The 72,089-nt window shown below is 46.3% G+C and overlaps 1 long non-coding RNA gene across 1 annotated transcript; it reads right to left on the bottom strand.

Annotated features, from left to right (window-relative positions):
• Positions 1-1,653: 1,653 nt before the first annotated feature.
• Positions 1,654-52,014, bottom strand: LOC141098067 (uncharacterized). The gene is made up of 2 exons (XR_012234139.1): positions 51,895-52,014; positions 1,654-2,030 (listed from the first exon to the last, which is right to left on the bottom strand). It is a non-coding gene; the product is annotated as an uncharacterized lncRNA (long non-coding RNA).
• Positions 52,015-72,089: the final 20,075 nt, after the last annotated feature.

Here is a 72,089-nt window from a genome sequence, read left to right on the forward strand (position 1 = left end):
TGGATGATGTTACCCAGATGTAGCGGTGCTGGAATAACTGGAGGACAACAGAGTATGCGGTTCCAAAGCTTTACTCACTTTTTGCAGTTCACACAACTGCCTGCCTCCGTACTGTGTTCTCCAGGTCAGGGCTCCAGCCAACCTCCAGGCAGGATAGGATTCTCCCTTCCACACTCCGCCAACATGTACCTTACTGAACGACTCCTCCAATGCGCCTTTAGGTGCGAAGCACTCCAGTACTTAGTTACCCTGGAATGCCTCTCTCTAGGTGTTCCAAGTCTTTACTTGTATGACAGACAGCTGTAGCCTGCTTCGGGGACTCCATTCTGTGTCCCGGCTCTCTATTCAGTTGCTGTTGTGTCCCAAGTCTATGATGGGAGCAAGGCGTTAGTGGCTCACTACTCCTCCGGTGTCTGTTGCTGGACATAAAGATCCAATCAACCTCGGGGACCGGGCCCCGGCCTTTGCGCTCTCTGGACTGGAAGGGTTCTCTCTCTTTCTCAACCTGCTTCCCACCGTCCTTCTATTATCCTTCGTTCCGATCTGTTCTCTCTCTCTCTTATGGAAGGTTAGGTTATCAATCTTATCAGTCTCTTTCTCTGGTCTTTCTCGTGCTAGCAGCCCAGATCACTGGGACCTGCTGCAGCATGTCCCTCAGACACCCATCTTCTCTCTTCTCTCTCCTCCAATCAACTAACTACTACTTTCACTCTTCCCACTCTTGTATCTTACTCCACCCGCCTCCCAGCACATCTCGTGTTACGAAGCAGAGTTCCACGAGAGGTGCTCTTCTAACTCCCAGCATAAAGCTGTTAGGTGGCCCCACTGAACTATCCTGTGTGTGGAATGCAGGTGTGGAGCGTGGTCAGGAGTTCCCAGCCTACCTGGATGGTGGGGCACTACACCTTAGAAGAAGGTGCAGTACCTCTGTGGCGACTCAAGCCTCAGGGGCGCCACACATTCATACCTCCCAACCGTCCCGGATCCAGCTGGACAGTCCCGATTTTGAGAGTCTGCCCCACTGTCCCCGCCGGGAGCTTACTTTTCCCACAGACACAGGAGTACACGGCGGAGCCCCGAGGAGCACTTTAAAACTTGCACGTGACGTTCCACCGGAAGTGACGTACTGGAAGCTGACCGGAAATTAGGTAATTTCAGGAAGAGATTGTGACAGAACCATGGAGACACTTCAGGGAATGCTTCAGATCCATCACCGTGTCCTCCGACAGCGTGCACGGCGGGATTGCCCTGGAATCGGGGATGCTGGTCATGTGAGCAGATCATGATATGTCCTGCACCGGGAGGCTCAGATGGGTACTACAATGGGAGCCGGGCTGCTATAGTATCTTTATAGAATCTTTCTTTCTCTCTCTCTCTCTTTCTGTTCTTTCTTTCCCTCGCTATTCTTTCTTTCTTTCTTTCTTTCTTTCTTTCTCACTGTGTTTCTTTCTTAATTTCTTTCTTTCTTTCTGTTTCTTTCTCTCTGTGTTTTTTTATTTCTCTTTCTCTGTTCTTTCTTTCCCTCTCTAATCTTTCTTTATTTCTTTATTAGTTCTTGTTAGGTTGATCTATTAGAAATGTTCATTAGTTGCCTGCTCCTGGCCCAATGGATATTGATCAGTGCACATTAAAGAAATCACACCAGAGACATAGTCGGATGTAACCTCTCTTTGATCAATCTATGGCACAGCTCCAAGAGAGCAAGAGAGAGCTTTATTAATCCAAACATAGGTTTATATATCCCCTGTAAGGGGGCTCGGTTAGCTCTAAAATGGGAGTGATAGGATGTATTCCATTGGTTAGTGGGTTGGGCAGTGAGCTAGTCCGTGGGCAGATCCATGAGGTCATCAGGCTGGGTTGGTCCATGAGGTCATCAGAGTGGGTGTCATTGTGGGCAGATCCATGAGGTCATCAGGGTAGGCGTCATCATCTTGTAGGGTAGGCGTCATCAGGGTAGGCGTCATCATCTTGGTCCACATGGTGTGTGGTGAAACAGGAAATGGCAGCCATCTTTAGTGTCACACTTTGATCTGAAAAAGCTCATGTAAGGTGAAATAATACACTTTGCAGGTAGTTCCTCTCAATCTCTTATGTCTTGAGGTTAATTAAGTATTTGATCTTAAGGCTCTCCTCAACATTCTTTCTTTCTCTAATCTTTCTTTCTCTCTCTCTGTTCTTTCTCTCTGTTCTTTCTTTCTCTCTCTGTTCCTTCTTTCTCTCTGTTCTTTCTTTCCCCTCTTTCTTTCCCCTCTTTCTCTCTCTGTTCTCTTTCTTTCCCCTCTCTGTTCTTTCTTTCTCTCTCTGTTCTTTCTTTCTCTCTCTGTTATTTTTTCTGTCCCCTCTTTCTGTCTCTGTTCATTCTTTCTTTCTCTTTGTTTCTTTCTCTCTCTGTTTTTCTTTCATTCCCCTCTTTCTTTCTCTCTGTTCTTCCTTTCTCTCTCTCTATTCTTTCTTTCGCTCTGTTCTTTCTTTCTTTCTCCTCTTTCTTTCTCTCTCTGTTCTTACTTTCTCTCTCTCTATTCTTTCTTTCTTTCCCCTCTTTCTTTCTCTCTCTGTTCTTTCTCGCTCTCTGTTCTTTCTTTCTCTCTCTCTGTTCTTTCTTTCTTTCCCCTCTTTCTCTCTCTTTGTTCTTTCTTTCTTCCTTTCTCTCTCTCTGTTCTCTTTCTTTCCCCTCTTTCTTTCTCTCTCTGTTCTTTTTTCTCTCTCTGTTCTTTCTTTCTCTTTCTTTCTCTCTCTGTTCTTTCTTTCTGTCATGATCCAGGATGGGGTTTCGTCTTGGCCCGTCCTGGTCTGACTGGGGGTTAATTGTTCCGCCTCTCCCTGGCAGAGGACGGCTATTTAATGCTCACTGGACCTAGGTCCGGTGTCAGTTATACTCCTGCCCTCGGCTGAGTTACTTGACCTTGTGCGTACGTGTGCCTTGTGCCTGATATCTTGCTTGCTTGTTTGGTTTTGATCCGGTTCTGTCCCTGTTATGAGTTCTGCCTGTCCCTCTTGTACTGCGCTACCTCACGTGTATGACTCTCTGCTTGTGACCCGACTTCTCTCTGCTCGTCCCCTTGGTACCACATCGCCCTCTTGTGTATGACCTTTGGCTTTGTCTGACCTCCCGTCTGATTATCCCTCCTGTACCTCGCTGTCCGTACTGTGTATGAACTCCGTTTTGCCTGACTCTGAGTTTTCTGTCTTCTCTGAAAGCAGGACGCTAAACCCCACCCCCTCGCAGTCACATGACCGTAGGTCCCGTGCCGGCTTGCTAAACTTCATCACTCAGGTCCTGTGCACCCATACTTTCTGGCTGTCCTGATCCCCAGGGGTCCCTACAGTGCGGGTGAGTCCCTACTCAGCAGAGGCTGTACGCCTTCGCTGTCAGGATTCTGATACTTTCTTTCCTTCTTTCTCTCTCTGTTCTTTCTTTTCCCTCTTTCTCTCTCTGTTCTTTTTCTTTCCCCTCTTTCTTTCTCTCTGTTCTTTTTTTCTGTCCCTTCTTTCTTTCTCTCTTGGTTCATTCTTTCTTTCTATCTTTCTTTCTCTGTTCACTTTCTTTCTCTCTCTCTGTTCTTTCTTTATTTCTCTCTCTGTTCTTTCTTTCCCCTCTTTCTCTCTCTTTGTTCTTTCTTTCCCCTTTTTCTTTCTTTCTCTCTCTCTGTTCTTTCTTTCTTTCTCTCTCTGTTCTTTCTTTCTTTCTTTCTCTCTGTTCTTTCTTTCCCCTCCTTCTCTCTCTCTGTTCTTTCTTTCTTCGTCTCTGTTCGTTCTTTCCCCTCTTTCTTTCTCTCTCTGTTCTTTCTGTTAGGGCTGGCGGAACACACCAAATAATTGTAAGGTGCGTTCGCAGCCCAGGGTCCACCGTGCAGGGGTGGTAAACTGCTGCTTAGTAATGGCAGAAATATAAAGCGGTATACAAAAGATCACACGTGGGTTAACGTCATCCAGTGTGAACAGGGCGAACTCTGTTACCTCAAAGAGCTGCACTACCGCAGAACATAAATGCCGGAGCCTGTTTAGCTCACAGAACTCGGCAACGGAGCGTACAGAATGCGGTCACAGAACTCTGCCCCAAGGACACGGGGTCAGAGTCTCTCTAGACCTTCTGACGGCGTCGCACCTGCAGATGCCACTATAGACGCTGACTATGGTGGAGTGTCGAGCACGTGCACCGTGGCGTGCAGAGCCACCGGTGGACACTGATGTCAGTCTCAGACTTTGCCTCTACCTACACCTATGCCTGGGCACTTAACAGGCTAGGCTGCACGACACATGCGTACCAAGGGTAGGGGTTTCTTAATGAGTCATTCACCAGAGACATTCATATATGCATACAACACTCACTCCTCATAGTCTGATAATGCAGTCTATGCTAGCGCATGGCCAAGCGGCCATGCAAACCTTTTATAGCAGCCTCCTTCCGGGACCTTCCTGATGGTCCAATCCGAGCTGGAGAAGGACCTGAGCATGTGACCTCCAATCTCCAATGAGAGATCGTCCCACGGGCATGCTCAGTGGACCGAAAGGAGGACTTAGTCCCTGGAGTAGCTCGCTGCTGACCAGCATGCATTGCTATAGCTGGACCAGAGGTGGCAGCAGCAACCAAACCCACAGAGCTGGTCTGAGCAGAGCACCAGGATTGACGCGTCTGCTGAGCAGCCTCCTCTGCGGCTGGAGAGGAATGGGAGACTGCCGAATGCAAGGCTCGGGATTCCTGCTGTGCAGCGACCGGAACCCGGCGCCTAACATTACCCCCCCAGGGCCCCCTCCCCTCTGAGCCTCGCTACGCTCAAATGCTGCAATGAAAAGCGGAGCGCGGATGTTCTCCACTGGCTCCCAGGTCCAAGCTTCTGGACCATGACCCTTCCAGTCCACCAAATAAAACTTTTTTCCACGTACCACCCTGCATCCCACGATGGCATTAGCCTCAAACTCGTCTGAGGACAGGTCTGATGTTCCGGCAGATGACTCGGAGAACCGGGACATGTGGACCGGCTTAAGGAGGGACACGTGGAAGGGGTCAGAGAAAGCCAATTGTGGTGGAAGGGCCAGCCGATAAATCACAGATCTGATCTGCTCGAGGACCTTAAAGGGACCAATGTAGCGAGGAGCGAACTTAGTGGACTAGATTCGCAGCCTGATGTTATGAGCGGAGAGTCACACTAACTCGCCAGGGGAGAAGGTTGGAGCAGGACGCTGGTGTGCGTCCGCGGAGACCCTCATTCTCTCCTTAAAGGCCCGAATAGCATCCTGGGTGCGGTCCCAAATATCACATGCCTCCACGGCCCAGTCTGCCACCCTAGAGTCGGTGGATGACATGGGCATGGGCACAGGAACACAAGGATGTTGGCCTAAGTTAAGGAGGAATGAGGTCTGGCCGGTGGAATCGGCCACAGTGTTGTTCAAGGTGAACTCTGCCCATGGCAACAAGGATGCCCAGTCATCCTGCCTGGCTGAGACAAAATGTCAGAGATATGTGACCAGGGTCTGATGGCCCTCTCTACTAACTCGTTTGTCTCGGGATGATAGGCCGAGGAGAGATTCAGCTTATATACTGAGCAAGCAACAGAGCTCTCTCCAGAACCGAGACTCAAACTCGGGACCCCGGTCACTGACAATCTTGTCTGGCATGCTGTGTAACTGGAAAATGTGTTTAATGAACAACACTGCAAGGCCCCATGCGGAAGGTAGCCGAGAGAGAGGCACCAAGTGCACCATTTTAGAAAAATGGTCGGTGATGACCCAAATAGCTGTGCTGCCACTGGAATTGGGGAGACCCACCACAAAGTCCATGCGAACCATCTCCCAGGGCCTGTCCGCCACCGTTAAGGGGTAAAGTAACCCAGCGGGTCGTTGCTGGGAAGACTTATTTTTGGCGCAGGAGACGCACGCCTGAATATAGTCTCTGACGTCATGAGCCATATGCGGCCACCAGTACGTCCTCGCCAAAAGCTCAACTGTTCACTTAGTACCAAAGTGGCCACCCACCCTTGACACGTGAGCCCAAGAGAGGACCTCCGGATGCAAACGGGCAGGGATAAAAGTCTTGCCTGGGGGTAAAGACTCAAGGGCGACCGGAGCCACTGTCCTCAGGCTCTCAGATGGTACAATTAACCGAGGCTCCTCCTCCGCTGACACCACGGAGCGAGAGAGCGCATCGGCCTGGACATTCTTCTCAACGGAAAGGAAATGTAGGGTGAAGTGGAACCTAGAGAAGAAGAGAGACCATCGGGCTTGGCGAGAATTTAACCGCTGGGCGGTTTGGAGATAGGCCAAGTTTTTATGGTCGGTGAACACCTGGAAAGGGTACCGAGCACCCTCCAGGAGATGTCTCCACTCTGAGAAGGCCAGTTTCATTGCTAGCAACTCCCTGTCCCCGATGGAATAGTTCCTCTCCGCCGGTGAAAAAGTTTTAGAGAAGAAGAAGCAGGGGTGCTTCTGACCCTGAGCGTCCTTCTGGAAGAGGACCTGTTATGATTGGGTCACCGAGGAGGAGAGCAAGACCAAGCTAAGCCACAGAAAACCAGAGAGGTTGGTAACTACGCGGATTGCAGACCCCTGATCCTACTCCAACTAAGAATTTTCCCCGAGGACCACTCTATTTGGGGAGAGTGGTAACGCAACCAGCAGGCTCTTTTAACTCTGGAAAATAAATCAGAAATCAGGGGTAACGGGTACTGATATTTAACAGTGATTTTGTTAAGGAAACGATAGTCAATACAAGGCCTTAATGAACCATCTTTCTTGGCCACAAAAAAATCCCAGCACCTAAAGTTGAAGAGGATGGTCTAATATGACCCTTCTCCAATGACTCCTTGATATAAGATCGCATAGCATCATGTTTGGGTACCGATAAGTTGAAAAGCCGACCCTTGGGAAAGTTACACCCGGGCATTAACTCAATTGCACAGTCATAACTCCTATGAGGAGGTAAAGACGCAGTCTTACTCTCACTAAATACATCAGAAAAATCAGCCAAATATTCAGGAATATCATGAGACTGGGGAGAGGTGAAGAAAACAGGAGTGTCACTAAGAACACACTGACAACCCCAACTCACCACAGACACAGATTTCCAATCCAAAACAGGATTATGAGTTTGCAACCAGGGAAAACCCAGAACAATAGTATCATGCAAATTGTGCAACACCAAAAATTTACAATTTTCTTGGTATTCCGGGGCGACCCACATTATCACCTGGGTCCAAAACTGGGGTTTATTCTCCACCAAAGGAATAGCATCAATACCCCTCAAAGGGATAGGAGTCTGCAGGTGTATCATGGGAAAACCACAACATTTAGCAAAGTCTAAATCCATCAGATTCAAAGCTGCTCCTGAATCTACAAAAGCCTTAGCGGAAAATGTAGACAAAGAGCAGATCAGAGTAATTGCCAAAAGGAACTTAGGCTGCACACTGCCCATGGCAAATGTGTGCGCAAAATGTTTTTCTTGTTCAGGGCAGACAGAAATAGTATGAAAGGCGTCTCCACAGAAAAAACACAGCTTATTACGCCTTCTAAACTCCTGACGTTGCGCCCTTGACAAAACCCTATCACATTGCATGGGTCCAGACGTTCGTTCAAAAGGCGGCAACGCCTCTCGTGTAGTTTTACGTTCACGTAAACGCCGATCAACTTAAATGGCTAATGACTAGAGTTGAGCGACTTTTGGTTTTTTAGGGTCGCGTTTCGTTTCGTGAAACCCGACTTTTCCAAAAGTCGGGTCGAGCAAGATCGTCCGATTATAGGGAAAAGTCGGGGTCGTCCCGAAACACGAAACCCAATGTAAGTCAATGGGGAATAAAAGTCGGCAGTGAGAGGAGGACAGGAAACACACCAACAGTGCCCATTTGAATGCCAAAAGCATCAATTCTTCTTACTTAAGCTTGTCAACCTTAATTAACTTCATAATACAAGTTACGCACTGAAAAATGGGGGTTATTTGGCTACAGACTGTGGGGGGGGAGGGCTGGCTCCAGGTTTTCATGTGCCCTGGGCGAAAGAGCGCCCCTTTAACACATACCACAACTCATCATGCTCCGATACGGCAGAGAAATAGCGGTATAGTACAATGAAAAATACCTCACTTTTTACATCTCATGACGAGGCCCATCTATTTCTCCATACAGAATCATTGGTCCCATATAATGTTTGAAACAGTATATGATGAGCTCCACATAATGCTACAGTATATGTTGGTCCCCATGGATGAAGCTCTACTGTCTTATGGGCCCAAATAATGCTCCAAACATAATGGGCCCCATTTCTAATGCTCTAGTGTATAACGGGCCCTGTAAATGCTGCTCCAGTGTCTGATGTCCACCTTTGGAATGTTCCAGTGTATGGTGGGCCCCATCTATCATTCTCAGACGGTGTTAGGCCCAGTATGGATTGCACGTGATTGCACAAAGGTTAGAAAGGGTACCGTATCCCCAGATAACATGTATGGATAGCGTACACATTCAAAATATATGTCTCAGGAGGCAGGCTCAGACGGTGTTAGGCCCAGTATGGATTGCACGTGATTGCACAAAGGTTAGAAAGGGTACCGTATCCCCGGATAACATGTATGGATAGCGTACACATTCAAAATATATGTCTCAGGAGGCAGGCTCAGACGGTGTTAGGCCCAGTATGGATTGCACGTGATTGCACAAAGGTTAGAAAGGGTACCGTATCCCCAGATAACATGCATGGATAGCGTACACATTCAAAATATATGTCTCAGGAGGCAGGCTCAGACGGTGTTAGGCCCAGTATGGATTGCACGTGATTGCACAAAGGTTAGAAAGGGTACCGTATCCCCAGATAACATGTATGGATAGCGTACACATTCAAAATATATGTCTCAGGAGGCAGGCTCAGACGGTGTTAGGCCCAGTATGGATTGCACGTGATTGCACAAAGGTTAGAAAGGGTACCGTATCCCCAGATAACATGTATGGATAGCGTACACATTCAAAATATATGTCTATACATCAGGAGGCAGGCTCAGATGGTGTTAGGCCCAGTATGGATTGCACGTGATTGCACAAAGGTTAGAAAGGGTACCGTTTCCCCGGATAACATGTATGGATAGCGTACACATTCAAAATATATGTCTCAGGAGGCAGGCTCAGACGGTGTTAGGCCCAGTATGGATTGCACGTGATTGCACAAAGGTTAGAAAGGGTACCGTTTCCCCGGATAACATGTATGGATAGCGTACACATTCAAAATATATGTCTCAGGAGGCAGGCTCAGACGGTGTTAGGCCCAGTATGGATTGCACGTGATTGCACAAAGGTTAGAAAGGGTACCGTATCCCCGGATAACATGTATGGATAGCGTACACATTCAAAATATATGTCTATACATCAGGAGGCAGGCTCAGACGGTGTCAGGCACAGTATGGATTTGACGGCCCAGATTACACAGCGGAGGATCAGGGAGAGGTAAAGATTGCAAATGCTGGGGCCCTGCCCAAGCAAGGGGGGCCCACTCGTGGGCGTCGGTACTGGCACTGGGCCCCTCATAGTACAGCGGTGTGTCTGACGGCGGGTGTGCACCACCACCGTCAGAGACACTTGATTGCACTATGAGGGACCCTGTGCCAGTGCCCGCGCCCAAGAGTCGGCCTACCCACCTGTCCAGGGCAACGGCACTCGCACGGTGTCGTGCGCTAGGTGGTGACCCCGGCCATGGGGGGGGAGGCAGCACAGTTAGGGAGTTTTAGAAAGTGGCATATGTTGATGTTGGACATTCAGCTGATGCAAAAGGCGAAATAGGTGAAGTACCAGGAAGAGGTGGACCAAAGCAAGCCATTTTTCTGTCACCCTATGTGTCATCAGGGGAAGGTGGGACAAAATCCTTGGAAACCCATGCGTGGTTCATTTTAATGAAGGTTAGATCATCCACATTTTGGGTTGACAGACGGGTCCTTTTTTCTGTCAGGATTGATCCAGCTGCACTGAAGACTCTTTCCGATAGCACACTTGCAGCTGGGCAAGCGAGCTCCTGTAAGGCATATTGGGCCAATTCAGGCCAGGTGTCCAGTTTAGCGGCCCAATAGTCAAAGGGGAATGACCTGTGTGGGAGAACATCGATATGGGAGGAAAAGTAGTTTGTAACCATAGTTGACAACTGCTGTCTCCTGTCACTTTCCATCGATGCAGTATTACCAGTTGTGTGAGCGGTATTTGAAAAATCAGTCCACAACATTGTCATGAAACCCCTGTCTCCAACGCCACTTCTGCTGTGTGCACCACGAACACCTCTGCCAAGCTGCCCCCGGCCCGTACGGCTCGTGTGAGAACCATCACCGCTGCTGTGTGCTGGGAATGCCTCAAGCAACCGATTTACCAGAGTTGCTTGTTTATTAGCCAATATTAGGTCAAGGTTCTCCTGTGGCATGATGTTTTGTAATTTGCCTTTATAGCGTGGATCCAGGATGCTGGCCAACCAGTAGTCGTCATCGTTCATCATTTTGGCAATGCGGGGGTCCCTTTTTAGGATCCGCAAGGCATAATCTGACATGTGGGCCAATGTTCCCGGTGTCAATGATGCACTGCAAGTGCTGGGTGGAGGAGCACTTTCTGGCAAATCCACATCCCTCCAGTCACGCACAAACCCTGTACCAGACCTTGCCACGCCAACATTTTCACTTGCCCCACGAGATGCATCCTCCTCCCCTAAGTAATCATCCCCATCATCATCCTCCTCCTCCTCTTCTTCCTCCACCTCGTCCAGGAGAGGTCCCTGAGCAGACAATGGCTGAATGTCATCAAGGATTCCCTCCTCCTCTTCCTCCTCATCAACATTGGCTGCAGACGCCTGCTCCTTAAGGTGCGTCAAAGTTTGCATGAGCAGACGCATAAGTGGGATGCTCATGCTTAGGATGGCGTCGTCTGCGCTTACCAGCCGTGTGCATTCCTCAAAACACTGAAGGACTTTACAAAGGTCTTTCAGCTTCGACCACTGCACACCTGTCAACTCCATGTCTGCTCTCAAAGTGCCTGGCCGTGTATCCTCCCACAAATGCATTATGGCCTGCCTCTGCTCGCACAGCCGCTCCACCATGTGCAGGGTGGAGTTCCACCTTGTTGCAATGTCGATAATGAGGCGGTGGTTGGGAAGGTGGAGCAATCGCTGCAGCTTCTGCATACGAACGGAGTGTACAGGCGACCGGCGGATGTGCGCGCACAGTCTTCGCACCTTCTGGAGCAGGGCTGTTAACTCCGGATAATTTTTGAGGAAGCACTGCACCACCAGGTTCAAGGTGTGAGCCAAGCAAGGTATGTGGCTGAGTTTTGAAAGGGCTATGGCTGCCACAAAATTACAGCCGTTATCACTAACTACCTTGCCTGCCTCAAGATGTACACTGCCCAGCCATGACTCAGTTTGTCGCTTCAAGTACTCGGCCAGCACCTCGGCGGTGTGTCTGTCGCCCAAACACATCATCTGCAACACAGCCTGCTGACGCTTTCCACTAGCTGCTCGATAGGTGGACACATCGTGTGCAACAGTGGCAGCTGCAGATGGAGTGCTCGTACAACTGCGCTCTGTGGACGAGCTTTCGCTTCTGGAGGAGGAGGAGGAGGAGGAGGAGGGTCGAACGCCTACAGCCAACTGTTTCCTATACCGTGGGCTAGGCAGCACTGTCCCACCACCGCTGTCCCCTGTGGACCCTGCATCCACCACATTAACCCAGTGCGCAGTGATGGACACGTAACGGCCCTGGCCATGCCGACTGGACCATGCATCAGTTGTGAGGTGCACCTTTCCGCTCACTGACTGCTTGAGTGCATGGACAATGCGGTCTTTCACATGATGGTGGAGGGCTGGGATGGCTTTGCGAGAGAAGAAGTGGCGATTGGGTAGGTCATAGCGTGGTACTGCATAGGCCATGAGTTCGCGGAAAGCTGTGCTTTCCACCAACCGAAAGGGCATCATCTCAAACGAGATTAGTTTGGCAATGTGGGCGTTCAAACCCAGTGTACGCGGATGAGAGACTGAGTACTTTCTTGACCTACTCATAGTGTCTGGGAGGGTGAGCTGGACTTGAGAGCTGCATATGGTGGAAGTAGCGGTGGACAGGGCGGACTGAGAGAGGGTTGATGATGGTGATGGAGTTGGTGTTCTTTCTGATGGCCTAGAATCAGTCTTTCGTTGATATAACAGTGGGATTCCCTGACTGCTGTGGTCTTGCAACGACACCTCAACCTTTGCTGCTGTGCTAACCGGTGGGCTTACAGTGGGGGAAACAATGTAGCGTTGCTGACTACCTTCGTTGTGATCAGTTGCACATGTGGCACTTGAGGTTTGGTGTTGTGTCCACGCTTGCAAGTGCATGCTGGTTAAATGTCTAAGCATGCAACTGGTATTCAAATTTTTCAGATTTTTCCCTCGGCTAAAGGTCTTTGCGCACTTCTTACAGATAACCTTGGCCTGATCATGAGGATTTTGTTCAAAAAAGTGCCACACTGCACTCTTCCTACTTTGGCAGACATTTTGCGGCCTAGCACGCTGTGATCTTTTGACCCTCTGGACAAGCTGTCCAGCAACTCTTTTGATGTTTGGAACCTGTCTTTGGAGTGCTCCGGGCCTGCCAGATAACAGCTGTTGCGATGTCGATGTCTGCTGTGGATGCTCCTCATCTGAGCTATTGGAAGCAGCACCCTCTTCCCCCAATGGATGCCAATCTGGGTCAACAACTGGGTCATCCATCACCTCCTCTTCTATGTCATGTGCACCTTCCTCTGTGTCACCGTGTATGGTGGTATAGTGTGTGGGAAGGGGCACCTGAGTCTCATCAGGGTCAGAATCTGGCTCTGTACACTGCGAGGACAATGTAGTGCTCTGAGTGAATGTACCAGCAGAATCATCCATCAGCGGCTGTGCATCAGTGCACTCCATGTCAGATTCATCTTGGCCTGGGTAATTCACCATTTCACTTGATAATCCAGGCATGGTATGTGAAAACAGCTACATGGAGAAATCAGTAGTATGGCCTGCGTCATCCTTCAATCTTGGTTGGGGTGAAGGACACAAGGAAAGGTGTGGTTCATGAACATGAGCCTCCAATGACGACTCAGTGCTTTTACTTTTTACAACTGAAGAAGAGGAGGCGATAGAGCTGGAGGCTGAGTCAGCAATGTAAGACAAAACTTTTTCCTGATGGTCTGGCTTTAAAAGCGGTTTGCCAACTCCTAGAAAACTAAGCGTTCGAGGCCTTATGTAGCCAGACGATGACGCAGGGTCAGCACCTCCTGCATTCGGTCCTATTTTGCTCTTGCCACTACCATCAGATCCACCACCAACACCATCATTATCAGCTGCCAACCCCCGCCCAATTCCACGGCCTCTTCCACCAGCCTTCCTCATTTTTGGTAGAAATGTAGACAAAATCCAACAAACTATATAGTAATGTAAAACAAGGTACAAGGTGTCTATAGGACAGGGGAGATTTTGAATTTCTGCAGACACTTGTGGACACTGGACACTTTTGGATTGTGTGAGGCCCACTGATATCTGAGCGCTATGTGACAGGCTCGATGGCACAGCTGTGACCAAAGTGACTAGAGGATAAGGGAGATTTTGAATCTCTGCACACACTTTTGGACACTGGATGGACACTTTTGGATTGTGTGAGGCCCACTGATATCTGAGCGCTATGTGACAGGCTCGATGGCACAGCTGTGACCAAAGTGACTAGAGGATAAGGGAGATTTTGAATCTCTGCACACACTTTTGGACACTGGACACTTTTGGATTGTGTGAGGCCCAATGAATATCTGAGCGCTATGTGACAGGCTCGATGGCACAGCTGTGACAAAAGTGACTAGAGGATAAGGGAGATTTTGAATCTCTGCACACACTTTTGGACACTGGATGGACACTTTTGGATTGTGTGAGGCCCACTGATATCTGAGCGCTATGTGACAGGCTCGATGGCACAGCTGTGACCAAAGTGACTAGAGGATAAGGGAGATTTTGAATCTCTGCACACACTTTTGGACACTGGATGGACACTTTTGGATTGTGTGAGGCCCACTGATATCTGAGCGCTATGTGACAGGCTCGATGGCACAGCTGTGACCAAAGTGACTAGAGGATAAGGGAGATTTTGAATCTCTGCACACACTTTTGGACACTGGACACTTTTGGATTGTGTGAGGCCCAATGAATATCTGAGCGCTATGTGACAGGCTCGATGGCACAGCTGTGACAAAAGTGACTAGAGGATAAGGGAGATTTTGAATCTCTGCACACACTTTTGGACACTGGATGGACACTTTTGGATTGTGTGAGGCCCACTGGTATCTGAGCGCTATGTGACAGGCTCGATGGCACAGCTGTGACCAAAGTGACTAGAGGATAAGGGAGATTTTGAATCTCTGCACACACTTTTGGACACTGGACACTTTTGGATTGTGTGAGGCCCACTGATATCTGAGCGCTATGTGACAGGCTCGATGGCACAGCTGTGACCAAAGTGACTAGAGGATAAGGGAGATTTTGAATCTCTGCACACACTTTTGGACACTGGATGGACACTTTTGGATTGTGTGAGGCCCACTGATATCTGAGCGCTATGTGACAGGCTCGATGGCACAGCTGTGACCAAAGTGACTAGAGGATAAGGGAGATTTTGAATCTCTGCACACACTTTTGGACACTGGATGGACACTTTTGGATTGTGTGAGGCCCACTGATATCTGAGAGCTATGTGACAGGCGCGATGGCACAGCTGTGACCAAAGTGACTAGAGGATAAAGGAGATTTTGAATCTCTGCACACACTTTTGGACACTGGATGGACACTTTTGGATTGTGTGAGGCCCACTGATATCTGAGCGCTATGTGACAGGCTCGATGGCACAGCTGTGACAAAAGTGACTAGAGGATAAGGGAGATTGGATTGCTTTTAAAAAAGCAGTTTGCGGAGCAGTGGGTAAACAGCAATGCAGGAATGTCAGGAAGCCTTAGAAGGCAGCCCAACAACCAACACCACTGATACACCACTATATAGCCTCCCCTTGCACTGCACACACAGTGACTGGTGTGTTGTGCAGGCCAAATTGCTAGCAGCAGAAGCAGTTTTTTTGTCTTCTCAGCAGGACAAAAAAAAAAAATTGGGATTGCTTTTAAAAAAGCAGTTTGCGGAGCAGTGGGTAAACAGCAATGCAGGAATGTCAGGAAGCCTTAGAAGGCAGCCCAACAACCAACACCACTGATACACCACTATATAGCCTCCCCTTGCACTGCACACACAGTGACTGGTGTGTTGTGCAGGCCAAATCGCTAGCAGCAGAAGCAGTTTTTTTGTCTTCTTCCCTGCCTAACGCTCTCCCTACAGAATCAGCAGCAACCTCTCCCTATACTAAGATCGGCAGAAGTAAGATGGCGGTTGGCGTGCACGCCCTTTTATACCCCCTGTGACGCCCACCAAAGCAAGCCAATCACTTGCATGCCCTTCTGAAAGATGGTGGTGACCCGTGCCTATGTCATCACGTTGCCCACAGTGTCCGTGGATCCTGATTGGCTGAAAAAGAGCGCAAAACAAACTTTTGAAACGCGACTTTGGCGCGTAAGTCGCCGACCTCGTGGCCGACCTCATCCTAGGGTCGGGTTTCGTTTCATGAAACCCGACTTTGCCAAAAGTCGGCGACTTTTGAATTTTTTCGACTCGTTTCGCTCAACTCTACTAATGACATAGAATTCACAAAAGAAAAAAGGTAGCACTCATCGAGTTGAAGAAATTTCATCCATTTATTGACATATAAATGACATGTCGGGCTGGGGGAGTGACATAAGGAGTGCAGAAAGGCTGACAACGGCCATTTCGCGCTACATGAGCGCTTCAACTGGTCATCTTCAACTCAATGAGTGCTACCTTTTTTCTTTTGTGGATTCTGAGAATCATCTAGTTCCAGGTCAAGCACCCAAGTCTACCAGTTGTCAGCTTCCTGCACACCGCGCACCATTCAGGAGTACACGGTAACAGCGGTGCCATCCGCGTTTTTTCTTGATTCATTTATTACGTAATGACATAGAATTGTCAAGACCAGAGGGAACAGGAAATCCCACTATAACATCTTTTACGGTTTCTGCTAAATCCTTCCGAAAGAGAGCTGCTAGGGCATCGTCATTCCATTTAGTAAGGACCACCCACTTTCGGAATTTTTGACAGTATAACGCTGCAGAATCCTGACCCTGGTTCAATGCCAATAAGGTTTTCTCAGCTTGATCAATAGCATTAGGTTCATCATACAACAACCCCAAGGCTTGAAAAAATGCATCCACATTAGTCAGAATAGGATCTCCAGGTGTCAGAGAAAAAGCCCAATCCTGGGGATCACCGCACAGCAAGGAGATGACAATTTTAACCTGCTGCACAGAGCTCCCCGATGAGTTAGGCTTCAATGCAAGAAAAAGTTTACAATTATTCTTAAACTTCAAAAATTTAGACCGATCCCCAGAAAACACATCAGGAGTAGGGATTTTTGGTTCAACAGCCGATGATTGAGCAAGATAGGCGGAAATTCCCCGCACTTCAGCAGTGAGCTGCTCAACACGATCAGACAATTGCTTAATCTCCATTAAAGAAAAAATCCTCCTATGGCCCCAGAGAAAAAGAGGAAAAAATATATAAAAAAATTCTGACACTTTTTTTTTTTTTTTACAATTCTTTCCTTCCTTTGAGTACCCTAGAGTCTGCGGTTAAGGCTGGTGATTCTGTTATGATTGGTTCACCAAGGAGGAGAGCAAGACCAAGCTAAGCCACAGAAAACCAGAGAGGTTGGTAACTACGCGGATTGCAGACCCCTGATCCTATCCACACAACTAGCAGTAGCTGTGGAGAATACCTATGATGATCCTAGATGCCTCGGCACAGCCGGAGAGCTAAATAAGCCTAAAGCTAGAAAGAGGAAATCTAAACTGCCCCAGAGCAGACCCCAAAGGAATACATAGCCCCCAAACATATATTGTCGGTGAGACAAGATGAAACACAAACACAGGTAGGAAAATAGGCTGAGCAAATGATGGGGCCCACACTAACTAGACAGGACAGGAAAGGAAAGACACTGTCTGCAATCACGCAAAAAAACCTGCAAAAAATGTCCAACACGTCTAATAGAAAAATACTGAAGTCGCATGACTTCGCCCACTATATCAGCACTCTGGTATATTCTGAAAGCAGAGCAAAAAGAGGCCAATCTAATAAGGGACAAAAACAAACTGGCACAAGCAGCAACATATGGATGGTGATTCAGCACAGCCCCAGCCGGAGCTGGCTGACCCACACAAAACTGAAATAGACAAAACCAGACCAAATGTGAACAATAGCAAAAGAACACTTAGCTGAGCATGCAGAAACAGAGCTGGAAACTAAGACCTCAGGAGGCAGGAAAAAATCACAAGCAGGGATAGAGGGAGTCGACTGTCTTAAATCCAGTCTGAAACCCCTCCTCCTCATTATCAGGTGGCAAGCCTCTGTTAATCAGTTCAGCTCCATTACCTCCAGTAACCACCAGAGGGAGCCCAGAAAGAGAAATCGCGACCCTTCTGTCAATATAACCAGCTCTACTACCTTCACTAGTAAATAGAGGTAGGCCAGAAAGCAAATTCACAACAAGGACCGCTCCGGCACCGATGGAAGAGGCATCGACCTCCAAGATAGATGAAAGGCTTATCTACATTGGGACGATGTAGAATGGGAGCGCTAGCAAAGTGGGACTTGATAGAGGAAAAGGCCTTGCAGACCTGTTCCTACCATAACTTGGGGTTAGCTCCCTTTTTGGTGAGGGCAACCAAGGGAGCTACCAAGGTGGAGAAGTGAGGAATGAACTGATAGTAGTAGTTTATGAACCCCCCAAGATGTGCTGCACCGCCTTGAGCAAGTGGGGTTCCTGCCAGTCCATTACCGCCTGCAGTTTGGCATGATCCATAGCCAAACCCTGGGCTGAGATGATATAGCCCAGGAAGGGCAAGGATTCCTGCTCAAACAGGCACTTCTGTAACTTGGCATAGAGGGAGTTCGCCCATAAACGGTCAAAGACCTTGCAAACCTCTCTCCGGTGGGACTCCATATCTGGAGAGAAGATGAGGATATCATCCAGATAGACCACCACCAAAGAGGAAAACATATCTAGGAAGATGTCGTTTACAATGTCTTGGAAGACAGCCGGGGCATTACAGAGGCCAAAGGGCATGACCATATACTCAAAATGGCCATCCCTGGTATTAAAACCCGACTTCCAATCGTCTCCCTCACGTATGCGTATCAGGTTGTAAGCCCCCCGTAGATCGAGCTTGGTAAACACTCTCGCTCCCCGCAACCTATCAAACAGTTCCAACACCAGGGGCAGAGGGTACTTATTCTTAAAGATGATGGCGTTAAGACCCCTGTAATCAATGCAAGGCCGTAATTCTCCATTCTTCTTCTGAACAAAGAAGAATCCCACCCCTGCTGGTGACACCGACTTCCCAATAAATCCTCTTTCCAGATTCTCCCTGATATACCGTGACATGGCCTCCATCTCCGGGAGAGACAGGGGATACACATGACCCCGGGGAGACTCTGCACCAGGCAAGAGGTCTATAGGACAGTCATAGGGGCGGTGCGGAGGAAGAGTCTCTGCCGCTCTCTTGGAGAACACGTCTGCGTACTGCTGATAGTGTTTAGGGAGCGAAGAAAGATCTACGGGAGCCACAGTGGAGGCAACCTGTACGCATTCGCTCAGACATCTACCCTCACAGGACTTACTCCAACTAAGAATTCTCCCCGAGGACCACTCTATATGGGGAGAGTGGCAACGCAACCAGGGAACTCCCAAGAAAACCTGATCGATACCCTCGGGCATTATAAGGAGTGACACTGTCTCGTGATGGGACAGAGACAGCGAGAGCCTTAGTGGAGCAGTCTGATGGGTAATGTCGAGTTGTTCACCACTCTAATGGTGTTAGGCGTCGGGTTCCTGTTGTTGCACAGCGGGAATCCCAAGCCCTGCTCCCGGCAGTCTCCCATTCCTCCCCAGCCGCAGAGGAGGTTGCTCAGCAAACTCGACGGTCCCAGCACTCTGCCCAGACCAGCTCTGTGGGTTTGCTTGCTGCTGCCACCTCTGGCACAGCTATGGCAATGCATGCTGCTTAGCAGCGAGTTTCTCCAGGGACTAAGTCCCCATGTCGGGCCGCTGAGCATGCCCATGGAGTGATTTACCATTGGAGATCGAAGGTCACGTGCTCAGGTCCTGCGTGTGTTCGGATTGATCCATCCGAGAAGCTAGGAGGGTCCCGGACGCGCGTGGCTATAAAAGGTTCGCATGGTCGCTCGGCCATGCGCTAGGATAGACTGTAATTTCAGGCTATGAGGAGTGAGTGATGTATGCACGTATGAATGTCTCTGGTGACTCACTCATTATGAAACTCCTACCCTTGGTACGCATGTGTTGTGCAGCCTAGCCTGCTAGCGCCCAGGCTTAGGTGTAGGTAGGTCAGAGTCTGAGTCAGGCTTTAGGCATCATCAGTGACTTTGCACGCCTCAGTGCACGTGCTCCACACTCCATTGCCAGCGTCTATAGCGGCGTCCGTGGCAGCGATGCCGCACGCTCAGAGGGCCTAGAGGGACTCTAACCCCGTGTCCTCGAGGTAGAGTTCTGTGGCCGCTTTTTGTGCGCGCTTTAGCCGGGCTCTGTGAGCTAAACAGGCCCCGGCATTTATGTTCAACGGTAGTGCGGCTCTGTGAGTTAACAGAGTTCGCTCCTGTTCACACGGGGTGACGTAACCCTCGTGTGACCTTTCCACACCCCCTTATACTTCCGCCATTACCTAGCAGTAGTATACCACCTCTGCACGGTGGACCTCGGGCTGCAAACGCACCTACTATTATTTTATAATTTGCTGCATTCCGCCAGCCCTAACAGATTGTGACAGGCTGAGGTAGCATAACCAAGGGGATTGCGTGCCGAAGGGCGAAGGCTGAGGACATAAAATTACCCTCCGGAATCTATGCAAACCTCTACCAACAGAGTGGAGGAACCGAACTCTAGCATCCCTTTGAAGGTTAGCTTGGAGGAGAATGGTGAGGTGTCTACTAGGCCTCCTCCTATTGCCACTAGATGCGGGCATTTCTCCGAGCGCTGTGGGCACCTATTGGCTAAGTGACCAGACTATCGGCAATGGAAACAGGCTGTGGAGGTTCGAGCAGAGCGGGACTTAGAGCCCGTGCGAGGCACCGCCATAGCTACCGACGGCTCGGACGCTTGATTGGGTGGTTCCAGAGGTTTAGAGAAGGTTGGTGCCAACCTAAACCTCTGTCTGGACTGGGAGCGCTCCAACCCTCGCTCTAAGAAGCGGAGATTAATGCGGGTGGAGATGGTAATAAGCTCCTCCAGAGTGACGGGAACCTCCGGAGTGGCCATGGCGTCCTTAACGTGGTCAGCCAAACCCCTCCAAAAAATTGGTATAAGGGCCTCGTCTGACCATTCCAACTCGGAAACCAGCATCTGAAAATGGATGGCATACTGGCTGACTAGGGACGAACCCTGTGTCAGAGCCAACAACTGGAGCATGGTATCGTGTGTGACCCGTGGTCCCAGAAAAACCTGCTTCAGATAGACTAGGAACTGAGAGGCTCTCTGTACCACGGGGTCACCAAGCTTCCACAGTGGAGTGGCCCACTCCACAGCCCTGCCAGCCAAAAAGGAAATGATGAATCCCACCTTAGCCCGCTCAGAGGGGAATCACGCAGCCAGCAGCTCTAACTGAATAGCGCACTGGCTTACGAAGCCCCTGCAGGAGGCACTATCGCCCGAGAACTTCTCGGGCAGCGGGAGGCGGTATAACATTGGTTCAGGGATGATAGTGGGGACACGGGAGACAGCAACCGCAGTAACATCCGCAGCTGAGGTTGAATGCTCGAGAGCCGACAACCTGCCCTCCAGCTGCCGGATGTGCTGCAGCAGTTGCTGTTCGTCCGCCATTACTAGCCAGGCCCTGGTGCTAGTATAATGTTAGTGCTGGTGGAACACACCAAATAATAAAATAATAGTAAGGTGCGTTCGCAGCCCGGGGTCCACCATGCAGGGGTGGTAAACTGCTGCTTAGTAATGTGGAAGTATAAAGCCGTATACAAAAGGTCACACGTGGGTTAACGTCAGCCAGTGTGAACAGGGCGAACTCTGTTACCTCACAGAGCCGCACTACCGCAGAACATAAATGCTGGAGCCTGTTTAGCTCACAAAGCTCGGCAACGGAGTGCACAGAATGCGGTCACAGAACTCTGCCCCAAGGACATGGGTCAGAGTCCCTCTAGACCTTCTGAGCGTGCGGCGTCGCACCTGCAGACGCCACTATAGACGCTGATTATGGTGGAGTGTCGAGCACGTGCACCATGGCGTGCAGAGAGACCGGTGGACACTGATGCCAGTCTCAGACTCTGCCTCTACCTACACCTAAGCCTGGGCGCTTAACAGGCTAGGCTGCACAACACATGCGCACCAAGGGTAGGGGTTTCTTAATGAGTCATTCACCAGAGATATTCATACATGCATACAACACTCACTCCTCATAGTCTGATAATGCAGTCTATACTAGCGCATGGCTGAGCGGCCATGCAAACCTTTTATAGCAGCGTCCTTCCGGGACCTTCCTGACCTTCCTGATGGTCCAATCCGAGCTGGAGAAGGACCTGAGCATGTGACCTTCGATCTCCAATGAGAGATCGTGCCAGGGGCATGCTCAGTTGACCGAAAGGAGGACTTAGTCCCTGGAGTAGCTCGCACCTGACTAGCATGCATTGCTATAGCTGGACCAGAGGTGGCAGCAGCAACCAAACCCACAGAGCTGGTATGAGCAGAGCGCTGGGATCGACGAGTCTGCTGAGCAGCCTCCTCTGCGGCCGGAGAGGAATGGGAGACTGCTGAATGCAAGGCTCGTGATTCCTGCTGTGCATCGAGAGGAACCCGATGCCTAACACTTTCCTTCTGTTCTTTGTCTCTCTCTGTTATTTCTCTCTCTCTGTTCTTTCTTCCTTTCCCCTCTATCTTTCTTTCTCTCTCTGTTCTTCCTTTCTCTCTCTCTATTCTTTCTTTCTCTCTCTGTTCTTTTTTCTTTCTTTCTCTCTGTTCTTTCTTTCTCTCACTGTTCTTTCTTTCTCTCTGTTCTTTCTTTCTTTTTTCTCTCTCCTTTCTTTCTCTCTCTCTGTTCTTTCTTCTCTCTCTGTTCTTTCATTCTTTCTTTTCCTCAATACCAGTCAGTGTGTCTATAGTACCAGCCACTGTGCCCATAATGCCAGCCACTGTGCCCTCAGTACCAGTCAGTGTGATCAGCAGTGCTAAATGGGTGCGGTTAGGGCATGGATATGGGTGTGAGTACTTGTGAAATGTGTGTGGATAGTGGCGTGGCCTAAAATTTGCCACTGCGCATGCCGCACCCTTTGTCCCTCTTTCCCGTCTTCAAAAGTTGGGAGGTATGGTTAAAGCCGCCAGCCAATTGGAGGCTGGCAGCTGATGTCAGCACGCACGTTACCGGCGGATGAAGTCATTGTCATTCGCTGGCGAGTGCGCACTTGAAAAGCCTAGAGGCCGGGAGCATCACCGCAGGAGCGCGGCCAGGTAAGGAGAATTTTTTTTTTTTTAATTGAAAGCGACAAACCGCAATGTGTTTCACTTGCAGGATGGAGACACATGTGTTTCCATCCTACCTGGGGCAGAATATAGCATGGGGCAGAATGGAGAATAGGGGCAGAATGGAGCATGGGGGCAGAATGGAGACATGGGGGCAGGATTGGCAACGCATGGGGCAGGATTGGAGACAGATGAGGCATGATTGGAGACAAATGGGGTATGATTTGAGATGTAGGGGGCATGATTGGAGACACAGGGGGCAGGATTGGAGATGCAGGGGGCAGGATCATGGGCAGGATGGAGACAGATGGGCCAGGACCATGGAGCAGGATGGAGACAGTTGGGGCAGGATCATGGGGCAGGATGGAGACAGATGGGGCAGGATGGAGACAGATGGGGCAAGATTGGAGACAGAAGGGGCAGGGGGCAGGATGGATACGATGGAGACAGATGGGGCAGGATCATGGGACAGGATGGATACAATGGAGACAGATGGGGCAGGATATGGGACAAATGGGGCAGGATGGGACATCACATGGGGGGCAGAATGAATACTCATGATGGCAGGATGGAGCCAGGAATTTGACACATGGGGGGCCAGGATGGGGGATGTTATTACCATAGGGGCTAATTAAGGGATTATCTGTGTAGCAAGGTGGATATTAAATCTAAACCTTTATTAGATAAAATTGTAAAAAGCCAAATTAGTCAAACAACAAAAACAAAGGGGTACGACAGTGAAGGAAGTGCACTATAAACGACGAACAGAAAACGTGGAGTTGTTAAAAAGGTACTACTGGCCTTTCAGATCCTCAATATTAATCTGACCTGATGGCAAAATAACTATATGTACAAATAAGTGGTGTTAATAAGAAAAGGATGTTATACCCATACATGTTATTGTGACTTACTTGGGCAAGTGGATGACAGTTACAGTTTTACCTAATAAAGCTTAAGTTTTAATATCCACCTTGCTACACAGATAATCTATTTTGTGGATTGTTCTATTCCTGGTTTATATGCTAATTAAGAGATATTATTACTGCAGTGATATATTTATTTTGTTTTTTCAGGATACTGTTTGAAATGGGGGAGGTGGTCCTGTTACAGTGCATATCGTCACTGTCGCTTTTTTTCTTCTTCTGATGTAGTTTAGAATTTGGGATAAAATTAAGTAATGTGTTCTGCAAGCGGTGCTCTACATTACTGTTTTTTTTTTCCTGCAGAGATGAGCCCTGGCTGGAAGAACCTGATGGTGGACTGTGCTGGATGAAAGATGAAAAGCAAAGATGAAGGACTTCACCTAAAGACGTCACTGATGAGCCAGTGTGTTACCTGTACACTAACACTATACACTGCATACTATATACAGCGGTCCGGTGTATAATGTCATCGGTGATCACTGTATTACCTGTACGTTGACATTGTATGCAGAGCTCCTGTGTATAATGTCACCGGTGATCACTATAATACCTGACCACTAACACTATAAACAGAGCTACTGTGTATAATGTCACTGGTGATCACTGTATTTCCTGTACACTGACACTATATACAGAGCTCCTGTGTATAATGTCACCAGTGATCACTGTATTTCCTTTTCACTGACACTATATACAGAGCTCCTGTGTATAATGTCACCAGTGATCACTGTATTACCTGTACACAGACACTGCATACTAAATACAGATCTCCTGTGTATAATGGTACTTATGGTGATATTAGTATTGTGTTTTTTTTGTTAATGATCAGTATTGTAGTATTCAGTCACTATGTGGTGGTAATATGTTGTCTGGCCATGGTGTGGCAATATTTTTCCTTGTATGTGCTATTATTTGGTATGTGGCGGTAATATGTGGTCTGGTCATGGTGTGGTGGTATTTGTTCCTTGTATGTGGTATTATTCGGTGACTGTGGTGGTAATATGTTGTCTGGACATGGTGTGGTGGTATTTGTTTCTTGTATGTGGTATTATAGGTCACTATGTGGTGGTAATATGGTTTCTGGAAATGGTGTGGTGTTATTTGTTCCTTGAATGTGGTATTATAGGTCACTATGTGGTGGTAATATGGTTTCTGGAAATGGTGTGGTGTTATTTGTTCCTTGAATGTGGTATTATAGGTCACTATGTGGTGGAAATATGGTGTCTGGACATGGTGCAGTAGTATTTGTCCCTTGTATGTGACATTATTGATCATTTTAAAGGTTGAAAAATAAATAAAAATATACCAAAATTGTATTGGATATTTTAACAAATGTTTAATAGGATAGAGCAGAGTATGGCCTGGCCAAAAGAGTTTACCTTGTCGTGGTGGCGGCTTAAAAAATCTTTTGGCCAAAACAAAAGCTGGTGGCTATATGTGTGATCTGGTGATGGGAACTGTTAATGTGTTATAGGTGAGAAATGGATTTTTTCCAAGAGAGAGCGGTGGGATTGTGGACAGTTCGAGGCAGGGTTGGGGTGGAGCCTGGGTGGAGTCTCAAGGGGGCCCCAAAAATTTTGCCAGTTTGAGGCCCTGAAATTCCTAGTGGCAGCTCTGCCTGTGTGCACACGGGCAATGTTTTCTCCCAAGAAGGTGCTGAGTCAGGACAAAGCAGGAGTTGTTATTACAGCATTTGTTACACTATTACTAAGCACTAATTTATAAAAACTTTAACCAGTTAGATTCACAAGTAATTTGTGTCAGCAAAATGGCCCCAAATCCTACACCCTGGGTGCTGCTGATATATCCAGGTTTTCTACCCCTTGTGCCATGGTCCTAAATGCAGAAACACTGCGTTTTTCCACATTTCGTCTTTAATATACAGTGGGGCAAAAAAGTATTTAGTCAGTCAGCAATAGTGCAAGTTCCACCACTTAAAAAGATGAGAGGCGTCTGTAATTTACATCATAGGTAGACCTCAACTATGGGAGACAAACTGAGAAAAAAAAATCCAGAAAATCACATTGTCTGTTTTTTTTTCCTTTTATTTGCATATTATGGTGGAAAATAAGTATTTGGTCAGAAACAAAATTTCATCTCAATACTTTGTGATTAGTGTTGAGCATTCCGATACCGCAAGTATCGGCCGATACTTGCTGTATCGGAATTCCGATACCGACTTCCGATATTTTTTCAATATCGGAATTCGGCATCGGAATCGGAAGTTCAGTTGATTGACGGCCTGACGTCATCATGATGCGCGGTGTGTGCGCATCATGATGCGCCGTCATTTCGGGCCTTCCGGGGGTCTCTGCCGGCCTGCCGGGGGGCTGTGCCGGCCTGCCGGGGGGCTGTGTGGACTGCCCGGGGTCTCTGCCGGCCTGCCAGGGGGCTGTGCCGGCCTGCCGGTGGTCTGTGCACCCTGTGGGGGTCTGTACCGGCCTGCCGGGGGGCTGTGCCGGCCTGCCGGGGGGCTGTGCTGATGTCCGGGGGTCTGTGCAAGCATCGTCCGATGGGACTACAAGTCCCATCGGGCGATGCCTGCTACCATGACAGTGATTGACACATTAGCCAATGATGGGACAGTAGTAGTCCCATCATCCGGCTAATGTGTTAAATGTTAAAAAAAAAAAAAAAAAATACTACATACATACTACATGCATGCTACATACATACTACATGCTACATACATACTACATATATACTACATACATACTACATACATGCTACATACATACTACATACATACTACATATATACTACATGCTACATACATACTACATGCATGCTACATACATACTACATACATACTACATACATGCTACATACATACTGCATGCTACATACATACTACATACATACTACATGCATGCTACATGCATGCTACATGCATGCTACATACATACTACATGCTACATACATACCACATACATACTACATACATGCTACATATATACTACATGCATGCTACATACATACTACATATATACTACATGCATGCTACATACATACTACATACATACCACATATATACTACATACATACAATACATACATAGACATACAGTACATATAACATAGAGTAACATACTTACCAATACTTGTCACATTGTTCCCCGAAGCCATTGTCTTTCCGGAATAAATATTAACATAACAAACCACAAAAATACTCACCCACGATCCGAAGCAGTCCACGAGTGTGTCCCACGACGATCTTGGGTAGAGAACTGCAGCATCAGATGATGCTGCCGTTCTCTACGGGCTGCAGGAATCCAATGACGGAAGGTAGGTATCCTTCCGCACTGTATTCCTCCGCCACTTAAAAAAAAAAAAAGTCCCTAGTCTCACTTTATGCCATTGCTGTGTGGGAAATTCCCACACAGCAATGGCATAAAGTGAGACTAGGGACTTTTTTTTTTTTAAGTGGCGGAGGAATACAGTGCGGAAGGATACCTACCTTCCGTCATTGGATTCCTGCAGCCCGTAGAGAACGGCAGCATCATCTGATGCTGCAGTTCTCTACCCAAGATCGTCGTGGGACACACTCGTGGACTGCTTCGGATCGTGGGTGAGTATTTTTGTGGTTTGTTATGTTAATATTTATTCCGGAAAGACAATGGCTTCGGGGAACAATGTGACAAGTATTGGTAAGTATGTTACTCTATGTTATATGTACTGTATGTCTATGTATGTATTGTATGAATGTATTGTATGCATGTAGTATATATGTAGTATGTATGTAGCATGTAGTATGTATGTAGCATGCATGTAGTATATATGTAGTATGTATGTAGCATGTAGTATGTATGTAGCATGCATGTAGTATGTATGTAGCATGCATGTAGTATGTATATGGTATGTATGTAGCATGTAGTATGTATGTAGCATGCATGTAGTATATATGTGTTATGTATGTGGTATGTATGTAGCATGCATGTAGCATGCATGTAGTATGTATGTAGTATGTATGTAGTATATATGTAGTATGTATGTAGCATGTAGTATGTATGTAGTATGTATGTAGTATGTATGTAGCATGTAGTATGCATGTAGTATGTATGTAGCATGTAGTATGTATGTAGTATGTATGTAGTATATATGTAGTATGTATGTAGCATGTAGTATGTATGTAGCATGCATGTAGTATGTATGTAGCATGTAGTATGCATGTAGTATGTATGTAGCATGTAGTATGTATGTAGTATGTATGTAGCATGCATGTAGCATGCAGTATGTATGTAGCATGCATGTAGTATATATGTAGTATGTATGTAGCATGTAGTATGTAGCATGCATGTAGTATATATGTAGTATGTAGCATGTAGTATGTATGTAGCATGCATGTAGTATATATGTGTTCTGTATGTAGCATGTAGCATGCATGTAGCATGCATGTAGTATGTATGTAGTATATATGTAGTATGTATGTAGTATGTATGTAGCATGCAGTATGTATGTAGCATGCATGTAGTATATATGTAGTATGTATGTAGTATGAATGTAGCATGTATGTAGTATGTAGTATGAATGTAGCATGTATGTAGTATGCATGTTGTATGTATGTAGCATGTAATTTTTTTTTTTTTACATTTAACACATTAGCCGGATGATGGGACTACTACTGTGCCATCATTGGCTAATGTGTCAATCACTGTCATGGTAGCAGGCATCGCCCGATGGGACTTGTAGTCCCATCGGACGATGCCTGCACAGACCCCCGGAGCCTGCACAGACCACCGGCAGGCCGGCACAGCCCCCCGGAGCCTGCACAGCCCCCCGGCAGGCCGGCACAGCCCCCCGGCAGGCCGGCACAGCCCCCCGGAGCCTGCACAGACCACCGGCAGGCCGGCACAGACCACCGGAGCCTGCACAGACCCCCTGGCAGGCCGGCACAGCCCCCCGAAAGGCCCGTACAGACCCCAGAGAGGCTGTACAAGGGCAGGAAAGGGTTTTTCTTATTCCGATACCGGAAGTCCCATAGACTTGAATGGGACTTCCGGTATCGGAATCGGCGATACCGATACTTTTTTTAAAGATCGGCCGATACCATCCGATACGATACTTTGAAGTATCGGACGGTATCGCTCAACTCTATTTGTGATATATCCTTTGTTGGCAATGACAGAGGTCAAACGTTTTCTGTAAGTCTTCACAAGGTTGCCACACACTGTTGTTGGTATGTTGGCCCATTCCTCCATGCAGATCTCCTCTAGAGTAGTGATGTTTTTGGCTTTTCGCTTGGCAACACGGACTTTCAACTCCCTCCAAAGGTTTTCTATAGGGTTGAGATCTGGAGACTGGCTAGGCCACTCCAGGACCTTGAAATGCTTCTTACGAAGCCACTCCTTCGTTGCCCTGGCGGTGTGCTTTGGATCATTGTCATGTTGAAAGACCCAGCCACGTTTCATCATCAATGCCCTTGCTGATGGAAGGAGGTTTGCACTCAAAATCTCACGATACATGGCCCCATTCATTCTTTCATGTACCCGGATCAGTCGTCCTGGCCCCTTTGCAGAGAAACAGCCCCAAAGCATGATGCTTCCACCACCATGCTTTACAGTAGGTATGGTGTTTGATGGATGCAACTCAGTATTCTTTTTCCTCCAAACACGACAAGTTGTGTTTCTACCAAACAGTTCCAGTTTGGTTTCATCAGACCATAGGACATTCTCCCAAAACTCCTCTGGATCATCCAAATGCTCTCTAGCAAACTTCAGATGGGCCCGGACATGTACAGGCTTAAGCAGTGGGACACGTCTGGCACTGCAGGATCTGAGTCCATGGTGGCGTAGTGTGTTACTTATGGTAGGCCTTGTTACATTGGTCCCAGCTCTCTGCAGTTCATTCACTAGGTCCCCCCGCGTGGTTCTGGGATTTTTGCTCACCGTTCTTGTGATCATTCTGACCCCACGGGGTGGGATTTTGCGTGGAGCACCAGATCGAGGGAGATTATCAGTGGTCTTGTATGTCTTCCATTTTCTAATTATTGCTCCCACAGTTGATTTCTTCACTCCAAGCTGGTTGGCTATTGCAGATTCAGTCTTCCCAGCCTGGTGCAGGGCTACAATTTTGTTTCTGGTGTCCTTTGACAGCTCTTTGGTCTTCACCATAGTGGAGTTTGGAGTCAGACTGTTTGCGGGTGTGCACAGGTGTCTTTTTATACTGATAACAAGTTTAAACAGGTGCCATTACTACAGGTAATGAGTGGAGGAAAGAGGAGACTCTTAAAGAAGAAGTTACAGATCTGTGAGAGCCAGAAATCTTGATTGCTTGTTTCTGACCAAATACTTATTTTCCACCATAATATGCAAATAAAATGAAAAAAACCCAGACAATGTGATTTTCTGGATTTTTTTTTCTCAGTTTGTCTCCCATAGTTGAGGTCTACCTATGATGTAAATTACAGACGCCTCTCATCTTTTTAAGTGGTGGAACTTGCACTATTGCTGACTGACTAAATACTTTTTTGCCCCACTGTATATATTCTTTGCTGTTAACAATCTGCTCCGATTATTGGGTCTTTGCTGTACTTTTTATGTTTCCCAGTGTATGTATTTAGGTGTAGATTTAATGCTGGGCTTCTGCACTCTAAGCACCACTTTGTGTATTTTTTTTTTTTTGAGGTGGGGAGCCCTGGAGTGGTGCTTCTAACCTAAGGTCCCTGCCCTGCTCCTGTACTCCCTGCTGCCATCTTCAACTTTTATTGGCACCATTTTTGACTGCAACTTCTGTCTGCGGGAAGTCAGAAGTAACAGAAACACTCTATCAGGCCACGTTCACACGTTCAGTATTTTACCTCAGTATTTGTTAGGCAAAATCAAGAGTGGTACAATCAGAGGAAAAGTATAATAGAAACACGTCTCCACTTCTGGATTTATCACCCACTCCTGATTTGGACTTACAAATACTGATGTAAAATACTTACCAAATACCGAACGTGTTAATGTGGCTTTAGGCTGGTTTCACACATCCTTATATTTCCGGTACCGGAAAAAACGGTACTGGAGATATCCGTGTCCGTGTGTGTAATACGTGTGGCAACTGTGTGCCGCCCGTGTGCCGCATCAGTACCACACGGACATCCGCTAGGGAAGAAGCACTACAGTAAGCACTGTTCCCTGGCCAGGGGCGCACCTATAATGAAGCAAGTTGATCACTTCACCTCAGGCGGCATTGAGTCCCTGAAGACAAGTGCAAAGATCGATGTTTCAAATATATTCCTATTTAAAAGAGTATGTATTTTACACGTGCATCAGGTTAGGCTGGTAAAGAGTAAATCAGATTTATTTGTACTGATTTTACTACGGGGGGGCTTGGGTGCCATTTTGCAGTTCGCCTCAGGCAGCAGAGAGGCTAGGCTCACCCCTGCAGGTGTGGCACCCAAATTCCCCTTGCTTCCCAACTCTCCAACTGTACAACTGACTGTACAGAGCCACAGATGGGTGAGTCTGAAGAGCTGTTCACACATTCTATGCCATGGTCATCAGATTTGTACTCAAAAGCTTCAGAGTCAAGAGGAGGAAATCTGCACTGTTGCCCAAAATTTTTTTAGCTTGGATCCGGGACAGGACGAAGTAGGGTCCGAACAGCATCCTGATCCTCGTCATCAGACGCTAACCCCTGGGGGAAAGTTGATCCTTAAGAGACTCTGATATCTGAGGCTCACGCGGACTGTACTGTGCTGTCAGCGGTCATGGCAGAAAGCGGAGGAGGGTGACTCCAAGGGGGCAAAGAATGTGATAACACAGAGGATGATGATGATGAGGTATTAGATCCCAGTTGGCATGAACATAGAGGCACACAGCTGAATAGGTCATCTGAGGAAGAAGACGAGGGCATTATATTGCACCGTACGTCACAGATAGGTAGTGATGCAGCTACGACGAGCAATGCATCCTCAGCCAACAACTGTGCTTGTGACCAGCAGCATCCGCGGGTCTGCAGCCCCCAGGGGTGGCAAGGGTTACCTCACCTGGGCCTTTTTTGACACTGCAAAGGATGAGCCAACTCACGTAATCTGCCAACTTTGCAAAAAAACTTCGTCGAGGTAAAAACTGCAATAATTGGACTACTATATGTATGAACCTTCACATACGTAATCAACATGCATTACTGTGAGAGGCCCAATTGTGTAAAAATGCGGACCAGCGGGCCTCAACAACCATCAGCCGCCCCGTCAATTGCATCTGCTGCTTCTTCCTCCTCTTCTGTTACTGTGCCAACTATTGAGACACAGGTCAAGATGACTGAGAGCCCTCCATCAGCTGTAATGGATTGCCTGCTGTTTTTGACCGATCTCAGACAATGATGACACCACAAGTTTCTCAATCCACCATAACATATCTGCCTGCACCTCTCTCACGGTCCAGCAGTTTGTCCGGTTCACCGTACTCCGCCCTCTCTCAGCACTGCAGCCAACCCTTGATTCCGCAGTTGTGGTCAATTAAAATATTGTTTCCTCCTACGCATGACAAAGCTAAGAGGTTGAACTCCACCATCTCCAATCTGTTGGCCACGGAAATGCTGCCTTTCCGTCTGGTAGATACAGACGGTTTCCGAAAGCTGATGGCCGTCGCCGTCCCTCAGTACAAATTGCCCAGTCACCATTACTTTTCTAAGAAAAGCTGTGCCTGCGCTACACCAGCATGTCGCAGACAACATCACCCGTTCCTTGACTAAATCTCTGTCTGCCAGCGTGCATTTCACCACAGACACTTGGACGAGTAAGCATGGCCAAGGGCATTACATCTCACTGCCTGGGCACTGGGTTACTCTGGTGGCTGTGGGGTCGGGCGCTGCTCCACAAGTCTTGGAATCGCAAAGGCTTGCAGGACAAACCTCTACATTTAACACTTTCTCCCCTGCTTCTGCCTCCTCCTATAAATCCTCTAGGGCCTCCACTTGCACACTCAACCTCTGCCTTAACGAGAAATGCATTCCAACAGTGCCGAGCGAATTCCCATCAACTCCGTATTGCGCAGCCAGGGCTCACCGCAATCAGGCTGTATTAAAATTGATATGCCTTGGAGATCGCAGTCATAGAGCCAAATAGTTGTGGACAGCTCTCCAGGCTGAGTTTGACCTATGGCTGTCTTTGCTGAACCTGAATCCAGGGAAGGCCATGTCTGATAATGGTGCAAACCTGGTGACGGCCCTACGGCAAGACAAGCTCACACACATGCCTTGCATGGGTCACGTCCTCAACCTGGTGGTACAGCGTTTTCTCCACCACTTTCCTGGCCTGGGTGAGCTGCTCCAGAAAGCACATAAACTGTGTGCTCATTTCCTCCGTTTGCACCCCTCTGGTCATCGACTTGCATCAATACAGAGGTCTTAGTCCATGCCAGTTAACAGGTTAATATGCAATGTGATGACATGGTGGAATTCCACTCTGCACCTGTCGCAGCGACTGTGGCAGCAGCAACAAGCCCTGACGCAGTATTTCATGTCGTATAACCTGGGCCAACGCAATACGTACGGGGCGCATATCATGTTTACAGATTGGGCACAGATTAAGGAACTCTGCACCCTTCTGCACAGTTTCAAAATGGCTACTAAGATCGTTAACACTGACGACACCGTCATCAGCATCACTATTATGGTCATCTATATGCTTGAGCAGACTTTGAACAGCCTGCAGGAGGAGATGGTGGTCCCAGAAGTAGAGGAGGAAGCAGAGGAGTATGCGGAAGGTATAACATTGTCTCTAAGTTTAAGACTGTTGTCACACAGATGGGTGCCAAGAGAGGATGGATTACTGCGATCGAGGGAGGCTGGTGATAACAGACAAACTTATCAAAGGTGCAAGATCCGAGGAACAAATGAATAGGATAATCCTCCCCTCTCTGCTGTTCATGGTTGGCAGGAGGGGATGGAGGAAACGAGCCTCATTGATACCCAGCCACCAACACAGCATGGGCTTGGACCTCATGGTAGAGCACAACATATGAGGGCCTTCTTGCTGCACTATCTGCAACATGATCCCTGTATATTTATGATTAGGAATACTGCTGATTACTGGAAAGGGACCTGCGAATGCTGGAGTATCAAAACACGCTTTTACGCAACCTTAAGAGAGCTTTTCCCCAAAACAGCAGTGAAGCACACAGTTCACATCACAGCTCTAGACTTACAATCTCTGGCACGTCAATTCGTCAACGCCAAAATGTTAGCAGCAGCAGCATCACTGGTGTAAGTGGAAGAAGCAATTTCTGTGAGCCGTTTGACACTTTTTTCGACCAACTCATGCACTAGCACAACAGAGTCCAAGTCTTACACGTGGTGAATGAATGGAGATGATGGTGCAGGAGTATCTAAACTGAATATCAATACTATCAGGGAGGGTTTGGACCCTTTCACATTTTGGTCTACCACAATAGATGAGTGGCCTGAGCTCCACTCACAAGCCTTGGAGGTTTTATCATGCCCACCAGCCAGTGTTCTCTCAGAATGTGTCTTCAGCGCTGCTGGTGGTGTCCTGACTGATAAGTGCAGCTGGCTGTCCCCTGAAAGTGTAGACTGCCTAACTTTCATCAAGATTTACAAGTCATGGATCTCCAAGGACTTTTGCACCCCAATCACAGACTGTACAGACTAGGTGATATTGCATTTTTAGTGTGATGCATTAATGTCACGTAACTGCACTCTGTGTTATCTTTAGTGTGGCTTCTGTGGCTGCTGCTGATGTTACCACAAATTTATGGAAATGTGAACACTCATGGTTGGTCTACATCTGCTGGGTTTGCTGTAGTGGAAAACGTGTTGGTCCCAATTATACTATTTCTATTCTCACAACAGTTCTTTTCACTCTCAGTACTTATTATACTATTTCTACTGTGTTGAAATTGATGCCACTTTTGTGTTGCCTGGCAGTAATTTTTGGAAATGTGAACTGTTATGATTGGGTCACCGAGGAGGAAAGCAAGACCAAGCTAAGCCACAGAAAACCAGAGTGGTTGGTAACTAAGCGGATTGCAGACCCCTAATCCAATCCACACAACTAGCAGTAGCCATGGAGCGTACCTACGATGATCCTAGACGCCTCGGCACAGCCGGAGAGCTAAATAAGCCTAAAGCAAGAAAGGGGAAATCTAAACTGCCCCAGAGCAGACCCCAAAGGAATAGATAGCAAACATATGTCGGTGAGACAAGATGAAAACACAAACGCAGGTAGGAAAATAGACTTAGCAAACGATGGGGCCCACACTAACTAGACAGGGCAGGAAAGGAAAGACTCTGTCTGCAATCACGCAAAAAACCCTGGTTCAAAAAATGCCCAACACGTCTGATAGAAAACTACTGAAGTCACTAGACTTCACCCACTATATCAGCACTCTGGTACGGTATATTCTGAAAGCAGAGCAAAAAGAGGCCAATCTAATAAGGGACAAAAACAAACTGGCACAAGCAGTAACATAAGGATGGAAATTCAGCACAGCCCCAGCCGGAGCTGGCTGAACACACAAAACTGAAATAGACAAAACCAGATCAAATGTGAACAATAGCAAAAGAACACATAGCTGAGCAAGCAGGGACTGAGCTGGAAACTAATACCTCAGGAGGCAGGAAAAAATCACCAGCAGGGATAGAGGGAGTCGGCTGTCTTAAATCCAGTCAGAAACTCCAAATCTCCAGTCATCCTCCTCATTATCAGGTGGCAGGCCTCTGTTAATTAGATCAGCTCCATTACCTCCAGTAACCATCAGAGGGAGCCCGGAAAGAGAACTCGCGACCCCTCTGTCAATACAACCAGCTCCACTACCTTCACTAGTAACCAGAGGTAGGCTAGAAAGCGAATTCACAACAGTGAACACTCCTGGTTGGGTGTCCACCTGCTGGATTGGGTTTATTGGAAGGCCTATCAATCCCTATTATATCTACTGTGGTGAAATTGATGCCACTTTTGTGGTGCCTGCCAGTAATTTTAGGAAATGTGAACACTCCTGGTTGGGTGTCCATCTGCTGGATTGGGTGTAGTGGAAGACCTGTCGTTCCCAATTATACTATCTACAGTTGTGGCCAAAAGTATTGACACCTCTGCTATTCTGTCAGATAATACTCAGTTTCTTCCTGAAAATGATTGCAAACACAAATTATTTGGTATTATTATCTTCATTTAATTTGTCTTAAATGAAAAAACACAAAAGAGAATGAAGCAAAAAGCAAAACATTGATCATTTCACACAAAACTCCAAAAATGGGCCAGACAAAAGTATTGGCACCCTCAGCCTAATTTTTGAAGTGTGTTTTCTATCATTGTCCTGCTGGAAGACCCATGACCTCTGAGGGAGACCCAGCTTTCTCACACTGGGCCCTACATTATGCTGCAAAATTTGTTGGTAGTCTTCAGACTTCATAATGCCATGCACACGGTCAAGCAGTCTAGTGCCAGAGGCAGCAAAGCAACCCCAAAACATCAGGCAACCTACGCCATGTTTGACTGTAGGGACCGTGTTTTTTTCTTTGAATGCCTCTTTTTTTCTCCTGTAAACTCTTTGTTGATGCCTTTGCCCAAAAAGCTCTACTTTTGTCTCATCTGACCAGAGAACATTCTTCTAAAACGTTTTAGGCTTTTTCAGGTAAGTTTTGGCAAACTCCAGGCTGGCTTTTTTATGTCTCAGGGTAAGAAGTGGGGTCTTCCTGGGTCTCCTACCATACAGTCCCTTTTCATTCAGAGGCAGACGGATAGTACAGGTTGACACTGTTGTACCCTCAGACTGCAGGGCAGCTTGAACTTGTTTGGATGTTAGTCGAGGTTCTTTATTCAACATCCGCACAATCTTGCATGGAAATCTCTTGTCAATTTTTCCTTTCCGTCCACATCTAGGGAGGGTAGCCACAGTGCCATGGGCTTTAAACTTCTTGATGACACTGCGCACGGTAGACACGGGAACATTCAGGTCTTTGGAGATGGACTTGTAGCCTTGAGATTGCTCATGCTTCCTCACAATTTGGTTTCTCAAGTCCTCAGACAGTTCTTTGGTCTTCTTTCTTTTCTCCATGCTCAATGTGGTACACACAAGGACACAGGACAGAGGTTGAGTTAACTTTAATCCATTTCAACTGGCTGCAAGTGTGATTTAGTTATTGCCAACACCTGTTAGGTGCCACAGGTATGTTACAGGTGCTGTTAATTACACAAATTAGAGAAGCATCACATGATTTTTCGAACAGTGCCAATACTTTTGTCCACCCTCTTTTTTATGTCTGGTGTGGAATTATATCCAATTCGGCTTTAGGACAATTCTTTTTGTGTTTTTTCATTTAAGACAAATTAAATGAAGATAATAATACCAAGGAATTTGTGTTTGTAATCATTTTCAGGAAGAAACTGAGTATTATCTGACAAAATTGCATGGGGTGTCAATACTTTTGGCCACAACTGTATACTGTGATGAAATCGATGCCACTTTTGTGCTGTCTGCCAGTAATTTTTGGAAATGTGAACACTCCTGGTTGGGTGTCCATCTGCTGGATTGGGTGTAGTGAAAGACCTGTTGGTCCCTATAATACTGTCTATACTGTGGTGAAATTGATGCCACTTTGGTATTGTCTACTAATAATTTTTGGAAATGTGAACACTCATGGTTGGGTCTCCATCATGCGTCTTGCCTGTAGCAGTAGGCCCCCAGACCGTCAGACCTCCACTTCCTTGGGCTATGTTACTATCCTTAGATTTTTCTGATAATAGTAGTCTACGAAATTTATATTATATTTGTGCCACCTGAGTGTGGCTGAGTGTGAAAGCAGGTTGAGCTGTTGCATGTGGTATCAGGGCTCCCAGCACAGGAGGCCTACACCGATTCCTCACCCACCTCGTCTTACTGTGACAATTGAAAGCAGTAAATGCTGTCCCAGACCCTGTTACCTCATGCCTGGCTGATTGTTGCAGTGCTATGCTACAATTAGTACTGTGGGTGAATTGAGGCCACTTTCCTTGTGTCTGTCCCTCATTTGATGTGCTTTGGCAGAATTTGAGACCACTGTAAGGAGCTGTGCATGCGTTTGTTTTTGCCTTCCATTGACCTGAATGGTGTTCGGTTATGTTTGGCGAATATTCAACAAATTAATTGGCAAATATTGCAAATTCGGCAATCGTAATCGGAAACCGAACATTGAAATATTCGCTCATTCCTAATAGCAAGCTCCTATGACATGTGCACTCCTACTCCCATCAACCTAAGGTGCTTTTAATTAGCTGGAACCAAGGCAAAAGTTGTGTCCGGCATCTTTTGAAAAGACGACAACCCGTTGGGCCCAATCCTGTATGCCTGCTTCTAAAGTCTGCCATTCATTAAGTAAAAGTTGGACTGTTTTTACAAATCTTGTGACCCCTGAATTGACTGCTACTGAGGGTCCAGAAGAGGAAAATCTGGAGCCAAAGGAGGCCCGTAGGCCTGAAGTAAGTCTGATGCACCCACTCATAGCAACACACCGGGACAGGGACAAGTGTTGTCTGTAGAGTGCCAGAGCGAGTGAGAGACGCAGCTCGTCCATGACTACCTTGCTTGGACACTTTACAGGTGCATGACATTTATGTAAATTATTCTGCCTTCATCACCATTCTATCCTCAAATCCTCAAGTTCAGCCATTGATATTGAAGTCATTACATATTGTTGTGTTTGGCAGCATATTTTTAGATGAAAACCTGCAGTTAATTTCTGGACCTGCCATCATTTGGTTTCAAATGTCACTTTTGACATCCTCCTGTCTCCATGCTGATCTGTGGTACACTGTTTTTTTTGGACGAACAGAAAGGTGACATCTTCAGGCTGTGTTTCTCATGCCTTGTCAAGCAGCCTCTGGATAACATTGAGGTGGCTGCGAGTTCTGTTTCTGGAGAATTGCTTGTCTAGGACCTTAATATGTTTACTAAAGGCAACTGATCCATCAAATGTTAAATGTAGAAAGGACTCACTAATGCCATTTATCCACTTCCATTTCAAGTCTCTGGTAATTCAGTTGTACACATAACTGTCAACTGTCGTGAATTTGGCCAGATTGTGCAGAATTTTGAGACACAATCCTGGCAAATTCAGGGCATCACTGATAAAAAGGGGATGAGGTTTTTGTAAATTCCTTTCAAAGTGTTTGTTCAAGTATGCATTTGAGGGTCGGGGTCGTTCCCAGGTAGGGCAGGGAACAGAATTTAAAGGGAATCTGTCACCCTTTTTTCGACTATGAGCTGCCTGCACCGCCATTAGAGGCTTATCTACAGCATTCTGTAATGCTGTAGAAAAGCCCCCGATGTAACCTGAAAGATAAGAAAAAGGAGTTAGATTATGCTCACCCAGGGGCGGTTCGGTCTTGGTCCGATGGGTGTTGCGGTCCGGCACCTCCCTTCTAACAATGACGTCTTCTCTTTACTGCCTGTCACGGCTCCAACAGGTGCAGGTGCACTGCTCTGCCCTGTTGAGGGCAGAGCAGAGTCTTGAAGTGCGCAGGCGCTGGGAGAGGTCCGGCGCCTGCGGACCACAGTATTCTGCTCTGCCCTCAACAGGGCAGAGCAGTGCACCTGCGCCGGAGCCACGAAAGAAGGAAAGAAGAGGACGGCATCATATGAAGATGGGAGTCGACGGACCGGACCGCGACTCCCATCCCCCAGAAGAAATGTTGATAAGTACATGTACTGGACACTCATATGATATCAATGTGAAACAAAATAAAAACTTTTTTTTTCTGTTCTGCAGCCACTATTACATTGTTTGTTTAGTTCAACATGAAAAATTTGGTGAAAGGTCACCTTTAACCCCTTCACGATATATATGACGTTCATGTACGTCATATGGTGTGTCCCTGACTTTGATGCAGGCTGACTCACTGAGCCTGCATCTCTGCTGACACACAATGGCTGATTTAATCAGCCATCAAGTGCCTTTAACAGCTGTCACTGGCATGCACATGACGTGGCACCGTGCCGGTCATTATGATCCTCCTGTGAACGCTGGCCAGTGGGAGATTGTGATTTCTGCTATGCATAACAGTGCTGAAGCAGCTTTAAGTACCCTATAGGGACTAACAAATACAGTAAAAAGTAAAGTTTAAAAATATGAAAAAATTAAAAAACACAAAAGTTCACCACCGTTTTGCTCCATTAAAAATAAAGCAATTAAGAAAGAATACACATATTCAGTATCACTGCGTTCAGAAATGTCCAATTTTTCATAATATAAAGAAAGTTAATCCAATCGGTAAATAACAGAAAAAAAATCGAAACATCAGATTTACGGAATTACATTTTTTATAGCCACCGAAGCATTGCAATAAAATGCAATAAGAGGCAATAAAAACATTGATATCTACCCCAAAATGGTATAGATAAAAACGTCAGCTCAGGGCTCAAAAAATAAGACCTCACGCAACCTCAGAAAACGAAAAATGAAACCGCTACGAGTCTCAGAAAAATGGCAAAAGCAAAAAATGTTTTTCATACAAATTTCCAATTTTTTTCATCACTTTAATAAAAAAAAAACTATACATGTTTGGTATCTACTTACTCGTACTGATCTGGAGAATCATATTGCCACGTCAGTCTTACGATATAGTGAACATGATAAATAAAAAACCCTCAAAAAATTGTGGAATGCCAATTTTTTGGGAATTTCAATGCACTTGGATTATTTTCTTATTTTCCAGTACATTATATGGTAAAGTTAATAGTGTCATTCAAAAGTACAACTCATCCTGCAACAAACAAGCCCTCATATGGCTATATTGACAGAAAAATAAAAAAGTTATGTCTCTTGGCAGACTCGGACTGGGGTGCCAAGGGCCCACCAGAAACCAACTCCAGGGCCCCACTTTTCAGCTTCATGCAAATGTGACATTATCCTCAATCAAAAATTTATATAACAGTGAACTGGGTAGGTTGTTAAATGAATAAGATGCTGCATTTTTCTGTACATAAAGTGATTCAAGTCTATTGTGCCACGTACTGTTCATATAAGAGGGTGGTTGCCAACTCTTGCACAGTGGCCCACCGGATGATTCTACTGCTCTCATATGGCCAGTCCAATCCTGAGACCGGTGTCACTCTTGCGTTGAATATGAACGAGTGCTATGCGACAAAACATTGCATAGCACTCGAACCGGTATTAATGTATGGGGCAGCTCCCATCACCATTTCTTTTCTCGGCCGTATTCTACATGCGAGTGAAATCACAGCATGCTATGATTGTATGCGTATATTGGCCGAGTCTCGCCAATGGCCGGAGTCACACTAGCGTTGAATACAGACGAGTGCTATGCGAGAGATCTATCACCGTTTTTTTTGCAGGCGCATTCAGCATGCATGCTGCGATTGTACGCGTATATCGTCCGAGACTCGCCAATGCAAGACTATGGGTGCGAGAAAAACTCAGACGCCACGTGGACCAACCGACTGTGTGACATGCGACAAATACCCACACATTTTCCTCATTTCAGCCCATTGAGCCATTAAAGTCAATGGGGAAAATCAGTGAGAAATGTAAAGCAATACGGATATCATATGGATACACAGGTGCGAGAAAATCATAAAACAACCGATACTTGATCAAACCAATGACCCAACACTCTAGTTTTATAATCTGTGTCCCAACTGGTCTCTACTTCTTAGCCTCTGGTCCCATGATGGAAATACAACCGAGCAGGACCAGAAATCAAGGACCATCAAGGAGCGTTGTAATGGTAGTGTTGTTTGATCTGTGGAGGTATTTTTTTTAACCCAGTTTGGGATTATTATTATTTTTTTTAAAGAAATGTGAAAAATAACAGACATTAATATTTTTTGCAACACAATTTAATAAAAGGCAATAGGTCCGCTCTCTAAAGCACTGATTGATTTGTTGTTTTTCAAGCAAACAATTTTTTCAGTGAAAAGGAAAAAACATAAATGACATAAAAACACATTACCAAGTTTGTAAACAAGATTTAAAAAAAAAGCAAAAGTTATGCCAGAAATAGAAAGTTGTCAGTAAGTGGAAAATGCCTTTACAGTAACAAGTAATATGTGATCATTACTCATCTCTGTCAATGGAAGTTTTTAAATTCAGAGTCATAAATTAAATTTAACAGAGGCACAGTGAGCACCTTATTCTAGAATATTCAAATAAATTTTTTAGACATAAAGGAAGAGCTGATATTTCCTTGACTTCATTAATTTATAAAGTATGATCGTTTCCTTTACCTTCCCGGCATTTTTCCATTGACTCTATTACAAGACAGTGTGAATTGTTGTCTGTCTTATCCTTTGTAAGGCTATGTTCACATGTTGCTGCTGAATTTTTTTGTATTATTATTATTTTCATGCCAAGTTTAAGCTGCTTACAAAAAGCAGGTTTTGCTTAGTTTTTGCTGCATTTTTTATTTAGTTTTTGGAGCGCTTTTGTACTGCGATTTTGTCAGGGACAGGTACATTTGTCTCTTATGCATGCTGATAAAATTTAGTGCAAAAAAAAATAATAATTTCTTTCAAATTCATCAGGTTTTGGCACCAAAAATGCAGCTAAACCTTGATACTTGCATTTTTTGCTTCGTTTTTGTAGCGTTTTTGCACTACACGTTGTGGAAAATGCTGAAACAAGTGACATGCTGTATTTTGCAAAAACCAAGCTCTTATGACAAAACGGTCAGGAAAAAAAACAAGCTGTGTGCATGAGAATTTTGAAATCTCATTGACTTTGCTGTTTCTTTGAAATGCAGCTGAAAATCAGCATTAAAAAATGCTGCAAAAATGCAACATAGCCTAACGGATTGTGACTACAACTTCTGCTTGGGTGAAACTTGCTGTACCTGTATCTCATACTCTTCAATCTGTGTTTTATCTTTTGTTTTTACTAAAAACCAACTATTTGCATCAGTTTTATGGCAGAAAAATTTTTAATGCAAGTCTATTTTTGCACACAAAAAAAGTCACTTATAGTACTTTTTATGCTGCTATAATTTAGGCTGCAAATTGAAAGTTAAAGCAGATTTGTTGTGCACAAGTGGCATGTTCCAGTAAGTAAATGTTGTCACATCCTATACCATCAGATTTCTGTTTAAGGCTGGTGTGTGAAACATCAGTTTTCGTAAATTGCTCCCAATTATACAAATATTGTGTGACTATAAAATGGAAAGAAATTTAAAAGTGTTGGCTGGAAATTCAGCCACCAGGGCAAAGGTGCAACTTGATGGCATTAATTTAATGTTGCTAAAATGGCCTCCCAGTTATCATGTGCCATTTGCAATACTGACCTGTAACATGAAACTATCTTCCACATCTTCAACTTTGTAGCAAAGTTTGTTGACAGGTCAAACAATGAACTCCAGGTCTGCCATCTACAGAGGCCTATTAGACTAGAAGGTGTGTCAAAGAGGCGGTATATTGCCTCTTCAGAAAGGAAGTGGACTTGAACTCTATGGCGCCACCTGTTGGAAGCAGCAATCCAACAAATCGCTATCGACCCTTTAATGAGTCTTGCAATATGACTAAGAGCCAAATAAGAACCTCAATTTGCAGACTCAGTGTTTCGGGGTATTTCCCCTCATCAGTGCAAAGTATGAGAGCTGATTAGTGTTATGAACAGGTCACCGAGGAGGATGGCAGGAATAGGCTAGGCCACCAGGAAACCAGAAAGGTTGGTAACTTAGTGGATCGCAGAACCCTAATCATAACAACTTACAGTAGCCGTGGAGCGTACCTACGATGCCCTAGACGCCTCGACACAGCCGGAGAACTAACTAGGTGTAAAGTAAGACAGGTGAAATCTAAACTGCCCCGGAGTAGAACCCCAATGGAATAGATAGCCCCCAAACATATATTGTCGGTGAGACAAAATGAAACACAAACGCAGGCAGAAAATAGACTGAGCAAATGTTGGGGCCCGAAATGACTAGATAGGATAGGAAAGGAAAGGCACTGTCTGCAATTACGCAAAACCCCTAAAAAATCCATCACCACTGATGTACCAAAAAACACTGAGGTCTCACGAACTCGCCCCCACTATATCAGCATTCTAGTATGAACTGGCAGCAAAGCAAAAGAGACTAATATAACAGGGGACTGAACAACTGACACAAGCCGCAACACATATAGCGGGGTCCAGCACTGTCCTCAGCAGGGAGCACGCTGAACCCACACAACAAGCAGAAAGAGGCAAAACGAGATCAGATGCAAAGGATTAGCAAATGACAACGTAGCTGAAAAATGCAGGATCAGCGCAGGATACATCAGACCTCAGAATGCACAGGAAAGCTAATCACCAGCAGGGATTGAAAGAAGCCTGCTGTCTTAAATACTCCAATCAGTAACCCCAGATCTCCAATCATCATCATAAGGTGGCAGTTCTCTGTCAATCTGGCCAGCGCCACTACCCACAGTAACCACCAGAGGGAGCCCTGACTCAGAAGTAAGAGAATTCACAATAGATTAGACTAGGAGAAACACTCTGGACTGAGGTCTCTGGAGTAATGTTCCTCCTTGTGGAGAGTGTGTATGTCAGTGTAGAACTCACAGATATAATGAAATGCAACATATTATACCAACAATCAGACATTCAAGATGTTCAAGTCAGACTAAGTAAGAAATGTAAAAAATTTTTTTACAAGCAATAAAAAATTCAATTAAAAATTCAGCCATTTCCCATAAAAGATTAGTTTTCAGTTTAAAAATGTAAAAAAAGGAAAAACATATACACAACTGGTATCATCATATCCATAAGGACCAGAACTACAATGCAAAAAAGATGCTATATTTATCCAGCTTAGCAAGAAAAGAAACATGCCAGAATTTTAGTTTTTTAATTACCATATATACTCGCATATAAGCCGCTGCCTGCCGCATCCTCTGGCTGTGATATTCAGGTCAGAGGGTGCGGTGATGTAGTTAGTGCGAGCCGTGCCCTCTGCTGCCTGAACATCACTGACAGACAACATGGCAGACAGCGGTGAGCAGCGTGGGAACGGGGACAAGGGCATATCTCAGGTGCCTGAGCCAGCAGCGACAGCGGCACCTGGCCTCCAGCGACAGAGAGGTGAGTATGTCATTTTTTTTTATTTGCAGCAGCAGCGGCATATGGGGATTATTCTATGGAGCATCTTATGGGGGCATATTCTATGGAGCAACTTATGGGGGCATATTCTATGGGGCATCTTATGGGGGCCTATTCTATGGAGCATCTTATGGGGCATATTCTATGGAGCATCTTATGGGGGCCTATTCTATGGAACATCTTATGGGGGCATAATGTATAGAGCATCTTATGGGAGTATTCTATGGAGCATCTTATGGGGGCATATTCTACTGAAGCATCTTATGGGGCATCTTATGGGGGCATATTCTATGGAGCATCTTATGGGGGCATAGTCTATGGAGCATCTTATGGGGGTATATTATATGGAGCATCTTATGGGGGCATCTCGCTTTCTAAAACTCAATGTAGACAAAACTGAACTCATTATCTTTCCTCCATCTCACGTATCTTCCCTACCTGATCTATCTATTATAGTAAATGGCATCATGCTCTCCCGCACCTGAAATCCGTTGCCTCACAGTAACTCTCGACTCTGCCCTGTCCTTCAAACCACACGTCCAAAGTCTTGCCACCTCCTATCGCCTCCAACTCAAAAAACATTTCCAGAATCCATCCCTTCCACAGCCCTCAATCTAGAAAAACTGGTGTACATGCCCTATCATCTCCCGCCTTGACTACTGCAACACTCTCCTCTGTGGCCTTCCTGAAAACTCTCTTGAACCACTCCAGTCTGTCCTCAACACTGCTGCCCGACTAATCCACCTCTCTCCTCGCTACTCCTCTGTCTCTCCCCTCTGCAAATCCCTCCACTGGCTCCCAATTCCCCAACGAATCCAGTTCAAGCTACTAACACTGACCTACAAAGCCATCCACAACCTGTCCCCTCCCTATGTCTCTGAACTAATCTCCCAATATCTTCCCTCATGTAATCTTCGATCCTCCCAAGACCTCCTGCTCTCCTCCACACTTATTCGTTCCACACACAACCGCCTCCAAGATTTCTCCCGAATATCCCCCATCTTCTGGAACTCCATGCCTCAACACATCGAATTATCTACCACCCTTGGATCCTTCAAACGGATCCTGAAAGCCCATCTCTTCAGGAAAGCTTACAGCCTGCAATAAACATTCTGCCGCCTCACCACCGCCCGAGCTGCCGCCTCATCACCACCAGAGCTGCTGCACCCTGACCTTCTGTCTCTTCCCCACTATACGTAGAATTTAAGTCCGCAAGGACAGGGTCCTCTCTCCTCTGCACCAGTCTGTCATTGTAAATTTGTTTACTGTTAGCAATATTATTATTATTATTTATTTATATAGCACCATTGATTCCATGGTGCTGTACATGAGAAGGGGTAACATACAAAGTACAGATATTACTTACTGTAAACAAACAATCACAGACTGATATAGAGGGGAGAGAGGACCCCGCCCTTTCGGGCTTACATTCTACAGGATGGTGGGGAAGGAGACAGCAGGATGGGGGGTTGCAGCAGCTCCAGTGATGGTGAGGCGGTAGCTCCAGTAGTGGTGAGGAGACAACAGGAATCATTGCAGGCTGTAAGCTTTCCTGAAGAGATGGATTTTCAGGTTCCGTCTGAAGGATTCGATTGTGGTTGATAGTGGGACGTGATGGGGCAAAGAATTCCAGAGGATGGGGGCTATTCGGGAGAAGTCTTGGAGGCGGTTGGGTGAGGAGCGAATAAGTGTGGAGGAGAGAAGGAGGTCTTGAGAGGACCGGAGATTACATGAGGGAAGGTATTGGGAGATTTGTTCAGAGACAGGTTATAGATGGCCTTGTAGGTCAGTATTAGTAATTTGAATTGGATACGCTGAAGGAATAGGAGCCAGTGAAGAGATTTGCAGAGGGGAGAAGCTGAGGAGTAGCGAGGAGAGAGATGAATTAGTCGGGCAGCAGAGTTAAGGATGGACTGGAGAGGTGCGAGGGTGTTAGCAGGGAGGCCACAGAAAAGGATGTTGCAATAGTCGAGGTGGGAGATGATGAGGGCATGTACAAGCATTTTAGTAAAATAAGGGTTGAGGAAGGAATGGATTCTGGAAATATTTTTGAGCTGGAGGCGACAGGAGGTGGAGAGAGCTTGGATGTGCGGTTTGAAGGACAGGGCAGAGTCAAGGGTTACTCCGAGGCAGCGGACCTCTGGCACAGGGGAAAGTGTGATGTCGTCAATTGTTACAGATAAGTCGGGTAAGGAAGATCTGTGAGATGGGGGAAGGATGATCAGTTCAGATTTGTCTACATTGAGCTTGAGGAAGCGAGAGGAGAAGGAGGATATGGCTGAAAGACACTCCGGGATTCTGGACAGCAGAGAGGTGACGTCTGGGTCAGAGAGGTAGATCTGAGTATCATTGGCATAAAGGTGGTACTGGAATCCATGGGACTTTATGAGTTGCCCCAGGCCAAGTGTATAGATTGAGAAGAGTAGGGGTCGTAGAATAGAGCCTTGGGGGACTCCAACAGAGAGAGGGTGGGATGAGGAGGGAGTGTGGGAGTGGGAGACGCTGAATGTGCGATTTGAAAGGTATGAGGAGATCCAGGATAGGGCAAAGTCTTTGATGCCAAAGGAGGAGATGATCTGTAGTAGGAGGCAGTGGTCAACTGTGTCGAAAGCAGTGGAAGCAGAGGACAGGTCTAGAAGGAGGAGTATAGAGTATTGTCCGTTAGCTTTGGCTGTAAGTAGGTCTGTTAGGGACGGCGGAATGCACCAAATATAAATAATAGGAGGTGCGTTCACCGCCCGGGTCCACTGTGCGGTAGGTGACTAGACCGCTGCTGGACAATGGCAGATGCACCAGAAGGTGCCATAGTGCGCATGGGTTAACATCACCCGAACGCTAGGAGCGGCTCTGTTCAGACACAGAGTCGCTTGGCAAAAGTATATGCAAAGGCGCTGGCCCTGTTAATGTCACAGGAGCCGGCGTGTGGCGTCGCAGCCGTGAACACCAATAGCTGCTGGTATTGCAGCGCAGCGGCAGCTAAAGCCGCAAGCATCGGTGCCCGGTTCCAGTACCCTGGAAAGGACCAATCAGATCCGACGCAGGACCTGAGCATGTGACCCCTGCTCTCCAGTGAGAGGTCACCTTGCGGGCATGCCCAGTAGCACGGCATGAGGACTTCGCCTCTGGAGCGGTTCCCTGCAGAACAGGATGTGCTACCATTGCTGCACCAGAGGTGGCAGCAACATCCAGGCTGTCAGAGCAAGTCTGAGTAGCACGCCTGGCTCGCTGTGATTGCTGAGCAGCACCTGGAGCGGTCGGAGGAGAATGGGAGACCGCTGGATGTCTGGCTCTGGATTCCCGCTGTGCAGTGTCCGGTATCCGACGCCTAACATTGTCATTGGTAATTTTGGTCAGGGCTGTCTCAGTGGAATGATGGGGACGGAAACCAGATTGTAGATTGTCAAATAGCAAGTTAGATGAGAGGTGGGAGGAAAGGTCAACGTGAACATGCTGTTCCAGGAGTTTAGAAGCAAATAGGAGCAGCGATATTGGGCGATAGCTGGACATGGCTGTTGGGTCGAGAGTTGGCTTTTTAAGGATAGGCGTGATTGTGGCATGTTTGAAAGCAGAAGGGAAGGTACCGGAAGTAAGTGATAGGTTGAAGAGGTGGGTTAGGGATGGGATAAGAGTGGTGGCGAGGTTGGGGAGGAGGTGGGATGGGATGGGGGCGAGTGCACAAGTGGTGAGGTGTGATTTGGAGAGAAGATGAGCAAGCTCCCCTTCAGTGATGTTGGATAAGGAGATTATGCGGTTTGAACATTGGTCTGGTATACAAAGGGGTTGTGGTGGCTGAATAATAAAGACTTGCCGTGTTTGGTCTATCTTGTTTTTGAAGTGCGCGGCAAAGTCCTCCGCAGAGATTAGGGAAGTTGGAGGGGGCAGTGGTGGGTGGAGGAGGGAGTTAAAAGTATTGAACAACTGTTTAGGGTTGTGGGATAAGGAAGATACAAGGGATGTAAAGTAGGCCTGTTTAGCAGAGGTGAGAGCTGATTTGAATGCAAGTGTTGCTTGTTTGAGTGCAGTAAAGTTGTCTTGGGAATGCGTTTTCTTCCAGCGCAGTTCAGCAATTTTGGATGCTTGCCGAAGCTTTTTAGTAGTGTTATTGTGTAAGGGTTGTCTATTGATTCGTCGCACTGACAGGAGCGACCAAGTCGATGGCTGATGCAAGAGTGGCATTGTAGAAACTAGTGGCAGTGTCTGTGTCGGGGAGTGATAGAGTCAGAGAGTATGTGAGTGTCTAGATGTGCAAGGTTTCTGCGGGGGTGCGCATGTTGCTGGACATGGGTAACAGGTGAGGAGGACAGTGATGAGAATGTGAGTAGATGGTGGTCAGATAGAGGGAGAGGGGAGGTTGTGAAGTTAGATAGGGAGCAGAGACGGGTGAAGACCAGGTCTAATGTATGTCCATCTGTGTGGGTAGCTGAGGAGGACCGCTGAGTAAGTCCAAAAGATGAAGTGAGCGACAGGAGTTTTGAGGCTGCTGACTGGTGGGTGTCAATTGGGATGTTGAAGTTACCCATGATGATGGTGGGAATGTCAGCAGAGAGAAAGTGAAGGCGCCAGGTAGAGAATTGGTCAATGAAGGCAGTGGTTGGCCTGGAGGTCGGTATATAACAGCCACTTGGAGGTTGTAGAGAGAGTAGATGCGGACACAGTGGACTTCAAAAGAGGGGAGGTCAAGGGAGGGAAGAGGTGGGATTGGATTGAAGGTGCAATTGGAAGAAAGGAGATGGCCCACTCCTCCACCAGGTCTGTTGCCTGGGCGAGGAGTGTGGGTGAAGTGGAGGCCGCCATAGCATAGCACAGCAGCAGGGGAGGCGGTGTCGGAGGGTGTCAGCCATGTTTCAGTGAGGCCAAGGAAGGAAAAATTGCGGGAGGTAAAGAGGTCATGAATCACATGGAGTTTATTGCAGATGGAGCGGGCATTCCAGAGTGATCCAGAGAGAGGGAGCTGAGTGGTGAGCGTCAAGGGCACATATTTGAGGTGGGAAAGATTTCTGGTGTTTGTGTTGGTTTGGGAATGATAGAAGGGGTAATAATGGGAGGTATGAGCTGTGGGGGTCCAGGGTTTGGAGATATGTCGCCAGCAGTGAGAAGCAGAGAGAGGCAGAGCAGGTGGGAGGAGGAGAGTGGGCGATTTGCTTTGTGTGTTATTAGTAGTGATATGAAGTTGAGGAGCAGGTCAGCGGAGGAGGTCAGGTGGGGAGGGCAAGAGAGAAGGAGAGATTATTACTTGGTTAGAGGGTGCTGCGGGGTCTGTGGATAGCAAAGAAGAGTCAGGAGTAATGGAGGCAAAACCATTAGAGCGTATCTCAGCATGGTAAGAGTAAGTGTGGAGCTAACAGAAAGAATTTTTGTATATTTTAACAGAGATTAGGCGTATCTTCTGGTCACTTCTGGGTCATTTCTGGCATATTTCTATAGTTATCCTTAAAAAAGACATCCTTGCAATAGACAGCCCAAGGTCTAGACAGCCCTGTGCTTCTGAATTTATGGCCTTATCTATAATTCTGTATGTAACTCCCTTCTCATGTACAGCACCATTTTCCACTAGTATATACGGTACCTCTGCTCTGAAGAAATGGAGTAAAACATAACGTAAACTTTGAACGGAGTATTCAAGAGAATAGGAGCTGGCCTGCAGCACTCTGCAGCAGAAGCTACATGTCGGATGGAGCTGTGCAGTGCAGCTCTGTCCCAAGTTTACACATATATGCAGCATTCTAGAATGCTGTAAAGTAGGGCTTACAGGTGCTGGCCCTACTTTATATGGGGGAAAACCTGGTGACAGGATCCCTTTAATGCAGGTCTATGGAGCTTTGTTCTGTATTTCAGAGGCTAAGGCTAGTTTCACACTAGCTTATTTTCCATGCAGCGCTCGGTGCCGCTAAGCCCCGCCCCCTTCCGGCTCCCTGTCCGCCCCACTCGGTCATCGCCGCCTACTATCACACACAGCTGCATGCGATCTGCGCACCCTATCTTTAACATAGGGTGCACAGACCGTGCACTGGCCGTGCGCTAGTAGGATTTTAGCGTGCGCTGCGCACTTTTGAAGGTGCGCCGAACGCGCCAAAATGCAACATGGTGCGTTCGGCGCACACCGGCGCACCTTCAAAAGTGCGCAGCGCATGCTAAAATCCTACTAGTGCACGGTCTGCGCACCCTATGCTAAAGATAGGGTGCGCAGATCGCATGCAGCCGTGTGTGATAGTAGGCAGCGATGACCGGATGGGGCGGGCAGGGAGCCGGCAGGGGGCGGGGCTTAGCGGCGCCGAGCGCTGCGTGGAAAATAAGCTAGTGTGAAACTAGCCTTACACTCGGAAAACAGCTACAGTAGACCCTATGAGAGCCGGCAAAGTTGCAGAACAGTCATGTGGGCCAGAAGAAGATTGTAGTGTTGTTGGATTAGGGAAGACTGCAGTTTTTAATGTGCAGTGAAGACTGTATTTTAATACTCTAACACTACATTACATATATTATTATTGAGGATAAGGAAAAAAGATAGCTAGGCTGGTTTCACATTAGCGTTTTTTAGCGCAGCGCATTGTGTGCGTCCATGCGCATGCGCCATGCTCCCCTATGTTTAACATGGTGGCGCATGGTCTAGCGTTTGCACACGTTTGTATGCGTTTTCATGCACATGCGTTTTTTTGTAGTGTGCGTCTAGGCACGCCGGATGCAGCCTGTTGCATTTTTGGTCCATCCAACCTACAGTATGTAAAAAAAAATGCATGCTCACGGAATGCGCACAGAATGCGCCAAAAAATCACATTACAGTCCATGTCCATGCGCACGCCTGCGTTTACAATCTCATGTGTTTTAAGAGTAACCATGGCTTGAAACTGGTTAAAACGCATGCACCTAAAAAAAGCAAACACATGCAAACCACATGATGCGTTTTTTGCATGCGTTTCTATTGCGCACAAAACACTGCGCTAAAAAACGCTAATGTGAAACTAGCCTAAGAGTGTAAAACATCTTATTTAATGAGTTAAGGAAGTGAGCAAATGGTGTAATGGCTCCAAAGGTAAAACACTAATATATGCATTGCCAATAACTAGAATATTTTTTGCATAGACCTTATTACAGTGAGTGAAGCCATGAATCGGACTAAGAAGATCAATCCGTCCTTTACCAAGATCAGGTAGATGGTAACTGGAAAGTGCAATTATAAAATCTAAAATGTTAGATAAAATCCACTTTCTCTCTATACTGTATATGGTATACTATATGTGTGTTCCAAGCTCGAAAGCCAGATAAAAATAAAGACGCACTGACAGAGACAGAAGTCTAGCAAAGTTTACGCCGCTGTTGCTTGTGTTAAGGTTGGGCTATGGTCTATCTGCCAATGAGGATCTCATGCACTCACCCACAGACTACGAAGACAACCATTTTTAGGAGAAGTAAAGCACTTTGTTCCTGGGTTTAATGCAGATTAGAGGTAAAACCTGATGAGGAATGTTTCTATCTGCCAGACTCCATTTCCCCTCTCGGCGCTCACACACGTTCTATTAAGTCTGTCCTGCTCCTTATCACAACTAAAACGAAGTTCAATGGTAAGCAGCAAGACACAATAAAGCATTACACAACCGTCCATTTTATTTTACGGCAGACAATCTGAATCAATATAGGTCAAAGTTTCCAAGCTTTGGACATAGAATTTATGCATCTGGTCCCCACCGTTCACAATTCACTTATAGCTACTGTAATAATGTATTGGCAGAAATTAGGAATCCCACCCAACACCTTCTATAAATGAAGAGATCATGAAAGGTTCAGGCTCAGTTCACTCTTCACTTAGTTGGGATGCGCGAGCAGCAGCTATTCTTTTGAAAAGGACAGGTGCTTAATACCTGCCGGCTGTCCACATAACCAGGTATCAGAAGACTAATGCAAGAGCGAGTGAAGCCAAAATAATAATTTAATAATACATGTTCTACATTATTTTCTGACCAAAATCACATTCCAGTAGACAACTTTATTTGGTACAATGTGTAAATGGTAAGCTACTGTAGCTGAAATGAGGAGGATGTCTATATTTGGAGCAAGCGGCTCTTTCCAAACATATGTATGTATATGCCTGTAGGGTGAGGACTGGTGTATTGTATCTTAGGACATCTTGATGTGATTATAGAGATATTACCAAAATTTGCACAGGATAGTTGCATTTAATTTATGCTTCCCTGGACTGAACAATTTGTGAGCTTGTCTACCACTGTGCCCAGAACAGGGCTTTAAAATTCCCTTTCAGAAGAGAGGCCATTCATTTATAAATAGCCGAGGACAGATTTTGGTGTTCTCCAGTAGTCACATATGTATAACTTAATTTACACTCTGCAGCGATATACAAGATCAATCTACGGCCTTGTAGCTGAGGAGCACAATACATTCTGTCTGACCTTATTCTTTGACATGTCCACAGTAAACCCAGCACCCTGTCAGTACTGCCAAGTTCCTCTGTCATCAATTGGCCTTGTTGACTTGGCCACTTTTTTGTCTGTCCTGCCCAAATTCTCTAGTAGTAATTCAGTGTTCTGGCTATCTTGGAGGTGCTGCAATCGATCTTCTCTTGGTGGCGTCATCCTCAACACAGAGTACCAAATAATAGGTTGTCTCAGCCCTCTCACCAGTTCTACTCTCTATTACGTCTTATCTCTGGTCTGGTAGTTGAATGTGTTGCCACTGCTCTCTATGCCACTCCAACTCCAGTGCCATACATTGACTACACACCAAAGCAACATAACACCTTGCTCTGTCTTGGGCTCTTATGGTCCTTCATCAAATTTTTTTCCTGAAACACAACTCTGTACCTCCTTTGCAGGCTACAAGTTTATGAAGCCAAATATTGAGATCAAAATGAGCAGTAAACCTCAAATAAAATGGATGATCTTGACTTTAACAAATGATTATCATCTGTTTCCGTGAGACGAATGATTGTTCGTTACCATCGACAACCACTTGGAATCGTTTAAAACACCTACAGTATAGGGCATGTAGGGAAAAATACGGTATTGACTGATAGATGAAAATTTGCAGATGAATAATGTCTGTGGGAGCTTTAAAGGGTCCTATGCCCTCATCAACAATGAGGAGCCTGAACATTTCCTTCTTTAATTACCTGTAAACATTTCGTAATAGAGACTGGGGCCATGTTAGAAGGGTTTCCTTAGGTTCACCAGAGAAAATGATTCAAAAGGCCAACACGCATCCATTCAGAACATTTACATGTTCACAGTAATTGCATTATAATTTTTGCTATTATCATTGATTACGTCCTGCGTGTACAATAAAATCTAATAGGTTATTCTTGAATTATCTAATAAGAAATAGATCTTTGTGGCAAAAGATTGATTTTAAGTCATTATCTAAATAGGTTCGTCTTTTGTTGGATGTTGGGTCCTGGCCCACCAGAGAATTCTCAGGTACTCTGGTGGACCAGTCCCTGGAGGAATGTAAATGTTTCTGGTTGTAGATGACAGATTAATGAAACCTTAAATGTATTAACACATTAGCAAATTATTGTAAGAAGAATTTTCTTATAGTCCATATCACCAGAATTACAATATTAGCAAACTCTGGAATTTTAAGAGTGTCCGGAATTACAAAAACACTACCACTCTTGTCAAAACTGACTGATATTTATCTAAAACAGTAAGTATGGATAATAAATGTATCATTGGCCCTTAACCCTCAATGTACTAAAATTTTGCCAAAATAATAAAGGAGATCCATAAAAGTCACAATACCAAATACTTTTATAAAATGCATAAAGTTGCAAAGATTTTGGAACTACTTGGATCGTGTATCATATGAAACTATTCAGCCCAATAGATGGAGAAAGGAAAGAAATGTCTCATTGAAACAATTTAGCAAAACAGCAGTATTATCTACATCTGGAGACAGACAATGATTAACCTGCTGCCTTCACAGTAGCAAACACAAGGGAGTATAATCAGCAAGCAGACGCTAAGCAGTCTGCAAGGTTAACTCTTAACTGCGACTCAAAATATCTTCAATGCTTCTAAGTGAAACAAAATCTCTAACTCCTTCAGCAATTACCAGAAAATAAAGAGAAATGTTAATTGTAGTTTTTTTTTTATACAGGGAAAATCTAACATGGTCAACTCTGACTGACTCCAAGGGTCATGAAAATTTACTATGTTGAATTGCATTCATTTAAGTGGAGACTGAAGTACTTATAAGTTTCAGTTCCCAGACATGTTAAATAAAGCTATGATAGTATTGAGTTTTTTTGAGTGATATCGAGAAAAAAAACCGACGGCACACAGACCATGCGTGTGATGTCTGTGTAGTGATCAACGTGTGACTGGACACAGCGCCTCCAGCAGGGCGAATTTATGACACACGTGACCCTGGATACAGCGCCTCCAGCGGGGCGAATTTAAATAATAACGGAACGTGCAGCCGGATACACCGCCTCCAGCTGGCGAATTTAAAAAATACACGTAAAACTGGATACCCCGCCTCCAGCTAGCGAATTTAAATAATAAGGGGAAACACAGGAAAAATTACAGTGGTGGGCCCTGTAATAGGAAATAGGGAAGTGGAGACCTCCTAAGCTCCCCTGAGGAAGCGTCCCTGCACTCCTTACGTTCCCTAAACAGGCTCCGCAACTGTCGCCGCACGCAAACCTTATGCCCTGACTCGCCCTGAACCTAGTCCCTCGCTAGGGCATTGGCCGGTGCGGAAACTAATCCCACCACTGCACTAGATCACACATAAGGAAAGTCACAAACAGGGGAAATAGAAAACTTAGCTCTCTCTGTGCAAATGCTCCAGCACAGAGTCCAGCAACCGACTGCAGCCTTCCTCCTGAATAGCTGCCACCAAGTTCAGTAAGCGCTGCAAAGAACTCCCTTCGGTGACTCCTTCCACATCAGAACTCAGATTGAGCTGAGAAATCTCTCCAGCTCCTTCCACCACCAAGGTTGGTTGCAAATGAACAACTATCACCAACAATGATTGAATACCCTGAGACTAATTTATAGAGCCTCACACCTGATTTATAATTATGTGCGCATTAAACCTAAAGTGCGATACCACTAACCACCACCGGGCAACTTAGAATGAAAGACACCACGTGTGATAATTCCAATGGCCACCGGGGGCAATCACGTCACACATTGCACTTGACAAAGTAAAAAAAATTCACTTTGTCCAATTTAAAACTGTCAGATCATGACAGTACCCCCTCCTTAATGAGGGGCCTCTGGACCCTCAAGACCACCCCTCATTAGGGAAACCCCTACAGCGGGGACGGCCAGACCCTGAGTTCACCCCACCATCACCTGAATTTAAATTTATGACAAACACACAGCTGGTATTGGCAATAAAGTTTATTTTGGAGGAATCACTCATCTCCATAGCGCCAACCTGGGGAACGAGTTTATGTATGAGTATCTTTGTTATGAGCTGATTAGGCTCCACAACACTCTTCCACAAGATGTTTTTTTTTTTTTTTTTGGTGGCCACCCATACATGCTCGTTCACACACAGGTCCGGACCTGAACGTTTATTGCACACATTCGTTATGTCCTAAAATTGGCGAACTCATTCTGGACCTGATAACAGAGGCGTCCCCCTGTGTCACCACACTCACACCCCCGCACTACACCATAGGGTACACCACACACCAACCCTTTCCACAGCGAGGTCTGCCTCTCACAGGGTTAGCTAGCGGCGAGGGCTGAAACTTGCCCCTACTCTCCCGCCGCACCATCGCTGCTCTCACAGGAGAGGAAGGGGTCCCCTGAAGAGAGACGGCAGAGACAGTAGTCCCAAGGCAGCAGCCCTCACACGACTGCCCCCTGCTGACTACTTCCCTTGCTCGCCAATCTATCCCCGGGTTGTGTTTTTTCAGCCAGGGGAAGCCTAAAACGATAGGTACTGGCATTCCCTCCAAGACGTAGCATGACAAGGACTCCTCATGATGTCCTATACGCAGACGAATGTTTTCTACGACTTGGGTAAGGCTCCCCTGGCTCAGTGGAACGGAGTTAATGGCCTGGACGCTTATAGGTTGGGCCAGCGTCCTACACTTCAGGCCATGAGTCTGGACAAAACGAGCATCCACCAGACTAACCCCTGCTCCACTGTCCACAAGCACCGGTACCACCTCCGGTACCCCGCCAGCAAACACCTCTGCTGACATAATACCTTGGGAGGGCAAAATGGAGTAAATGTACACTCTCTGGTTGCCTTCCTCCAAACGACCAGGGGTCTGCGGCTTCTGAGATGACACAGATATTTTGGCACGTAATGGGCACGTCTTAAGGAAATGACCAGTCTGCCCACAGAAAAAACATGCCGACACCACTCCCTGAACCGTAGGCAGGCCTGAACACAACCTAACACCTCCTACTTGCATCGGTTCGTCCGGAGACTTGGCACGCCCTGGGCAGGCCCCTATGAAATGGCCCGGCTTCCCACAGGAAAAGCATACCCCCCCACCACGGCGAACCCCAGGCAACCCCCTATTTGTACCAACAACACCGGGCTGCCTGGGTTCCACCAACCGTACCGGGGGGTCCTCCCCCCGGAGAGGACTACAGGGGGCACATTTTGTGTATGTCTTTCCCTAAGGCGTCTATCCACCCGGATGGCGAGGGACATGGCGGCCTCCAGCGACCTGGGGGCGGCATACTGCACCAGAGTGTCCTGCAATTTTGGAGACAGACCCTGCGCAAATTGACTCCTAAGTGCAGGGTCATTCCACTGAGTGTTAGTGGCCCATCTCCTAAACTCGGAGCAGTACTCCTCAGCAACCCGGGCTCCCTGTTTACACCTACGGAGTCGGGATTCCGCCAGAGAGACGCCATCAGGATCCCCATACACAAGCGCCAAAGCCGCAAAAAACTCATCCACGGACTCTAAAGATGGTGAATCGTCCGGCAGGGAGAAGGCCCAGGACTGGGGATCCCCCTTCAAAAGGGACATAATGATCCCCACCCGTTGCTCTTCGCTCCCTGAAGAACGAGGGCGCAGCCTGAAATATAATTTACAGGCTTGGTGAAATACCAAGAATTGATCTCTCCCTCCAGAAAACCGGTCTGGGAGAGATATCTTGGGTTCTGGCTGAGCCTGTGCCTGAATCAAACCTCCAAAGCCCACCAACAGCTGCAGTTGCTGCACCATCTCACCGCGCAGCTCCCTGATCTCTTCAGTAAAGGTCTGCAGTACCTGGGTAAAGGTTTGCATTAGGTCCATGGCTCAGCAGAAAAAAAAAAATTTTTATGGTTGGTGATAATGTAGTGATCAACGTGTGACTGGACACAGCGCCTCCAGCAGGGCGAATTTATGACACACGTGACCCTGGATACAGCGCCTCCAGCGGGGTGAATTTAAATAATAACGGAACGTGCAGCCGGATACACCGCCTCCAGCTGGCGAATTTAAAAAATACACGTAAAACTGGATACCCCGCCTCCAGCTGGCGAATTTAAATAATAAGGGGAAACACAGGAACAATTACAGTGGTGGGCCCTGTAATAGGAAATAGGGAAGTGGAGACCTCCTAAGCTCCCCTGAGGAAGCGTCCCTGCACTCCTTACGTTCCCTAAACAGGCTCCGCACCTGTCGCCGCACGCGAACCTTATGCCCTGACTCGCCCTGAACCTAGTCCCTCGCTAGGGCATTGGCCGGTGCGGAAACTAATCCCACCACTGCACTAGATCACACATAAGGAAAGTCACAAACAGGGGAAATAGAAAACTTAGCTCTCTCTGTGCAAATGCTCCAGCACAGAGTCCAGCAACCGACTGCAGCCTTCCTCCTGAATAGCTGCCACCAAGTTCAGTAAGCGCTGCAAAGAACTCCCTTCGGTGACTCCTTCCACATCAGAACTCAGATTGAGCTGAGCAATCTCTCCAGCTCCTTCCACCACCAAGGTTGGTTGCAAATGAACAACTATCACCAACAATGATTGAATACCCTGAGACTAATTTATAGAGCCTCACACCTGATTTATAATTATGTGCGCATTAAACCTAAAGTGCGATACCACTAACCACCACCGGGCAACTTAGAATGAAAGACACCACGTGTGATAATTCCAATGGCCACCGGGGGCAATCACGTCACACATTGCACTTGACAAAGTAAAAGAAATTCACTTTGTCCAATTTAAAACTGTCAGATCATGACAGTCTGATTTTTACGCACACATCTCAAAGGAAACATAATATTTTATGAGCCAAGCACAGTAATGTAACAGCCTGAACCCTTGGAATAGATAGATAGATGTCCTGTAGATATATAATTTCACAAGACCACTATATATTATAAACTTGCACCCTTTAGTCCCTTTCATGTGGCACTAAAGGGTTTTTGGCCTTGCTTAGCCTAATAAATAAATAATTAAAAAAAATGACCTGGGGATCCCCCTATTTTAACCAGCAAAGATAAAGCAGACAGCTGGTGGATGATATTATCATGTAAAATCCAGCAGCTCTAATGCCAGTAATTATACCGCTCATCAGAGTTGCCGAGTCTCACAGATGAAAGTATGACTCTGCGACGTTACCGCTGTTCAGAGCTGCCGGGTCTCAGAGAACGCAGTGTGATCTGACGATTCTGATGAGCAGTGACATCACTATCCAGTGTCTGTGAATTTCAGTAACATTGCTGCTATTCAGTCGCCGGGGCCGGTTTGGGGGAACACTGGACTAAGTCGGACCTGCGTTAGAACATTTTTTCAAATAAATTGCTGAACGGGGAATAGTGTATTATTTTTTATTTTCTTTTTTTTATGTTTTTCAGGCATTCATTGGTGGACTACGTCAGATTCAGTCTACTGAGGTGGATTCCCAGGACTACAGCTGACTTGTGTGGCTTTTTTTATTTAAAAATAAATTTGTGAACCAGGAAAAGTGTCAGGGAGTGTTTTTTCAAATAAAATAAATTTTTCTGCATGTGTGTGATTTTTTTTTTTTTATTACAAGGTTAGTAATGAGGGCGTCTTCTCGACACCTCTCCACTTCCTGCACAAGGGCTTGTTATTTGTGATTTTTGACAAATTACAGATGACATTGACCCCGAATACCACTACCCTGATTACCACCACACCAGGGCAATCAGGAAGAGCCGGGCAAAGCGCCAGAATTGGTGAATCTAATGTTAAGCGCCAATTCTGGTGCGGCTGGTATTTTTAGGGTGGGAAGGGCCCAATAACCAGGGACCTTCCCACCCTGATTATATCAGCTGTCAGCTCTCTGCTTTACTTTGGCTGATTATCAAAAACTAGGAGGGACCCTACATCGTTTTTTCATTATTTATTTATTAGGTTATGCAAACACCCTTTACCACGTGAAAGGCACTAATGAGTGCAAGCTTATTATATGTAGGGGGCTTGTGAAATTATATATCTACAGGATATCTATTCCACGTATTTATTTATTATCCATTATATCTCTAATATCTTTCTATTATCTATCTGTATCTATAAGAAACACATCGCCCTTTATTGCCATAACATATATTCGGAGTGCACAAACAAAGGTACATGGAGGAGCTAGTTAAAAGGCAGCGGAATCCCAATTTATATCCAAAGAAGAATTCACAGCACACTTTAGTTGTCATGCAAAAATCGTGACATTTATAATGCACTAGCTGAAGAGCCCGGCGCTGCCCGGGCATAGTAACCAACTACGGTTAGTTATAATGAATTATAATGATTTCATCTATATATATATATATATATATAAAGCTGAGTGTATAGCCCTGCCCATTCCGCATAGCCAAATTCACTATAATATCCCACATCATCCCGTCAGCCAGAGCTACCAGACTACTACCCATAATATCCCACATCTTCCCGTCAGCCAGAGCCACTGGACTACTACCCTAATATCCCACATCATCCCATCAGCTAGAGCCACCGGACAACTACCACTAATATCCTACATCATCCCCTCAGCCTGGAGTCAGAACCAGAGCGCTGAGTGGAACGGTCCTAACTTCCATAGTGGGGATCCCTTTGAAAGAGGCCTGGCATCAGAACCAGAGCGCTGAGTGGATTTGCCCTGACTTCCATACCAATGATCCCTTTAATAGAAGCCTGGGGTGAGAATCAGAGCGCTGAGGGATTTACCCTAACTTCCATACCAGAGATCCCTTTAAGAGAGGCCTGGGGTTAGTACCAAAGTGCAGAGTGGATTTTCCCTCACTTCCGTACCGTGGATTCCTTTAAGAGGAGACTTGGGTCAGAACCAGAGTACTGAGTGGATTTGCCCTAACTTCCATACCGGGGATCCCTTTAAGAGAGCCTGAGATCAGAACCAGAGTGCTGAGTGGATTTGCCCTGATCTGCATACCAATGATCCCTTTAATAGAACCGTGGGGTCAGAATCAGAGCGCTGAGGGATTTGCCATAACTTCCATGCAGGAGATCCCTTTAAGAGAGCCTGGGGTCAGTACCAGAGCATTTGAAGGCAATTGCCCTGACTTCCATACTGGGGATCCCTTTAAGAGAGGCCTGGGGTCAGAATTAAAGTGCTGGATGGATTTGCCTTTACTTCCATACCGGAGATCCCTTTAAGAAGGGCCTGGGGTCAGTACCAAGCGCAGAGTGGATTTGCCCTAAATTCCATACCAATGATCCCTTTAAGAGACCTTGGGGTGAGAACCACAGAGCTGAGTAGAACAGTCCTAACTTCCATCCCTTTAAGAGAGGCCTGGGGTCAAAACCAAAGCGCTGGTTGGATTTGCTCTGACTTCCATACCAATGATCCCTTTAAGAGGGAAGATGTGCCTATAGGATGGGGAATGAGTGATAGTATATGGGCACAGGAGGGGTGGATTCATTTCTGTCATGTGCTCTGTGCTCCTTTCAGGTGGGCAGACAATGGCTGGGAGCTTATGTTCCCGAAGATGCTATATTTCTCCTACCATGTCAGTGTCTGCTGAGGTGTTGTCAAGTGGGAAAACTGTTGGTCATAGCAACCAATCACAGCTCAGCTTCTTTTAACCAGCTCTGGTGAAATGAGAAATTCTTAGTGATTGTTTGCAAGGAAAACTTGCTCATAGCAACCAATCACAGCTCAGCTTCTTTTGAACAGCTCTGGTGAAATGAAAGATGCTTCGTGATTGGTTGGTGATACACACACACACATTCATTTTTATATATAGAGATAGGTACAGGGAGTACATCCACATGAAGAGGGTAGTTTCTTGCGACAATTGGCGTTTCGATTCAAGAAATCTTTTTCAAAAAAGTTGCAAGGTGTGTGTGGAGCCAGGGATACGCCAGGTATCATATAGGGCGCTATAGAACACCATATATCCACATGGCGTTGTATAGAGCCGTATGTATGACCAGTGTATGTATAGCGCCCTGTGTATGACCAACATACATATATACAATTACATTTTCTTTAAGTATATTTAGGACACCACACCACATGACCTGGCCATTGACCATAGTTTATATGCATTATCCTCTATCCATAGCCCACTACTCTTTCCAACATAAATTGACCAATGCACATGATCAAAAACCACAGCTTCCCAATTTTTCTCTACTTGGACCTTACCAGTCAGATAATGTCTTGGCCCCACCATTAATCATAGTACACGCCAACATTTTTAGAAGTTATGAGTTGTAGGAATCGACTCGCATGACCTTGTTCATCATCCACGATGATCTGTGGCCATTGGATGGAAGCTATGGAAACTGTCTCCAACCTCCTGGCTTCCATTTATGTTCTTTTGAATAGCTTTGGCTGGCTAATCAAAGATGAGCTGCGGATGCCATCTGATAGGAGATGGTTCTCAAACGCCGGTCCAGCAGCCACATATTATTGACTTGACCGATGGACTAGATCAGGGGTGGGGAACCTTTTTTGTGCCAAGGGCCATTTGGAATTTTATAATAGCATTCGGGGGCCGTATAAAATTATTAATAATGATGAGCGAGTGTACTTGTTGCACGGGTTTTCTCTGAGTATTTCGGCGCGCTCGGAAATTTAGTTTCTGTCGACGCATTTGCATGATTTGCGGCTGCTGGGCAGGCTGAATACATGTGGGGATTCCTTAACAAACAGGCATCCCTCACATGTATTCAGGCTGTCCAGCAGCCATAAATCATGCAGCTGTGCGACGAAAACTAAATCTCCGAGCGCGCCGAAATACTCGGAGGACACCCGAGCATGCTCAGGAAAGCCCAAGTAACAAATATACTCGCTCATCACTCATTAATAACTGTCTTAAACATTAGTAAGCTGGTATTCAAGGTAAACAGCGGGTATCTATATATCTTGGATACCAGCTCCCAGCGTCGCTGATCGTTGGTCTCTCGCTGTCACATGCAGCGATGCGCGCTGGCCAGCGGTTGACCAACGATCAAAAAATGGCCTAGGACATTCGAGCACGATCAGCGATACCCGGCAGGGGGGCTGGTCGCTGATGCATGTCACACACAGCGATGTCGCTGGCGAGATCTCTGTGGCGTCACAAAATCATAGATCTCGCTGTGTGTGACGGGGCCTTTAGAGTTCATTTCCTCCCAGCAGTGGGGTTTTATATGCAGGAGCCAGGCAGGTGCAGAACGCTACTAACGTGCTGATTACGGTAACCCCATTTCTGGGGCCTGAGGTATACAGCACATGGGTGGTACATGGGGCCTGAGGTATACAGCACTTGGGGGTACATGGAGCCTGAAGTATACAGCACATGGGGGGTACATGGTGCCAGAGGTATACAGCACATGGGGGGTACATGGAGCCTGAGGTATACAGCACATGGGGGAAACATGGAGCCTGAGGTATACAGCACATGGGGGGTACATGGGGCCTGAGGTATACAGCACTTGGGGGTACATGGAGCCTGAGGTATACAGCACTGGGGGGTACATGGTGCCAGAGGTATACAGCACATGGGGGGTACATGGAGCCTGAGGTATACAGCACATGGGGGAAACATGGAGCCTGAGGTATACAGCACATGGGGGGTACATGGAGCCTGAGATATACAGCACATGGGTGGTACATGGGGCCTGAGGTATTGTGATCAACTTGCACACTGCAGCCGCACAGGAGGACGTGACACTTTCAGCTCTGCTATCTCGCTCAGCAGTGGATGGAGCGGGGGAGGGCAGCGAATCCTGTCAGGGTTGGTTCCTGTGCGCGGAGTCCGGCGTCTCCCTGGTGCAAGCTCGCTGACAATGCAGCCCCCTTGTCTATTGCTGCAGCAGGATTATAACTCTACCTCACCTGGAGCCGGCACCGCAGGAGTCTCCCCACTGACTCAGTCCCTCACCTGGAGCCGCACAGCAGGAGACTCCCGAGACCCCACTGATGGGAAAAGCGTGGCAAGATACCGCGCGCAATTCTTAAAGGGCCCGTGGCCAAAAAATAGGGAAAGTGGGGAAAACGGCTGCAGGCCGCACAAAATGATATGGCGGGCCGTATACGGCCCGCGGGCCGGACATTCCCCCTCCCCTGGACTAGATCATGTGAATCGATTTGCACCAAACTTTAGAAGATACCTTAATCTTTCATAAAATTTGCATTCTGAACCCAGCAGAATATTAATTAACTTAACTAGACAAAGTAGTTGATTATACTATTAATAGCTTGGTGTGAATATATGCAGAGTGACTTATGCAGCATAATATCACTTCTGTCTCAACTGCCTGCCCAGTTGGGTATCTCCAATAACTGGCTGGGGCTACACCAATGAGATCTATCTCACAGTTTGAAGAATAATGCTCCAAACAAACAGGAAACACTGCACCACCAATTTGTCCTTTGTAGAATTTCAGGTTGATATTTATGGCCATCCTTAGTCCCTTTCACAGATAGCTCTGTACTTTTTGTCCTGACTGTGACTGGTCCTGCAGATCAGTCCTTCTTAGGCCTCTTTCACACTTCAGTTTTTTGCATCAGTTCAAATCCGCCAAAAAGTCAGACAAGCGGATCCGTTCTGAACTGATGTGAACGGATGGCACAGGATCCGTTTTCAGACGGATCCTGAAAATGAGGAAGAGAGAGAGAGAGAGAGAGAGATTTTTTTTTGTCCGGCAGCCTGAAAGAATTTCAGGTTAAAACAGTGTCTGGAGGATCCGCCAGAAAGAAAAACGTTGCAAGCTCCGTTTTGAAATCTTTGAGGATGGTAACGGACAGCAACTTTTGGCGGATCCGCAAAAAAAACGGATGCAACGGACGGCAATCCGTCACAATCCGTCCATAATGCAAGTCAATGGGGAAAAAAACGGATCCTCAAAAAAAAATTGCAGATCCGTTTTTTTCAAAACCTGGCGGATTGTGACTGATTGTAAAAAACTGAAGTGTGAAAGAGGCCTTAGGTGAATAAGAGCTACAATACACCTTTGAAAAAAAGAAGAAGAATCATAGAATAATTGCGTTGGATGGGACCTTCTGGTTCATCTGATCCAACCTGCTGCCCAATGCAGGATTCACTAAATCATCCCAAACGGCTGTCTGTCCAGTCTTTGTTGGTGTATCATGGCTCCTTCAGTCAGTCGACCGGTGGGGCTCTCGGAAATAGGACCTCCACTGATCTGATATTTATTTCCAAAGCATAGGTTGTCAATGTTAAGGTTCCAATAACCCCTTGTAATCTCCACATGACCTGACCACTAAACATGAACAGTGGAATCCAGATGGGGTCTCAAAGGAGCTCTACCAAGCAATCCTTCTTTGGTTAGAGTATTTACTCTCTGGGCTCGGGCAGCAAACTAAAACTTTGCTCTGGTTTATGAAAAGCAGAACTGACTTTAGGATGGTGGTACCACAAGTAAACTAAATGTGATATAATAACATAGATAAAAATAATGTACAGTGGGGAAAAAAAGTATTTAGTCAGTCAGCAATAGTGCAAGTTCCACCACTTAAAAAGATGAGAGGCGTCTGTAATTTACATCATAGGTAGACCTCAACTATGGGAGACAAACTGAGAAAAAAAATCCAGAAAATCACATTGTCTGTTTTTTTTTTTCATTTTATTTGCATATTATGGTGGAAAATAAGTATTTGGTCAGAAACAAGCAATCAAGATTTCTGGCTCTCACAGACCTGTAACTTCTTCTTTAAGAGTCTCCTCTTTCCTCCACTCATTACCTGTAGTAATGGCACCTGTTTAAACTTGTTATCAGTATAAAAAGACACCTGTGCACACCCTCAAACAGTCTGACTCCAAACTCCACTATGGTGAAGACCAAAGAGCCTCAAAGGACACCAGAAACAAAATTGTAGCCCTGCACCAGGCTGGGAAGACTGAATCTGCAATAGCCAACCAGCTTGGAGTGAAGAAATCAACTGTGGGAGCAATAACTAGAAAATGGAAGACATACAAGACTACTGTTAATCTCCCTCGATCTGGTGCTCCAGGCAAAATCCCACCCCGTGGGGTCAGAATGATCACAAGAACGGTGAGCAAAAATCCCAGAACCACGCGGGGGGACCTAGTGAATGAACTGCAGAGAGCTGGGACCAATGTAACAAGGCCTACCATAAGTAACACACTACGCCACCATGGACTCAGATCCTGCAGTGCCAGACGTGTCCCACTGCTTAAGCCTGTACATGTCCGGGCCCGTCTGAAGTTTGCTAGAGAGCATTTGGATGATCCAGATGAGTTTTGGGAGAATGTCCTATGGTCTGATGAAACCAAACTGGAACTGTTTGGTAGAAACACAACTTGTCGTGTTTGGAGGAAAAAGAATACTGAGTTGCATCCATCAAACACCATACCTACTGTAAAGCATGGTGGTGGAAACATCATGCTTTGGGGCTGTTTCTCTGCAAAGGGGCCAGGACGACTGATCCGGGTACATGAAAGAATGAATGGGGCCATGTATCGTGAGATTTTGAGTGCAAACCTCCTTCCATCAGCAAGGGCATTGATGAGGAAACGTGGCTGGGTCTTTCAACATGACAATGATCCAAAGCACACCGCCAGGGCAACGAAGGAGTGGCTTCGTAAGAAGCATTTCAAGGTCCTGGAGTGGCCTAGCCAGTCTCCAGATCTCAACCCTATAGAAAACCTTTGGAGGGAGTTGAAAGTCCGTGTTGCCAAGCGAAAAGCCAAAAACATCACTGCTCTAGAGGAGATCTGCATGGAGGAATGGGCCAACATACCAACAACAGTGTGTGGCAACCTTGTGAAGACTTACAGAAAACGTTTGACCTCTGTCATTGCCAACAAAGGATATATCACAAAGTATTGAGATGAAATTTTGTTTCTGACCAAATACTTATTTTCCACCATAATATGCAAATAAAATGAAAAAAAAAACAGACAATGTGATTTTCTGGATTTTTTTTCTCAGTTTGTCTCCCATAGTTGAGGTCTACCTATGATGTAAATTACAGACGCCTCTCATCTTTTTAAGTGGTGGAACTTGCACTATTGCTGACTGACTAAATACTTTTTTGCCCCACTGTATATATGATATCCCTATGACAGTTCCAATAATAAATCTTGAAATCCTGTGGATGTGAAGGTCGGTTTGTGGCTTGATGGGACAGAAGTTATTAACTGCTTGTGGTGTCCCCTGTGTTGCAGAGGCAGGTATAGGTCTGGGGATACGAGCATACAGAGGTTGCACCACATCATTATGTGGCTCGCTGGATGGCTATATTTTTCTGGAGACGTGCAGTCCAGCTTTTTGGCCTTCCAACCACTAGAAACAGATTCCAATTCAGGAGGGCACACGAAGCAATGTCCCCAGCCAAGTACCGACCAGGCTTTGGCTGTGAGTGAAATTTTCCAGCCACGGTGGAGCCAGCAACATTTACATTCTTCTATCTGAAGTAAATCCCTAATCCCCTACAAGATTTACAGCCTGGCTACACTATCTTTCTCTTTCCCTTCTCTCTGGCTCTTTCCTTCTGTTTGTGTCATTATTTCTGAGTCCTCCTCTCATCTCTCACTTACTCCTGCAGTCTGTCTATCACTTGCCATATTTCTGCCTGTCTGTGCCAATGCAGGGTCACTTAATGATAATTAAAAAATGAAGTACCTTTACGATACCCCAAGGACTAGCAATTTAGTACTCTGTAATGCTCGACTTGTACTGTGGATGATGACGAAACCGTCGTACACACAGAAATAACTTAATTATCCACTTCAATCAAAGCGAATGTGTACCTTGTGGTTGAGCAGTCTATGGGAGTAAAGACCTATATGTGCTTATGTCATATGTAATCACCGTGCCAATATACAGAAAGCCAGGCCAAGGCTGAGTCTTGTATATTATCATGCATTTCTACAGTCATAAAGCCAAGTCATTAGAACATATCATTCATGTGTTATATTGCCTGTCTGTTTTTCCGACTTCTGATTCTGCTGGTAGTCAGACGTATATCATGTATGGTCCTAAGATTTGGTTTCTACATCCCAATGTTGGCCTTAATGTGTTGTAATTATTAAAACAGTGAGGATAGTATTCTAAAATAAATAATTATTAATAAAATATATAATGAAAACTAAATATCAAAACAACCCCTCTGAAAAAATGGATGGCAGACCATCCGGTGAAAGGACCACTGTACACTCTGGGTATGGTGGAAGATGAAACCGGCAGGGTATCAAAGGGATAATATTATGTGTGTAATATATAATATATAAAGAAACACACAAAATAGAATAGACAGAAAAATGGCCTTTATTAAAATATAAAACAACAATAGGTGTACACTTAGAACGAATAAAAAGGCATCCCAAATGTATACATGGTATTATAATTATACAATAGGCTTTATAATAGAGCTTTTCTAATAACCATGCCAAACTGGCTCAATAATGAACAGGTAAAAAATGCATATAATGGCCCCAAAAAATAAATATAGTGCAATGTGTAGCAAAAGATGATGTTGGCAAAGGCCAACAAAAAATAAAGTGCACAGATAATATGGACAATGAATGCCAATACATGATGAAGTGAAACGCTACACAATGGAAAAAAGAGGGGGGAACCAAGGAATGAACAATTACCTGGTGAGCCAGTAAATGGTGCCTGGTAACGCGCCCCGACGTGCGTTTCAGAGTTGATCTCCTTCGTGTCTAATACTCTGATAGATTTGCAAAGGAAGCATCAAGTGTGGGATTCACTTCATGCTGAGATTATTTTTTTGCTTACCTATAGATAGCAATTCTTTTAATGGGTTTTCTCATACGGATAATTTTGGTCCATAAGCCTTATTGGGCTCAAACAGGATATCAATTTATGAAATATCTTACAGAAAAAAACAGCCTTTCCAACCCCCAGATCAGATTATCAATGCACTAGCGGGATGCAGTAGACCACCATGATAAAGGTGGGGGCAGCACAGATGCAAAATACTGAAGGAGCAACCACTCACAAACCTACCAATTCATGGAGAGGATGGTTGCCTAGTTTAAAAAACGTACATGGATGAAGCTTGCATAGGGTGTCAGTCACACAGGTGCATGTGATGCACAGCCTTTGGCTAACAGACTATTGATGACACCCATATTATTAGATCAGTTGGGCTGCCCAGCATCATATAAGTACACTCCACAAGGACAGACATCCAAATTCACCCAACCAACACTAAAAGGCCCAGCTGCATCCTGAAGAAAAATGAAAAAATGTGCACTAATAGATGAAAAATTAGGTATAAAATACATGAGGTATTGGTTGATATATTGGCCAAAATAAGTAAGCTTGCAACCCACATGAAGGGTCCTCATACTCAGTTCAAAAACGACTCACATAGACATAAATTGGGGCACATGGCTGTCATATAGAGAAACTTACCCTAAGAGACATCGCAGTTATCTGCTGACATGAGGTCCGCCTGAAACCAGTGGACCCATTAACTTAGACAGGGCTTTGGGTTAAACCGAGAAGTAGGAAACCCTGGGACCTCCTTGAAATTCCTGTCAAGGTACCTGAGTTTAGATACAGGTTTTCCCAGGACACTGCTTCAAAGTAGTCATGATAACACTAGATGACGACAGAAAATGGAATCTAAGATGTAAGGCCAAGGTGAGATATGTGAAGCATGGTTAGGAAAGCCAGAATCAGGGCAGGTAGAGGTCTACTAATATGGTTGTCAAATAGAAAGTCAGGGAAAACAAAGTTCACTCAAGACTAGCAGAAGGTCAGTGGAAACGCCAGGCAAGAATCAAAGTCAGACTAGTTGTCCCACTTAGCATGTTATCACTCCCCTGTGGGTGTGATAACATGTCTTACAAGTGCTGGCATCATCGAAAGCATAATATTTCTTTCCCTCACTGCATTGATCCCCTGAAGCCATGTGTACATGGGTCGCCCTCCCAGGGCTGTGGGGTACTTGGTACCGGGCCCGATGAGCTTCAGTGGGAGTTGTCACTGCAGCTGGGACCCGGCCCGTGGCCCTGGGCGCCCATTGTAAAAGGGGAATGTTCAGTGTGCTTATGATGATTAAAGTTTATGAATGAATGAGTCGTGACGCCACCTGTGGTGTTCGGCAATGAAGATGTTAAGCCGACGCTGCAGACAGATCCTCTGGGACAGATGGTGTGGTGCAGCAATGATGCTATAGCCCTCCACAGGCAGGGCTGTAGTCCCAGGGCAGTGAGATGAAGTGACACGTAGATGGTGTAGTGTCGGGCACAGGGGATGTAGCAGTGCCGGGCAGGTTGACGCAGGAATAAGTGGAGGACACCAGGGCATATAGTTCCAAAGCTTTACTCACAGTCTGTGGTGGCACAAGAGCCCGCATCCGTGTCTTGTCCTCCGGGTCAGGAGCTCAGCCAACTTCCAGGCAAGATGAAGTACTCCTTTCCAACACTCCACCAACATATGTGCCTTTTCTGAACATCTCCCTCTTAGCTCCTTTAGTGAAGTACTCACAGTACTGAGCTACACTGGAGTTCCTCCTGTCAGATGTTCCTATGAACTCTACTTGTACGGCAGACAGCTGTAGCCTTCTCCGGGGACTCCTTACTACCTAGTCCCGGCTCACTCACGATGCTGTTGTGCCCCCAAGTCTTGTGTGGGAATAAAGTGGTGAAAACTTCTATTCCTCCTTGTCTGCTGCAGGACCATTAGTATCCATACAACCTCGGGGACCAGACCCCGGCCTTGCGCTTAGAACTTTGGAAGGGTTCTCCTCTAACCCTAATCCTTAGTTCTCTTCTTCTCCTCACGTTCCGTACTAATCCTTTCCTTCTTATGGAGAGTCAGGCTTTCTATCAAGGTTACTCTCCTGTGCCAGCGGACCCAGATCACTGAGGTCGGCTGCAGCACTTCCTTCCTCCATCCCTCTCAGGGGATCTTCACTCCTCCTCTGACTCTGTCAGACTGACTAAATCCTAAACTCTTCCCGCTCTTTTGATGCTAACTAAACTCCACCCGCCTCCCAGCACGCTTCGTGTTCCAAGCAGGGAGCTGTTATGAATTAGTCACTGAGGAGGAAAAACAAAAACAAGCTAAGCCACAGAAAACCAGAGAGGTTGGTAACTAAGCGGATTGCATACCCCTGATCTTATCCACACAACTAGCAGTAGCCGTGGAGCGTACCTACGATGATCCTAGATGCCTCGTCACAGCCGGAGAACTAAATAAGCCTAAAGCAAGAAAAGGGGAAATCTAAACTGCCCCAGAGCAGACCCCAAAGCAATAGACAGCCCCCAAACATGTATTGTCGGTGAGACAAGATGAAAACACAAACACAGATAGAAAAATAGGCTGAGCAAATGATGGGGCCCACACTAACTAGAAAGGACAGGAAAGGAAAGATGCTGTGTGCAATCACGCACAAAACCCTGCCAAAAAATGTCCAACACTTTCTGATAACAAAAACCCTGAAGTCGCTAGACTTCATTTCCCTATATCAGCACTCTGGTATATTCTGAAGACAGAGCAGAAAGAGACCAATCTGATCAGGGACAAAAAGCAAACTAGCATAAACAGAGACACAAGAATGGAAATTCAGCACAGCCCCAGTAGGGGCTGGCTGACCACAAAAACTGAGTAAACCAGATCAAATCTCATGTGAAAAAATATCAGAGCACACTTAGCTTGAGAAGGCAGGAACAGAACTGGAAACCAGAACCTCAGGGCAGGAAAAAATCACCAGCCCAAAATTAGGGAGTCGGCTGTCTTAAATCCAGTCAGAGACTCCTGATGTCCACTCACAGTCCTCCTCCTCAGGTGGCAGGTGTCTGCCATTTAGATCAGCTTCATTACCTACTGTCACCACTAGAGGGAGCCCGGATGGAGAACTCACGACTCCTCTGTCAACACAGCCAGCTCCACCACCCTCACCAGAAGCCAGAGGTAAACCAGAAAATGAGTTCACAACAGGGAGCCACCAAAGGGTGCTTTGCTACACTACTATGTTGTGTGGGATGCAGGTGTTGGAGTGTGGTCAGGTGTCTCCACCTTACCTGAATGGTGGGGCACCACACCTCAGCAGGAGGTGCAGTACCTCTGTGGCGACAGAACCCTCAGGGGTGCCACATACACGTCCCGGCTTCAGAGAGGCGCACTGTGCATGATCGGAAATCTTCCTCAATTCCCAGGGCAATGTCTTCATCTTGTGTTTTTTGCTCTGATACGTCCCCTTACCTCTT

The sequence above is a fragment of the Dendrobates tinctorius genome, unplaced genomic scaffold, assembly GCF_039654945.1.
Source record: "Dendrobates tinctorius isolate UK_male_01 unplaced genomic scaffold, ASM3965494v1 ptg000086l, whole genome shotgun sequence".
Classification (NCBI taxonomy): domain Eukaryota; kingdom Metazoa; phylum Chordata; class Amphibia; order Anura; family Dendrobatidae; genus Dendrobates; species Dendrobates tinctorius.